This window comes from Dasypus novemcinctus, chromosome 9, assembly GCF_030445035.2.
Source record: "Dasypus novemcinctus isolate mDasNov1 chromosome 9, mDasNov1.1.hap2, whole genome shotgun sequence".
Taxonomy (NCBI): Eukaryota; Metazoa; Chordata; class Mammalia; order Cingulata; family Dasypodidae; genus Dasypus; species Dasypus novemcinctus.
The window spans coordinates 108,604,302-108,665,249 of record NC_080681.1 but is presented as its reverse complement, the minus strand read 5'-3'; the positions used below and the strand labels follow the sequence as shown (position 1 = coordinate 108,665,249).

Sequence of the window (60,948 nt, the reverse complement as noted above, 5' to 3'; positions counted from 1 at the left end):
TTCATTCTGCCAGTCTGTGTCTTTTGTTTGGGGGGTTTAATACATTAACATTCAATATTATCATTGTAAAGGCGTTCTTATTTCACCCATTTTGACCTTTGGGTTTTATCTGTCATATTTTATTTTCACCACTCTTTTGAGACTTTTAGTTACTTTTACTGATATAATCTTCATTTCTAGACCCTCTTCCAAGCCTCTTTCTCTTGTCTTTTCTTTTCAGACTGTAGCACACCCTTTAGTATGTCCTGCCAGGCCAGTCTCTTTGTTATAAACTCTCTCATTTTCTGTTTATTTATGAATATTCTAAACTTGCCCTCATTTTTGAAAGACAATCTTGCTGGATATAAGATTCTTGGCTGGAAGTTTTCCTCTTGCAGTATCTTAAATATATCATACCAAAATCTTCTTGCCTCTGTGGTTTCTAATGAGAAATTGGCACTAAATCTTATTGGTATCCCTTATATGTTATGCATTGCTTTTCTCTTGCTGCTCTCAGAATTCTCTTTGTCTTTGGCATTTGACATTCTGATTAGTATGCATCTTGGAGTTGGTCTATTCAGATTCATTTGGATGGAAATATATGTGCTCTTGGACACAGATATTTATGACCTTCAGTAGGGTTGGGAAATTTTCTACCATTATTTCTTCAAATATTCCTTCTGTCCTTTTTCCCTTCTCTTCTCCTTCTGGGACAACCATGACACATTTGTTTGCACGTGTCCTGCTGTTGTTTAGCTCCCTGAGACCTTGTCTAATTTTTACCATTCTTTTCTTCATCTGTTCTTTTGTATGTTTGTTTTCAGAGGGCATGTCTTCAAGCCTACCAATCCTTTTTTCTGCCTCCTCAAATCTGTTGTTATATGCCTCCAGTATATTTGTAATTTTATTGCACCTTCATTTCCGTAAGATCTGCTATTTTTCTATGTATGCTTTCAAATTCTTCTTTGTGCTCATCTAATGTCTTCTTTTTTTAAAGATTTATTTTATTTATTTATTCTACCCCCCCCTCACTGTTTTGTGCTCACTGTCTGCTCTCTGTGTCCATTTGCTGTGTGCTCTCTGGGTCTGCTTGTCTTCTCTTTAGGAAGCATGGGGAACCAAACCTCTATCCCATGTGGGATAGAGGCACTCAATCACTTGAGCCACATCAGGTCCCTGCTTTATTGTGTCTCTTATTGTCTTACCTCTGCATGTCCTTGTTGTGTCATCTTGTTGAATCAGCTCGCTGCACCTGTCATGCCAGCTTGCTGTCTTGCCCCTCCTCTCCAGGAGGCATTGAGAACTGAACTTGGGACCTCCCATGTGGTAAAAGGGAGCTCAGTCGTTTGAGTCATATCCACTTCCCCCAATGTCTTCTTAATATCCTTAATCTCTTTAGCCCTCTCATTGAATTTATTAAGGAGATTTGTTTGAACATCTGTGATTAGTTGTCTCAACTCCTTTATGTCATCTGCAGGTTTATCTTTTCCCTTTAACTGGGCCATATCTTCCTGTTTCTTGGTATGGATTGTAGTTTTTTGTTGGTGTCTTGGTATCTGGCTTACTGGATGTATTTATTCTGGGTGCAGATTCTATCTTTAGTTTAGGGCTTTCTTACCCTTTTCCCTTGCTGGTTGTGTAGTAGAAGCCAAGGATGTAGTTGGTACCAAAACCTGTGGAGGCTCAAGCTGCACATGTTGCCACAGGGACTGATGAAGCTTCTTCCATCTTTCTCCTTTGCTAGGGCTAGGGACAGAGCCACACCGTGTATAATAATCCAAATCATGCAGGCCTAGACTATAGTTGCCCAGAGAGACTGATGAAGTTTCACACCCTTTTCTCCCCTGCTGGGGTAGGGATGGATCTATAGGTGTGGGCAGCAATCTATGTCATGTGGATCCAAAATGACTGCAGTTGCCCTGGTAGACTTCCAACTATTAAGTCTGTGCCTGCCAAATGTACCTGCAGTTACCTGAAGAGGCTAGTGCAGGTTCTGCCAGCTTCCTCCCTGCCAGAGGTGGGACTGAAGCCTACGCTAGGGCTGCAATCCAATCAGTGTGGAAAGAAACCATCCTTACCTTCACCATGATTTTCAATCAGCCTAGCTTTCCCTCATGCTGGAAGCAGAGTCAAAATGTGCTACTGGAGAAGCGGTTGTGGCTCAACTGATAGAGCGCCCCCCTACCATATGGAGGTTCCAGGGTTCGATCCCCAGGACCTCTTGACCCATGTGATGAGCTGACCCACATGCAGTGCTGCCATGTGCAAGGAGTGCTATGCCATGCAGGGGTGTCCCCCGCGAGGGGTGCCCCATGCACAAGGAGTGCACCCCACAAGGAGAGCTGCCCCATGAGAAAAAAGCACAGCCTGCCCACGAGTGGTACCGCATACAGGGAGAGCTGATGCAGCAAGGTGATGCAACAAGTGCCGTGGCGTCGGGCTGCATCAGCTCAGGGTTGATGCATTCCAAACAAACTTCTGATCATGCATGGATTTCACCCAGTCCCAACCATTGCATCCAAAAATCTGCCTCCCCACCCAGATAGTGTAGAGAATTTTCCCCGTCTGGCAGGACTACAATCCCTAATCAGCAGGAAGCATATACAGAAGAATGACCCTCACCCTTCAGCTCCCCGCTTAAGATAAAGGGTGTACAGCTCTCTCAGGAGGGTTGAGGCAGGACAGAATAGGGACCTGAGGAGGAGGGGCAGAAAACCCCGAGCAAACTCAAGCACCACATAATAGGAAATACCCGGGCAATGGTTGCTGGACTCATGCAAACAAGTTATTGGAATGCAGCTTGCAACATCTACCCAGCAGAAAGAAGGAAAAACAAGAAGCGCCACCCACCACCCACCTGCTTTCATGAACACTTTGCACAGTAAACACTAGCAGGGCTCGTGGACAGCAGCCAGAAGCCAATCACTGCCAGACAGTGTACCCCGCAGAGCTCTCAACCAGTGGCCAGAAGCCATCCACCACCTGATGACAACCCTAGAAACCAAACCACCCAATGAGTTGTCCCTGCTTTGTCTTAAATACACCGATCAGCACAGATCCTAACTCCCTATGATAGCCAGCAGAAACAGAAACCCCTTGAGAGAGCAGGCACACCTCTCCTTCGAGCGCGCCCGTGCTCATTTCTTGAGTGTGCACTTTCTCCTTATTAAACTCTTTGCTAACTTTCTTAAAAAAAAAAAAAAAAGATGCAACAAAATAAGTGACAGTTTCCCGGTACCGCATGACAAGAATGCAAGTGGACACAGAAGAACACACAGTGAATGGACACAGAGAGCAGACAACAGGGGGAAGGGGAGAGAAATAAATAAAATAAATCTTAAAAAAAAAAAATGTGCTACTGGCCTCTTTCTGACTTCAACAGGTTAAAACTTTAGTTGTTCTTAGGATTATACTTTAGCCTGGGGAACTTATTAATCATAGCTGAGGAAACGGACTTTGGCCCAGTGGTTAGGGCGTCCGTCTACCATATGGGAGGTCCGCGGTTCAAACCCCAGGCCTCCTTGACCCGTGTGGAGCTGGCCATGCGCAGTGCTGATGCGCACAAGGAGTGCCGTGCCACGCAAGGGTGTCCCCCGCGTGGGGGAGCCCCATGCGCAAGGAGTGCGCCTGTGAGGAAAGCCGCCCAGCGTGAAAAGAAAGAGCAGCCTGCCCAGGAATGGCGCCGCCCACACTTCCCGTGCCGCTGACGACAAAGGACAAAGGACAAAGAAACAAGACGCAGCAAATAGACACCAAGAACAGACAACCAGGGGAGGGGGGGGAATTAAATAAATAAATAAAATCTTTCAAAAAAAAAAAAAATCATAGCTGAAGTTGGTGCCCAAGTGTCTTATTCAGCCAAAGGGGTACTGATGAAAAATACCAGAAATTGATTGGTTTTTTTAAAGGGTATTTATTTGGGGTAGGAGCTTACAGATACCAGGCCAAACGGCATAAGTTACTTCTCTCACCAAAGTCTATTTTCATGTGTTGGAGCAAGATGACTGCCGACGGCTGCGAGGGTTCAGGCTTCCTGGGTTCCTCCCTTCCAGGGTCTTGCTTCTTTCTGGGTTCAAGCTTCCTTCCCAGGGCTTGCTTCCTCCTGGGCTCAGGGTTCCTCTCTTCCTGGGGCTGGCTTCTCTTTCCTCTGTGAGCTTAATTCCTGGGACTCCAGCTTAAGGCTTCAGCATCAAATTCCAACATCAAAAACCCTCGCATCAAAAGCCCTAATTCTGTCCTTTGCCATGCCTTTTATTTGTGAGTCCCCATCCACCAAGGGCTGGGAACTCAAAGCCCAATCAAAGCCCTAATCATAACTCAATCATACCCAGTAACAGATCACATAACAAACATAATTCAATGTCTATTTTTGGAATTCATAACAATATCAAACTGCTACACCAACCATCTCTTCCTCCCGTTTTTGGGAAATGGAGCTTCCAATTCCAGCCACAGAATAGCTACCGAGGTGGCTTGTGTGACCAGTGGAGGATGGGCACCGGCCTCCATGGGGTGGAGTGCTCTACTTATGAATCTTCTCTGCAGATGGGCAGTCTCCTCCTTCCATTCTTTCAAGGATGTTGCTGGATGCTCTTCCAGTTTCCTGGAGCCCCCAAACAGGTGATTTAGATAGCTCTGGGTGATTACTAACTGCCCTGTAGCACGAGCTGACTCTAGGAGCTCCTTACTCTGCTGCTATCTGGCTGGTTGTCCTGACTCTACAGTTTTCACAGCAATATAACTACCATCCAGCATGCACCAAATTTTGCAAGCCTTCAAGTTCAACAATTCAAATTGTCAATTCATATGTTCACATGCAGCATCCTGGAGGAGCAGAGCAGGTCAGTTAATCATCTAGAGACCTACAAACTTCTCTTGATCCATCCCATCAAGATGGATCATTCTGATCCTCTCTGTCATCAACCAGCTCTTCATCAGCTTCTCTGTCTTCATTCTCCTTATATTCTTCTTCCCGAGAGAAATCAGTATCCTGTCCCTGATCTACACCTTCTTCCCCTCCTGGCTGGAAGGTATCTGCACATTCTACACAAACACCATAGCATCGAGATCCAGGTCTTATTCCAACATTGGCTGCTAACATGAAGGTCTTCTTACATACCACGCATTTGTATTTGTTATTGTTTTTATGCACCAGAGAATGTCTTTTTACATGTTGTCTGCTAGTAAACAGCCTTCCAAAAATATCACAGCTAAATGATCTCACTCCCTTATGAATGAGCAAGTGTCTTTTTAGTGTTCATCTGTACTTGGCTACATAGTTACAATGAGGACATTTTAACTTGTTCATGATTAGCGATGATTCCCCTTTTTTCCTAAGTTTATTGTTTTGGCCAAGATTCAGGCAATAATCCATATTTGAAATTATTTGAAGCACCTGGTATCAATCCATACTTGAAATCAATGAAGGACTGCATCAAACTATACTTGAAATTATGTGAAGTACCATTATCACCTCCATCTCAACAGGAACCAGCTTCAGCCAATAAATCTGCATTCACATTCCTGTCACAATCTGGCCCTGAGAGTAGAGCACCATCCAAATCTGGTTCTTCCTTGATAAATGGCAAATTGTCTTCTGGATAGGCAACAGGTGGCAACAGGTGGCATCACTGAGCAATCTTCTAAATTTGCTTCATTATTAGGTGGTTTATTATAAATAAATTTCTTTGTAGTTTGTTTTTTCCCATCTTGTTTTGCCAGTCTCTTAAATTCCCTGGGAGCCCACATAATTTCAAATAAACACTTTTGTTTGACCTTGAGATTCATTTTTAGCCAATTCAGGAGAACCATCTTGGACCCAACTACTGTCATTCATTTGGCAGTTTTCTATTTGGCCTTTGTCAACATTGCGACCATCATTTTCAATTTTAATATTACTTGCCAAAGTAGTAAGATTCCATGATGCACCCAAACTGGCGATTTTTTGATCCCGTGATGAAGACAGACCAATCTCTATTAACTGGTTTTCCATTATTATAGTCCACAAATACAGACTCTGGAGTTTCTGATTTAATGCTTATATTTAAGGCATCTTTAATAAAATGTTGGCAAGTTCGAACTCATTTGAAAGTAGCTGGCCACTGACATCACTTCAATGGCATTTTGACTTGTGAGCACCAGGTTGCCAGAATGTAAGAAGTCCAAGATGACTGAACGACCTTGAACTGCAGCAATATCTAAATGTGTGGTATTTTGGTTAGGGCTTTCTCTGTTTGAAAAGCAACATAAAATCTTAAGGAAATGGCTGCCTGCAACCAGGATATTCTTATGAGCTTTAAAGGCTTTTCCTCTCACTACAAGGCTGACATCACGAAGAATACCTTTCTCTCTCTGTTCATTTAGTTGTGGAAGAAGTTGATAGCAATGAGAGTTCTCATTTGGCCCACTATTAAAGCCACAGTATCCCTCCTCTGATCGTATTTCTGGCTCCTAGGCATTGGCTTCACTGAGTTCGTGCTCAGTGGAAACATGGTACCTCAGGAGTTTTCTTGTAGTTTTGGGTTCCTCGGGAAAGCTCATAATGCTCCGTTTGGGGAAGGTCTCCCCTTTCCCTGTCCTTTTGGCACCAGCTGCAAGACAGAAGACCAATATTCTTGGAATACCCCAACCAAGGAAAGTCTTTGAGCCAGGAGTTCTGGAAGGAGCAATGGAGCCTCTGATTTAGGGACTTAGGCCAAGCAACGGTGAAGTGCTGGGCAGTGTCCCCTTGCCAACTCCCACACGACTGCCCTCCACTTCGTCCAGCCATCGCTGCCCGCCCAGCCTCGCCCCATCTTCGCCCCTGGTGCTGTTGCTCAGGGGCACGCAGTCCTGCATCAACTCCTTCCCCTCCAGCGCTGTCCACAGCTCCACAGCCCTCACCCACTGAAAAGCCTCAAGGGCCAAGCTGCCATTGTTGCCGAGACCCCCACCACCTTCCCCTCAGAAGGGGAAGGCTAGAGGCTGAGGTTTCCTTCCTGCTAGCAGAGGGCCTCATGCCCCCCCCCCCCCACCCAATGTGGTGGAGGCCCCTCTGCGTCTTGGGAAAGCAGCAAATCCTTGGTTTCCTCAGTGGAGGCAGTGGCCCCAGTGGAAGTTTGGCCTCCTTTTTTAAAAAAAAAAAAAAATTTATTTATTTTATTTCCCTTCCCTCCCTCCACCCCAGTTGTCTGTTCTCTGTGTCTATTTGCTGTGTGTTCTTCTTTGTCCACTTCTGTTGTTGTCAGTGGCACGGGAATCTGTGTTTCCTTTTGTTGCGTCATCTTATTGGGTCAGCTCTCCGTGTGTGTGGCACCATTCCTGGGCAGGCTGCACTTTCTTTCACGCTGGGCGGCTCTCCTTACAGGGCGCACTCCTTGCGCATGGGGCTCCCCTACGCGGGGGACACCCCTATGTGGCACAGCACTCCTTGTGCGCATCAGCACTGCGCATGGGCCAGCTCCACACGGGTCAAGGAGGCCTGGGGTTTGAACCACGGACCTCCATGTGTAGACGGACGTCCTAACCACTGGGCCAAGTCCGCTTCCTTGGCCTCCTTTTTTACCACCAGCCCCATGAGCAAGCCATGGGCGGTCCTCTAAGCTGGGGCCTCTTCTCACGGCTTCATCTCACACCAATGGAGAACCAACTCAGCGAACCTCAAGCCCCCATCTCCTAGTCTCATGTCTCTCCTCTGCCGGGGTGGGGTGGGGGAATAGTTCAAGGGAAGGGAGAGTGTCTATATTGTTACCTATCATGTATATGGAACACCTGGTACATGCCAGGCTCTGCACAGGTATTCTATATCCTGATCTAACTTTATACTCACAACCACTGCTATTCTACAGATGAGGAAACTGAGGTGCAGAGGCCTGACATGTTCAGAGTTACACAGTTAGCGCCCAGGCTGGTGTGGCTCCTTCCACCCTATATTTTGGGGCCTACCACACATCAGATGTATCCAGGGATACAGCAGTAAACAAAACAGACAAGCCCGGTCTCATGGAGCTTCATTCTAGTGGGGTAAGCAAAGACTACCAGGACATACAGCTCGATTGCTGTGGAGACACATGCCATGACAGGAAGAGAACAGAGGTGATACTGAGGGTGGGGGAGCTATTTTAGATAGGGTCAGGAAAGGCCTCTCTGAGCAGAGGCCTGAAGGAAGTGAGGGAGGGAACTCCGAGAGCTGGGGAAGGAAGGTTCCAGATGGAGGGCATAGTCGGAGCAAAAGCCTGAGGTGGGAACACACAGCGAGGATGCTGGTGGCAGGAGGGCAGTGCAGGGAGTGAGGCAGGAGGTCCCAGTGACGGCTGGGAGGGCGGGAGGAGCCGCAAGAGGGAGCAGCAGGCCAGGTCGTGGGCACTTTGCCGTTTGCCTGAGTGTGACCGGGGAGCCACCGCAGGGCTTCAAGCAGGGGAGGGACGCCACCCCTGTCCCTTGGATCTGGGTGAGGCCGACAAGGTCCTCTCCCGCTCACATCACTACCACCCCACCATCTGCACATGGAGTAGCCCTGTACCTCCTTCTAGACTTTTGGGCCTGAGAGACCTGCAATACTTACATAGTGTGACTGTGGACAATCCTGTCCCTTTCTGCGCCTCTGTTTTCTCATCTGGAAAATGGGGACAATCATTTTTGTCTCATAGTGTTGTTGGCGTGATTTGATGAGTTCTTTCCCATAAGACGCTCCATTCCAGGCACAGTCATTTCTCAAAAAGCCCTCCTCCTTGGTGACTGTTATTGAAATGTTCAGCAACGTTCTGGTACTTTGTAACCACTTGTTAAAGGGAACCACCTTTATGATTATACCCCCACCCTGTTTCACGTATAACGAGACCTGCACGCCAAGACCCTCCTCTACTGAGAGGCCGAGAAGAACTATTGATGGTAGTGCCCCCTCCCCGCCCCAGGACAGTGTCCCCCTAGAGACTGGGCTCTTGAACCTTTTAGCAAGCCCATGTCCCAAGCTGCAGCAGAGGCACCTGGAGCCCGGCCCTCAGCCCCCATCAGTTCAGACCCCTGTTCCCTGGCAGAGGAATCGCTTCCACAGGGTAGAGAATAACCTCCCTGTGTCCCGCAAAGCCCTTTCACTCTCATGAGTCATTCGTCTAACAAACACCTCGAGTGACCGCCCAGAACAGCCAGTTCTAACTGCATTATTATTATTAATAATAATAGCTGGCCTTTATCCACCACTCAGAGTGCAGCATTTCAGAGCGCGGGCTCTGGGATCAGATTGGCTGGGTCTGAGTCCTTTGTTGGCTGCGCTGTAGCTGGGTGGTCTTGGCCATGGCATCTAGCCTTGTTGAGCTGCGGGGCCGTGCCAGGCTATGTGTCAAGTGCCAGGGAGGCACTGAAGAGCCAGGACAGACCCAACTGCTGCCCTCTCAGAGCTTACAGTCTATCGAAGAGCCAGATGCTAATCAAATAATCACATAAACACACAAGCACAACGTTGGGAAGCACTATGGAGGAAAAGTCTCCCATCTATGGGTGTGTATAACAGGGAGGGGAGACGACGTCCTGGGGGAGTTGATAGTGTTCCTGAGCCAGCTTTGGGAGGAGGGAAGACTGTTTCAAGCACAAGGAGTGGCATGTAAAAGGTCCTGTGGCAGAAACGCTGAAGGCAAGCCGGTGGGAGGAGCCTAGAGGGTGTAGCAGCTTCCTCCGGGCTTTGCAGGCTTCACTTTGGTCTCTACAGCTCTCTGCTGGGTGGCTGCTATCCCGATGCCACAGACGGGCAAGCTGACCTGCCCAACCTCCCCCTGTAGGGCCCGGTGTCCTCTGGTCACGCTGCTTTCCAGTATGACCCACCACCTCTCCCACAGCCTTGGGAGGGGGGGACACCGAAAGCGAAACCTATTCATACCAGAGCACAATCAGCTACTCTGTTCTTAAAAGGCGGAGCTGATAAGCTTGATAGCGAGGCCTTTCTCGTGAGAGGCGGGAAGGAAGAGGGTCAGAGGTTCCAGGGAGGAGGCACATGAAAGGCAAGGTCATGTCTGCTTTCTCTGTGCCTCCCTCTCCTGCCCATCCGCACACCTCCCTCAGCCGGCCTTTTGCCCTCATTCTTGGGCTTGGTGTCCCTTCCTAAATTCAACCGAAATGTGGCTGGCGGCAAGCTGGGTATTTGGTACCTGTGTGCCGTCTGTTCTGAGCCCTGAGCAGGCTTACTAGATTTAGCAAATAAAAATAGAGGACACCCTGTTTACATCTGAATTTCTGATAAATAATCGTTTTAGTCTAAGTATGACCCAAGTATTGCAACTCTATCCTGAGCAGCAGGGATTGGGGCCAAGCAAACTGTTTCCTGGAAATTGAACTGGATGATACCAATACTGATGTTAACAACAGCTGCCAACTCTGGCCCAGGGCTGCCCTCAGTTTACCCATCACCTTCTCTCATCAAGGAGGTGGAAAGTGAGTGAACAAGAGAATGAACTCTGGGGCCATTTGCCAGCTCTGTGACTTTGGAGGGACACACAGGACCCAGAGAATGAGAAGCTTTAACCTCTGTCTTCAGTCTCCTCATGTGTACACTGGAGAAGATAATAGCACCTACCCCACAGGGTTGTTGAAGATTAAATGAGGTTACACATGTAAAGTGCTTAGAAGAGTGCCTTGCACATAGTAAGTGCTATGTTAGTGTTAGGTGTAATTATTTATTTAATCACACCAGAATGGATGGAAACTCCCATGAGAGCAGGGTATTTTTTGTTCATTGCTATATCCAGCATCTAGAAGGCAGCCTGGCTTACAATACATGCTCAGGAAGAGGGCCTGCCGTGTACTAGAGTTTATAAATATTCATTGAGTTAAAATGAATTTAGTTCTTACTATATTCCTGAAAGACTGGGATTATAATTCTCATTTTACAGATGAGGAAACTGAGGTTTAGAGACGTAAAATGAATTTCCCAGTGTTAAGGAAGTAGAAAAGCTGGGAATGAAATCTAGATTTGTTAGTTCCGAAGTCCTTTCCAGGTCCCACCCTTGGAAAAGCATGGAAGAGGGGGAGCAGCTGGATTCAGGAGAAATCCTCATCCACTTGGATTTTTTTTTTTTAAGTCCTAGTCTGTTCTTGACCAGCTCTGTGCCCTTGGGTAAGTCACTTTATCTGAGTTTCCGTTTCCTGATTGGTAAACTAGGTGGTAGTCAAGATTCAAGGAGACCACATGCTGGCAGCCTCGCTTGCGGGAGGCCTTCCTAAACCTTCCTTCCCGCCCCCTGCTTTAGAACAGCTTTGCAAATAACAGGCCAGCCTTCCTCACCCGAGCAGCCAGCAAGCCCATCTCTCCATTTGCTCAGGTGTGAACAAACAGCACCGCTGGGCCGCTAAGACCTTTTTGAGGTGGAGGCTGGATCTCTCCAAGGGGACGCCCCCTCCTCGCCCCGCCCACGCGTGCCGGTCAGTTTTGGCAACCTGGTTTCCTGCTCACCTCAGAGGGGGCACAAGCCCCAATCAGCCCTGAGTTGGGCCTGCAGCTGGAGAGATTCCAGGGCGATCTGGCTTGAAAGGAGCTCCCTCAATAGAGGGGAGGACACCGCCGAGCACAGACTGCAATCACTGGGGGCGCTGTGGGTCCCGGTGGTGCAGGCACTGGAGTCGAAGCCTGCCTGGGGCTGGGGCGCTGAGATCCCTAAAAGATTCCAGCCCTGGCTTCCGCGCTGGGCAGAAACTTGTAAGGGAGGCGGTCCCCAGGGCTTCTGCGGCAAGTGCCTAGGGAAAGCCGGGCCCCGGCTCCCTTCAAGCCTCCGCCGGGGTCAGGTCCAGGACACCCGGGGGGAGGGAGGGGGGGATTCCCTCCCGCCGGCGGCGAAGGAACATCTGGGGAGTGACTCCCAGATGAGCCGAGTGGGGCAGTGGTCTCCGCAGGGAGATACGGCTTGGGACCGCGGAGCCAGGAGCACCTCTTCTGCGCGGAGGAGCGCGCGGGCCGGGGGCTCGCGGCGCGGGCGGGGCCCGAGCGGTCCGCGCCGCGGGGACGGGGGTCCGCGCGGGGAATGCCGCTCCGCGGGGGCCGGGGCGGGGCTTCGGCGGCCCCGCCCCCCGCGCAGGTAGCCAATGGGCGCGGCGGCGCCGGGTGACGGAGGGAGCCGAAGTGCTGGTGCCGGGGCAGCGGCGGCGGACGGCCCAGCCGAGCGCGGGGGGCGCGGGGGGCGCGGGGACAGCGGGGGCGCGGGGGCGCGGAGCCGGGGACCCCGGGGACCCGAGAGGCGGCGCGGCCGGGGCCGCCAGAGGAGCGCGGGCGGCCCGGCGGCGGCGCGATGCCGCTCGCCCAGCTCAAGGAGCCCTGGCCGCTCATGGAGCTGGTGCCGCTGGATCCCGAGGTGAGTGAGCGCGGCCGGGGGCCGGCGAGCCCGGGTCCCCATTGGGGCAAGACGGCCCCGCGGTTCCGCTGCAACCCCGCGGGCGCCCGCGAAGGCGCCCTCCGATCTCCGGCTCCGCCCCCCACCCCACCCCCCGTGTCCCGGGTGTGTGTGTGTGTGCGCGCGCGAGGGACAGTTCCGCCAAGTGCCGAGGAACACCCCCCACCCCCCCAAAGCCAAGGGAGGGATCCCGTGAGGCAATAGACCAGTTCCCCCGAGCCGCACACCTACCCCGCCGGGATGCGTCCCGAACTCTCCTGTAGGGCAGGGCTGGGGTGCCAGACGTCTGGGCTTCTCCCAGAGATGAGGGTCGTGGGAGCCGCTCTCTTGCTGTCTCCCACTGACTCCCCAGGAACTCCCCGCTTCTCCGCTGCTGACCCTGGAAGGATTGCCCCTCGTGCCTCCTGGCAGTTGTGGAATGGGGTGACATGGCCTGCCCTTGACTGAGACTCCTGGCTCGCTTTGCCCCAGGCTAGGGCCAGAGGATACCTGTGTCCCTGCCGCAGGCTGTGGAGAAGAGAGTGGGGAAGAGCGCTTAGCCCATGTGGAAATTTTTCTGGGTATGCCCTTGTGTCTGCCTCCCCACCCCTAGCGCTCCTAGAAAGGTCTAGGCCTCGGGAGTTTAGCCTCTGCCAGTCCAGCCTTTTCCAGAAGCAGCTCCTGGCCTTCCTCTGAGAATTATGTGGTGCCAGGCCCTAAGGAGGTGGAGGGACAGCTCTTCCTGTGCCCTTTGACCCCCAGAGTCAAGGTCAAGTCCCTGTATCAGCAGGTCAAAAACTTTCCCCTCAGCCTCAGGCTGGGAAGAATACAGGTGATATTCCATCCTTTCCAGGGAGCCTGAGGAGGGTGTGCAGGTAGGGGGTGGAGACTTCAGTGGACTTGCCAGCCAAGGTGATTTTCTCCCGGCTTGGACCCCTGGCCTCCGCCTCGTTCCCCTCTTCTACCCTCTCCTTCTGGGGGCAGCTCCCATGTGCCCTGCCTCTCACGGTCACAGGTCAGAGTCAGGGTGAGGACCCTAGATTCCCAGCATCAAGGATGTGCTGCTCCTTTAAAGGGATGGTCAACACTGGCCATCGGAGGGTGGGCGAGGTAGGATTAGGTAACCAACCTGAAGGCGCAGTTTGGAGTAAATTGCTCTGGGATCCCTGCCACAGGTTTTTACAGGCCCTGCACGGCTGCGGCTGCTCAGAGGTTCTGTCGCTGACTCACCCTCTGAGGTGAGGAGCACTGCCCATTGCAGCCCCTATCCCCTCAGGCCTTGTTCTCCCTGCCAGGGCTGGGGCTGCAGGGACCTGGGGTGGGGTGCTCAGAAGTGCATTCCTTTGCCCCTGCAACCCAGGCCTCCCCCAAGGGAGGTAGAGCTAGGAGAGCCTGGCGAGGGACTTAACCCAAGGACTTCCCTGCGGTAATTTTGATAGGGAGGGAAGATACCTAGGAGCTCCATTCCCTGCCCAGGGCACCACTTCCTGCTTCCCTTTGCGAAATCTCTGAGCAAGAGCCAGCTTCACCAGGGGGCCAGGCTTAAAAGGGAAACTTGACTCAGTTTTGAGTACTACGGTACCTGAACTCTGTGAGAGGAGAAAGCCAGCTCATTCCCCAAGATTGAGGGTAAGGGTGGGGACACGATTTCTCTGGGTGCTTCACCCCAAAGTGCTGTGTGACCCTCAGTCGGTCCTCCACCTCTCTGGGCCTCTCTTTCTCCAGTGGCAAGGGCTGGGTTCCAGCCTCCACTTCCTGGGCTGAGAGGGTACATTGCTACCTGCGTCCCCCTCCCCCCTCTCTGTGGAGGTGCCAGGTGACTGGGTGTTATTGTTTGGGTAACAGGAGCCATGGAGCAGCCAGGGTGCGGGTGGGGCCATTCTCACTGGAGAACAGGGCCTCACTGTTCTTAGCCCAGGTGCCATGTAAGCGATACAGCAGCTGACCTGCAGGTACGGGCGCCGCTGGTGGCTCCTGGCCCGGGAGGAGGCCGGCAAGGGCTGGTGGGGGCCCTTGGCAGAGGCCTGGGATCTGGGCTGCCCTCCTTGGGCCGCTGTCGGAAATGGGCTGCTGGGAGGCAGGGCCTGGCTCAGGGTGTGGACCAGCTGGAGTAAACCCACTGGAAATGTGGTGGAGGATTCCGCCCAGGCCTTCCCTGGCCCTGCTGAAGGCAGTAACCTTGTCCCCAGGCCTACTTTAACTCTGTGCCGTGTATCCTGCTTCACCTGTGTCACTTTATTTTAATTCTTATAACAATTTTGCAAGGTCGGGTTTCTTACTCCCGTTGTCAGATGGGACAACTGAACTCGGAGAAGAGAACTGGACTGTGAAATAATATCAAAGCTCATGCTGGCACCGAGATCTCTCTCTGTCTTCTCCCAAGCAGGAGGAGAGTCAAGGATAGGGAAGGTATGGGTTCAAACCAGCCCAGGTAGAAGGCACTCCAGAAGAGGCTCCGGATGTTGGCAGATCTCCTCATCCCGCAGGGCCCATGTCCAGCCTTGGCCGAGGGGCTAACAGTAACAGCCGGCCCTGGCACCTGGCCCCTGGCCTCCAGCAGTGAGCAGGGCTGCTAATGCTGGGCCTGAACCTGGCTTCTGGGGCTACTTCCTGCCTGCGGGACATGTGCTGTCTTTCTCCATCTGCTGCCCAGCTTTGCCAGATGCTGCCCTGGCTCCCTCTTCCTAAGGCAGGGCTGCTTGGGTGGGAAGGAAGGGTGCCTCTTGGAGCTCATCTCAACCTCTGGGAAGGGGGCACAGTGGTCTGGGGGCCCTGGACAGCTGTCCCCATGAGCAGTGCTTTCTGAGAAGATGGGGTGGGTCTCTGTCCTGTAAGGGGCTACAGGGCCCTTTCCTGTACCAGGCTTTTTAGGCTAGGTCATTCATTTAGTATTCTGCAAGGTCAGCATCATTGTCCCTTTCATTCATTCATTCATTCATTCATTCATTCATTTATTCAGCAAATATTTAATATGCACTTATCCCGTGCCGAGTACTATTCCAAGCAGCAGGGATGCAGATATGAACAAAACAGACTAAAATCCCCACCCACAGTACAGATGAGGAAACTGAGCTTCAGAGAAGTGATATGACAGACCCATAGCCAGAGCAGGTGGCTGTCAGAGCTAGGATTAGAGGACACGTCTTCATGGCTACAAAGCTGTGTTCTTTCCACCAGCCCCTGCAGCAGCCAGGACTGGAGGCAGATGAATCCTACCTTCCAAGACCTGGGCTAGAGGGGGAAGTACACCTGGGATCTCTCTGCACCTCCAGTCTTTTTCCCAGGGCTGCCCATTCCCCTCTCAAGACTTTGTGTGCATCAGCTCTAACAAGTATCATTCCTGGGTGAGGTTCCAGGAGGACGGCACCCAGGCCAGAGACCCAGGGAATGGAGATGGACCATACTGTGTCTATAGGGCCCTGGAGTCAGCCAGGCCTGTGTGGAAGCTCTCACGGCTTAGTAAATCCACACTGCTGGGTATGCCTGCTTCCTCCTTCTCTCCCTCACTGGAACCTAGGCTTGCAGCCATGGGACTTGAGTTATGGGCTTTTGTCTGCCACCTGCTAGCTGAGGGCCTTGGGTGAGTCCCTTAACTTCCTGAGACTCATATGAAAAAATAAAAAGGGAGTAATAGAACCTGCTCAGTCTTCCTTGCTGGGTTGTGCTTTCATTTGACGAACTGCATGCTGGGCCCTGGAGCTGGATGCCAGAGCGATGGTGATGGTCCAGCCGTGGCTCCTTCTCAAGTTAACCCACTATGTGCTTGGTGCCGTGAGGGCACAGAGGAGGGAGAGAGCACCTGAGGCTGTGTGGTAAGGGGAAGTGACCTCTAAATTGTGTCTTAAAAGAAGACTAGGGATTTGCCAAAGTGACAAGGCAGGGAAAAGTTTTCTTGGTGGAGGAAGCCCCATGCACATACTCTGGAATATGATACAAGCTGGTTTGTTCAGGGTCTTGGGTTGTTCAGCTTAGCTCAATAATAACAATGGCCATTGTTGGTAGAGCAATTACATGCCGGATGTATAGTCTCATAAGCATTATTTCATTTGCTTCTTGCAACCACCCGATGAAGTAGGTTACTTTTATTCTCATTACACAGAGGAGGAAACTGAAGTCCTAAGAAGTAACCTTCCTAGGGTCGTGCAGGGGGTATGCAGAACTTGAGGTCAGGGTCAGGTTCCAGAACCAGGTTCTTAATCCCTGTGCTGGGCAGGTGGCGCTCAGGGCTTTGAATGCTGCCCTCGGTTGCTGTATGTATGCTGCCGGCAATGGGGAGCCATGGAGCGGTGTGTAGCCTGGTTTATAGAAGGTGCTCAGTAAGGGCTGAGTGAGTGAGTGATCAAGTGAGTTGTGTGCAATGATGACAGTAGAGTTTTAGAAAGGACGAGGGTTTGGGGGTGGACGGCTAGTGTGCAGGCTGTTGTGAGCCTCTGTGGGGGTTATAAGCAAGGATCTAGAGTAACACCAGAATGCAGGTGACATGCAGCTCGCTCTGCACATGCATCATCCTGGGGCTTTGATCAACCCAGCCCATCTCTCAGGCTGCTGAGAGATAACAGTGTGCTTGTGTGTGTGTATGTTTGTGTGTGTGTGTGTGTGTAGGGGCTTGAAGAACACTTGGCCCTTAGGGAGGATTAGGGGACTCTGGGGGGCAGGATGTCCTGGGAATGACAGGGAAATTTGTCAGGAGCCCAGAGTTTATGTAATGGGCAGAGCGGAGCTGGGCCTGCTGTAACCAAGCAAGGCCCCAGCTGCCCTGTGGCCCAGCTTCTGCCTCCAAAGTCCTGACCAGCCCAGGCTGGGATTTCCCAGCCTTTGGAAACTTCGTCTGTCTCACAGTACTCTCACCCTGCCAGGAGGGGGCTAGCGACAGCCTTTTAGCTTCCCAAGGCCCCGAGAGGGTAGATAACTCACCTTACATCACACAGGAAATGGATGGTCTGGGTTGGGTACACCCCAGGATGTATAATGCCCACTTGAGGCCAAAGTATGGGGACAGGAAGAAGCAGAACTGCCTAAGAGTGGGCTCCATTGCCTGCGTCTTCCTGCAGAGAGTTCCCCTGCCTGGAGTGTGGGTACTTTTCAGCAGATTTTTTTTTTGGGGGGGGAACAGTTTTGGGTGTCAGAGGGACCAGATTTTGAATCCCCATCGCCACTTACCAGTTGTGTGACTTTAGGTCCTTCACTAGACCCCTCTGAGCCTCCTCTGCCAAATGGGGCCAGGTCCTACCTTGCAGGGCTGCCATGAGGATGACATGGTGCCACAGGTGTGAGGTGCTGAGCCGGGGCCTGGCATGTGGCAGGGGCTCAGGATAGAGCAGCTGTTAGCACCAAGCCCTCCTCTCTGCGCCCCGGGGACTCCCTGTTTATTGGGAAGGATGGGCTTGTGTGTAAATAGTCCCTGTGATGTAGCAAATGGTCCAGGGAAGGAATGCATGGGCAGAGTGGAGGAAACAGCAGGGGAGGGTGTCAGAGTGGGACGAGGCAAGGACAGCCACCATGTCTGGGCTGGATACTTTCCCCACACTTTGTCTCCTTTCACCCTTGTGCAGCTCTGAGAGGTGGGAACAATTATCCCCACGTTTCAGATCAGAAATGGAGGCCCCTCACTGATGAATAGTTTGTGCAAGGTTACATCCAGTTTGCCTCTGAAAGAGCTTGGAGCCACACACGATCCTTCCTTCTCACTGGGAGAAGGTGATACTTGAGCTGAGTCTTCAAAGACGAGGCATTTGCGAGGCAAAAGAGCACGAGGGGGGAGCGTGGTGCTCGGGGGAATGCTGGGCCTGAGCTGTGAGGGGCCATTGCAGCAGGATTCAATACCTGCTCCCCGACCATGAAAGTGGAGGCGGAGGGAACACTCACCCGGAGCTCCTGCCCCTGCCGTCATGACCTCCTGCCCCTACCTTCGTGACCTCCTTGGCCTTTGGGAACCGTCAAGGGCAGGGGTGTATCCTGTGGGATCTCTCTTTGCTTTGTCCCAAGCTGATAAGTGCTTCCTCAATTCCCTTCTCTTTTCCAGAATGGACAGGCCTCGGTGGAAGAAGCTGGACTTCAGCCAGTCAAGGTGAGGACCAGGGCCAGCACCCTGGGCCAGGGCCTGGGTGGGGGGACAGTGGTTGCAGGGCCTCGGAGGAGGAGAGGGGCCTGTCCTCACCCCACCTGGTGGGGGCGTCCTGGTTTCTCGTCCCTTTACCCAGTTCACCTTTCCTTCTCTGGGCCCACCTAATCCACAGGGCACCCCTGTGCACAGGGATAACTTGCTCCACCCTGCCTGCCATCCAGGTGAAGAGTCCGTAGCCCACAAAGGCTCAGGACCAGGACACGTCCTCGGTTTATGTTTTCATTCTGCTCCTACTCGGTATGAGCTTGCGGGGCGAACCAGCTGTAAGGAGAGGGTCCCCGCCATGGAAAGGCCCAGGCCAGCTGAGCCACGCTCCTCGGTAGAACTGGGCTGACGAGGGCTCATGCGAGTTGGAGTGGTGGTGCTGGAAGGAATCTGAGGGCTTCTCGAGTCTAACCAGGGCCCAGAGGGGGCCCAAGAGCACACAGCCATTTCTCAGGGCGCCCACCTCCCAGCCTTTCAGCCCACAGGATCCCCACGGAGGGGCTTTGAAAGCTTCCCAGGCAGAGGCGGAGCTTGGGCTCTGGCGTTAGAGCAGATCTGGGTTCAAGTTCTGGTTCTACCCTCACCGTTTGACCAACAATTTGTCTCCCTTCTGGGCCCCAGTTTCCTCTTCTGTAAATTGGGGATAGTAGTGCCCACCTCACAGGAGTGCTGTGAGGAACAGGCCAGGACGTACCTGCCGGCCACGCGACAGCTCTGGCCCAGCACTGGCGGTGCCTGGGAATGCTGCTCAGCCTGGCCTCTGCAGTGGCCTCACCCTCCAGTGCTGGGTCTGCCATAAATGGGAACTTTGAGATGGACCCGGAGCTGGTGTTTGCTTTGACTCAGCCACCTAAGATAAGAAACCAAGCTGGGTGGGTCGGACTGGGTGAGAGAAATTGGCTCCCCCCACTCCTCATTTGGTTGCTATGGCAACCTTGAGCCAGCAGAGGCCAGGCTAAGTGGTGGGGACTGGACTCCTCAGTTTTGTCTCTTTTCAGCCTCTGGGCTGGAGGATTTCTGCCCATGGTTGCTTAGCAACAGAAGGCCAGGGCCATAGTCCTCCACGAAGAACCAGGATGGTACTCTCATGAGGCTGAGGTCCTGGGGGTTGCAGAGGATCTTACAGTGTGGGGGAGCTGGTGGGGAGCACAGCGTCTGACCTAGGAGCGAGAGGGGCTGGTTGAGAGAGGGGTGGGAGCTTGCCCAAGCACATAACCTGCCCTGGACCTCAAGCCCGTGACAATCCAGGAGTGGGAAGGGAGAGGTGGCTGGAAGGGGGCACAGGGCAGGGAGAATCTTGAATGACATTTAAGGAAGGGAAAGAGCTTAACCCATACCTAGCAGGCACCACATCAGCTGCTCTGTATTGTTTTCTTTCTGTTTTTTTGAGGTACGGGGGCTGGGGATTGAACCCAGGACCTTGTGTGTGGGAAGCCGGCGCTCAACCATTGGGCCACATCGGCTCCCCTGAGTTGCTTTTTCCATTTGTTTGCATGTTGCTCACACTTTTGTTCTTAGGAGGCACCGGGGACCAAACCCGGGACTTCCCGTGTGTGAAGCAGGCGCTCAACCTCTTGAGCCATGTCTGCTCCCTGCGCTCTGTGTTTAATTTTCACAACACTCTTGGCAGAAGAGTTCACTATTATCTCGGTTTTATAGATGAGAAAATTGAGGTCAAGGTCACATGGTTCTCTAGTGGGTGATGGAGTCAGGACTTGACCACAGGTCTTTCTTGACCACCGAGCCTAGGGAACCCTGCTGCAAAAGAAGAGCGTTGGGTCCCTGCCACCCCAGCTGCCACCAGTCCTGGGCACCTGCTCATCCATTTTCTTTGCTGTCCAGTATTACCATTGCCCAGTTCTGGGCTCAGCACACCAGGGGGCGCTCACCCTACCAGGGGGCGCTCACCCTGTGGTGAGGACCTAATTGGTTTGTGCGGGGGAATGAGCTGCCAGCAGGTTTCCTGTGCTTCATCATATATTCACTGCACCCTCCTGTGGACCTGGGGGACCCCAAAATGCAGTTAACCCATCCCCCACTCTCAGGGAGCTCCCAGTCTTGGGCAGAGAGGAGAGTGGAGATAGGAAATTTGTGGGGTGGGGAGAGTGATGGGGAAGGACATGGGCACAGAGAACCCCCATTCTGGGATGTCAGTGGGATGATGAGATGAGCCCATCCAGGGGAACCAGCCAGTGGCCTCTGAGCACAGGATCCAGCATGAGCCGAATACACGGTCGCTGCTGTGCACAGCAGAGGAGGGGGAGTTAGGGGGCTGAGGGGCCTCAGGCCTCCTTCCCTGCTGAACTGGCATTTGGCAGGCTCTCAGAGGCAGGGGTGATTTGGGCAGTCAGAGAAGGGGATGGGGATTTCCAGTGGAGAAGCGTCAGGGACAGGGGCTTGGGAGCCAGGCATCCTGAGTTCAAAATCCTGTCCTGGTTTTGTTTGCCTTAAAACCTGGGATGAACCTGCCTCTCCGAGGCTCAGTTTCTTTTCCTGTCAAAGGAGAACAGAGCCCACCTCTCAGGGCCAAGCAGAAGAAAGACTATGATGCTGTGAAATAAAGCACCCAACAAAGTTTGTGGTGCAATGTGGGTGCTTAAATGCTTGTGTATTTTTTATTCATTTCAGGCAGAAAGGGGGTCTTGGGTTTAGGAGTGGGTCCGGGGAGAGCTCCCCAGATCCCTTCAGCACCCTGGGTGCATGTGGGTGCTGAAGGGACCTCAGGCACACTGGGACTCCATTCACCCGCCCTGCCTTCCTAGGGGTGGACCGGGCATCCCAGACCCCCTCCCTGGTTGCCTCCGGAGCTGGACCCCTTTGAAGTGCCTGCAGGTCTATTTTGAGAGCTAAGCGTCTCCCCCCACCCCTCCTCTCTTCCTGTTTATGAAACCCTGATCCCTCCCGGATCCCTCATGCTCCCTGGCTGGAGCTCAGGCAGGATGTGACCGTGGACTTCAGGGAGACTTGGGCAGCCTCAGGTGTTGGGGGAGGACTTCCCCTGGCCCGCCCTCCCAACACCTGGGGCCTTGGGCCAGGCTCTGACCCTGCAGCCTGCCCAGGGGAGACCCTGCCACGGTAAGACTGCCCAGCCCAGGCATGGAGAAGCTCCATTTACAATGTCCCTTTGTTTCCATGGCCCAGTGTGCGTCTAGAAACAACCTTTGGAACATGTTTGTTTTTATCTCCATTTTATAGAAAAAGAAACTGAGGCTCAGATAGGGAAAGAGATAGGCCTGGGAGCACTCACTCAGCTAGTGAGTTGCCAGTTTCTGACTCCCTGCCTCCTACTCCTGGCCTCCAAGCTCTTGCCCACACCTGTCTCAGCCTGGATGTCTGTGGTCCTTTTGGCCAGTCTAGCACCTGCTCACCCCCAGGACACACTGCACCTGCTTGCAGCTCTGTCACAGGACAGTTGTGTTTTACTATTATGTCTGCCTTAACTTCTGCACCTCCCGGCCTGGGACAGTAGGGGGTCAGTAGCTGTGAGTGACTTCCCAAGGAGAAACAGCCTGGCTGCCCTTGTAGGGAGGGCAATAATGGAATGCTTAAGAGCGGGGAATTTAGAAGCAGACTTTGATTTGCTTTTGGCTCTTCTCCTTTCTAGCCATGTGGCCTTGGGCAAGTCACTTTCTCTCTGAGTCTAGTTTCCTCATCTTTGAAGTGGGATGACAGTACCTCCCTTGGAGCTAAGATACAGGATCTGAGCTCTTAGCTCCAGTGCCCATGCCAAGCATGGGACCTGGCAGAAGCCCCATCGGCAAAGGTTAGGAAAGAAGGGCTGTGTGCAAAACCTGCTCAATGAATAGGAGGTGCAATTCTCTTTGTCACTCTGTGCCAGTCCTGGCCTAGCTGAGACCCGCTCTCCTGTCAAGGATGCCTGGGAAATGCAGACCCCTCCTCACCTGCCCAGAGGCATGCTGGAAGCTGCATCTGGGGACATCTGTCCCACCATAGGGGGTAGTGTCTGGGAGGACCTGCAGATGCTTCAGCTGGGGAAGGGGCTCTTGGTGTCCATTATGGCCTGGCATTGGCAGGTGGGCTAGGGCCACAGCTGGAGGAGACCAGGGGTCAGGTTCAGGGGCTCCGGGCTTCTCTCCCAGCTGCCTTGTGGGAGGAAGTAAATAAAGAGGAAGTGTCTCTGGGGGGCTGGGGGGTGGGGCAGGGACCAAGGGGATGTGGGCTGATGCCTGTCCTCCTGCCACTAGGGGCCTCACAGCCCCACCACACAGCTTTCCCGGCAGGCAGTTCCGAGACCATTTCCTTCCTGTACCCTGCCGGCCACAGAGGTTCTTCCTCTGCTTCTGAGAGAATGGGGGGTGGGTGACGAGCTGGCACAGGCCCTCCCCTGCTGCTGGACCTGCGAGCTCCAGGAAGGGCGCCTCTGCCTGAGGAGGCTGGGGTGCAGTGGGAGGCCCGGCCTAAGGGAGGCATCTTTCACAACGCCCGGCCTCACCCACCAGAGGCTGTTATCGGGGGCCCTGAGGAGGCAGGGAAGCAGAAGTCCGTGTGTTGTGTAGGCGTGTCCTTCCACATAGGCAGTCTGTGGAAATGGCTTCCGGCCGTCGGCCTGAGTGTGCATCTGTGTGCAGGTCACTTCCTGTGGGTGTGCTGGTGTGAGTGATGAGGTGAGGCCACATAGAAAGGACGGCCTGGTCAAGCCCTGCCCCACGCCCCCCAGCTCTTCTACCCCATCCTCTGTGTCAGACTGGGCAGTGGGCAGCCCAGGCCTTGCTCGGGCCTTCTGCCCCTCTCCCATCTCAGGGCCCTGGACTGGCAAGCTTCTTCAGGGCAGGGCTGGGAACGCAGGGCCTGGGAATGTGGCGCCTGCTCTGTGGGCTGGCATCTTCGGTGGGCCCAGCCATGGGGAGGTCGCTGAGCCGTCTAAGTTCTCGTCGGGGCAGTCGAAGGCTGCGGCCTTGCTGACTTCTGTCTCCCCTTCCCTCCGGGCCCCTCCAGGTGGGTGTTTGTGGGCGCTGGGATACCCGTTGCATCACTGCCTCGTCACTGTGTGACTTCCGTGGGTGTCCTGTCTCCCCTCCGGGGGTCATGGGCTTGGGGTCTGCAGTGTCCCCTCCTCAACAGGGAGCCTGGCCCATCTTCTGTCCCTCCTCCCCGCAGAGGGGGAAGTGAGAAGGAGGGGGCCAGGGACCCTGCCTTCTGGGCTGGGAAGGCTGAAAAAGCAGAAGTAAGGGGAGTATCAGGGCCCTCTGGCCACAGGCTTGAGCCCCACCATGCAGACCACGGCAGATATCCCCAGGGTGCGGGGAGACTTGGTGCCCTGCCCCAGGAAGGTGAGCAGAGAGGAGGCCTGCCTCTGGTGGTGTCTGTCACCCTGACGAGGCGAGGAGTGGGGTGGGTGGGTGGAGGCTCTGTCCCCTGGGGTTTCGGGTAGCTGCCTCTGTCCCCAGGGAGCATTCTCAGGCGGAGGCAGCTGGCGGAGGAGGCGGAGGCTCAGCTCTCAGGACAGGGTGGGCACAGAGGGCTGTGTGGCCTTGGCCCTTCCCCTGCCTCGCTCTGGCCCAGGCCCTCTGCCTTTCCCGCCAGGGGTTTGCGCTCAGCCGGGCCGATCTTCTTGTGGCTCTTATGCCACACCCTGTTCTCTCAGGGTGGGTCCCCTGAAGATGGGACTGTGTCTCTAAGGGTCAAGACCTGGAGTGGGAAGTCCCAGACTGACCCTAATGCTGAGGGAGGGGGCGGACTTGGGTGGGCAGGAAGTAGCTCTGGCCGACTTACCTGCCCACCCTTTCCTGGCACTTGAGCCTAGCTGATCCCAGGCCAGGCAGTAACCAGGGGAGGGGCTTGGGTTTAACTGGTTCTGCCCCTGGCTCACTCTGAGCCTGGTGAGTCACTGTCCTTCTCTGGCCTCAGTTTCCTGTTCCCAAAACAGGCATGTTTGGGGTTAGAGTCAAAGCCATCAGACTGCACTCAGGTCCCCCTCAGCCCACCATCTTAGTCCTGGTTCCCCGTCGGGTCCGGGCGTGGAAAGAAAGTCCCAGGGAAATGGAAGCCCTGAGATGGGTCGGCCACAAATACTGGGTTACTTTCCCGAGTCCTGGGGATTTTACAGGTTATGTCCCCTTATCCCTTCCCCTGTCCCAGGCAGACCAGCAAGAGCCCAGAGCTCTGTCCTCGAGTTCTGATGTCCCCTTCCCTGCCTGCTGCCTCTGTCTGCACCTGATGGGTACATGACATCTCTTGGGTGACCCACACCTGTCTGTCTCTGCCGGTTGGGTGCATGTCCCCATCTGTCTCAGCCCGTTGGATGCATGCATGTCCCCATCTGTCTCTGCCCATTGGGTGCATGTCCCCATCTGTCTCAGCCCGTTGGATGCATGTCCCCATCTGTCTCTGCCAGTTGGGTGCATGTGCCCATCTGTTTCTGCCTGTTGGGTGCATGTCCCCTTCTCTCTCTGGCTGTTGAGTCCGCGTCTCCGTCCATCTCTGCCTTTCGGGTGTGCTTCCTCCTGCTTCTGCCGGTTGGATGCTTATTTTATCTGTCTCCACCTTTTGGGTGCCTGCCCCTGTCTATGGGAGGTCTCTCTCTGCCTCCCTGTGTTAGATGCTGGTCTCCGCCTGTTGGGCACCTACCTACTTCTCAGCAGCTGGGTTGCCCTGGGGCTTTCCCTTTGCAGGCCCCCAGGGAGGCTGGGTGGGGAGGGCCTGAGGGCAGCCCTCAGGCTTTGGGGCGAGGGGGAAAGAGAGGAAGGGAACGTGGTAAGTGTGTAAGCCTGGAGCTGGGAAACCACAAGCCCTGAGTGATTGGCGGTCCTGGGCCGGGCCCAGCCCCCGCCATCACCCTGCACATCCGCCTTGGGCCGGGCCACCTCCGCGGCGGCCCGGGACGCTGCCTGCTCGTGCCATGGTGCCGCGGCCCTGCCGGGCGGATGGAGCAGGATCCCAAGCTGCCCCGTCTGCGGCTCTGGGCCCTGCTCCCTTGGCGGCCCAGGAAGCAGCGGCCCAGGAGCAGCCAGACCTCTCTGCCCGCCCCGGGCCCTGGCTCTGGCCCCCAGCAGGACTCGGTGAGTGTGCCCGGATGTCTGGTTCTGGCCTGGTTGTGGCCCTTGGAGCTGGTGCCTGGGCAGCTGGTTTGGCCTAAGTTGGCTTTGGGCTCTTTTGGCCCCAGCCTGGCCCTGCTGGGTGACTGGACACTGCCCAGACTTGCTTCCTGGGGAAGTGAGGAGGCACTTCAGAGCTCCAGAACGATACCTGAGAATTAAAAGGAAGGCAGAAGGGGCCTAGAACAGCCAGGACTGGCACGGGGTGTCTAATAGGCCTGGACGGAAGTTTGGAAGGGTGGGCCTGGGGTCTCTGGCCTTAACTCCCACCTGCCCTAGGCTGGCACTTACTGGGTTGGTGGGGACGTTCCAGGTGACTCTTGGGTCTCTGTGTACCTCAGCCTTGTCCCCCCTGGCCAGGAGAATCACCCCATCCCAGCTCCACCTCCCCACTGTGAGAATATACCCTACTTCCTATTGTGGCAAAACAAAACCATTTACAGCAGGGGGAGGGGAGCCATTCAGGGAGGACCTGGAGCTCTCAGGCTTCAGCCAGAGCCTGGGGCTGGGGGGGTTCCCTCCCGGCTGGGCCTGGGCGTCCCTTTTCCCCTGTTGGGGCTGGAGCAGCAGGAACAATGGGAGCAGTGCCTTGCCTGACCTGGCACCTTGGTGGTTTGACCCTCTCCTGTCTTTGAGGCCTCTTGGGCTTGATAAACCCGGAGGCAGTCAGGGCAGCTGTCCTGCCAGGGTAGTGGCCCGGTCAGGCCTGCAGTGCCCTGTGTACTGAGGTCCAGTGGGAATGGTCCTGGGGTGGGGGGACAACCCCTGCTGGGCTCTCCATGCCCACCTGCGCATCCTTCTGTCAGGATGAGGGCATCCTCAAGGAGATCTCCATCACGCACCACGTCAAGGCTGGCTCCGAGAAGGCTGACCCGTCCCATTTTGAGCTCCTCAAGGTTCTGGGCCAGGGATCCTTCGGCAAAGTGAGTCCTGAGCCCACTGCTGGGAGGGCAGCCCTGGTCATTTCAGAGGTGGGGGGTGAGGAGTCATCTTGGGGTTCAGGGAATCTGGAGGTAAAGGTTGATGGGTCTGAGGGAAGGGTGAGAAGTCACTTTGATGCCTGAGGAGGGCAGAAGGTCAACTTGAGGCTCAGGGAAGTCAGAGGTGAGGAGGGTGGGAGCTGACTCTCTCAGGTGCCCCCCCACCCCCACCCCAACCCTGCTGCCCTCGCAGGTCTTCCTGGTGCGAAAGGTCACCCGGCCTGACAGTGGCCACCTCTATGCCATGAAGGTGCTGAAGAAGGCGACATTGAAAGGTGAGTGAGCCAGGGTCCTTGTGTGAGCCAGGTTGGGGCCAGGGTGGAGGGAGACAGCCTAGCCCTCGAGGCCTTGGAGCTGATGGGAAGGTAGTTTGATTCTTAGGAGCACCTGGTCTGAGAGAGGAGAAATAGGCTGGTTCTCCATCCCTCTTCCCCCAACCTCCCCACACCTGCTGGGGAAGGCCAGGGCCTGTTCAGAAGAAAAGTTGTCAGGGCATCACCACCTCCCTTCTGTAGTCAACTGCCAATGACCAGGACTAAAGGTGACTGTCTGGAAGGAGGCAGTGGGGCAAATGCAGTGTGTTTCTTGTGGGTGGAGGACCTCAAATACTCAGCATCAGGTTGGTCGGGCAGGGGCATTCTAACTGTCGGCAGGGGTGCTTCATGATGCAAGAGTCTGGAGGAGACCTCTCTGGCCACTTGGCTTAGGGGTGGAGCAGGGTGTGAGAGAAGAGGCAGGTAGCCCAAGGAACTATCTGGGCCAGGCAAGAGGGTGAGGTAGAAGCAGGGCCATGGAGATGTATGGCAGGGAGGTTCAGAAGGGAGCCCCAAGCCAAGGTCTGGAATTCTGGGGACCTCCAAAGGGTATGAGGATGGTTGGTAACAGGCTTCGGGCTGGACATTGACTGGGTTTAGCCTGGGAACCAGCATGGCCACGCACCAGATGGAATCAGAGCATGGTCCTGGCTGGGTGGGGTAGGTGGGGACAATAGACGGTTTTGGCCTCCAGGATGTTCTGGGTTATGGGCCCTTGAAGGGCTGTCTGTGGGGCGATGGTAGCTTTGGTATCTCAGGGCCAGTTGGGGTGGAGTCATTCCCCAGGAGAGCCAGAGGGAGGAGAAAGCTTGGTCTCTACCCATGAAGGGCTCCCAGGCTGAGACAGGCAAAGGTCGTCAGACACTGGCAGTGGGGAATGATCAGTGGTGTTGACACCAGGATGGATGCCCAAGGTCTGGGGTTTGCCCAGAGGAGGGTGGGCTGTGGCTCAGGGTGGGAAGGCTCAGATTTCTGAGTATACTATGGAGTAGCCATTTGAGCTGTTTGAGGGACAGGTTAGCAGTGTTTCAGACAGAGAATGGTAGAGGAAGGGCACCTAGGAAGGAGGGACACACTGAGCAAAAGTGTAGACACCGGAAGATACAAGTACTATATTTGGGAACTTAGGATAATTGACTCCAGACCGGTCCCTGCCATGTCTAGCAAGGGAAATAAAAAATTAGAAATGGAGGGGAAGTCTGCCACAAGTACTCTAGGAGCCCAGAAGGCCCCACTACAGCTTGGGTCTTTGTGTACCTCAGCTTTGTCCTCCTGGCCAGAGGAATCACCCCATCCCAGTTGATTAAGGAATGCTTCCTGGAGGAGGTGAGGCCTGACTTGAGTCAAAGAAGGAGACTGCGTCAATGGTTCCCAAACCTGCTGGTGATCAGAATTGCTTGGGCACTTTTATTCTTAAATTCCTGTTTGAGTGGCCTCATTGTTAAAGCAAATACCATGTAAAGGGTTGGCTTAAACAATGGGAGCTTGTTGGCTCGCAGGTTTTGAGGCTAGGAGACATCCAAATCAAGATGTCATCAAGGCGATGCTTCCTTCCTGAAGACTGACGTACTGGCGCTGGCTGCTGCTGATCCTTTGCTCCTGGGCTCCTCTGTCATATGGACAATGCACATGGCAGCCTCTCCTGGCCTCTCCCTTCTTTTCTGTATTCCATTGACTTTTGGCTTCTGGCTGCTCCCTCTATGGCTTTTTTCTTTGTCTATGAAGCCTTTAGTAACAGGATTCAGACCCATCCTGGGCCACACTTTAACTGAAGTAACCTCATCAAAAGGTCCTATTTTCAAGGGTTCACACCTGCAGGAATGAATTAAGTTTAAGAACATGCTTTTCTGGGGCACATAGATCCAAACCACCACAATGCCCAAACCCATGAATTCAAATTTTAGGACCAGGGCATCTGCATTTCTAACCAGCTCCCTAGGTGACTGTTTGCCCCAGCCTCCAGGCTGGAATTTTTATGCCAGATAAAGAGGAGGCTAGTAAAGGCATCCTGGGGGAGCCCTAGAGGCAAAGGCCTGGGTGGGGGGTGGTCTGAGAAAGCAGAGCACACAGGAAAAGCAAGTTGCTCAGGCCTGTGGGATTGAACGGCCTTTGATGGGGCATGGAGGGAGACAGGGAAGTAAGGTGGGCAGGGGCCAAGGGGACAAGGAGCAGACCCAGGAGCCGGGAAAAAGCTGAGAAGGAAGAAGTCTGAAAATTGAAAGTCCCGAAACCCTCGGTGACAATATCCAGGAACAAATGGCAAAGAAGATCCCTTTCTTAGCCAGGTTTTGGGAAGTGGCTGGCCTTTGGGAGGAGCTCAGAGTATCTTCCTTTTCCCTTGGCCAGTGCGTGACCGCGTCCGGACCAAGATGGAGAGAGACATCCTGGCAGACGTAAACCACCCATTTGTGGTGAAGCTGCACTATGGTGAGAGCATAGACCCCACCTGAGCTCCCACCCTGCCCGCCAGCCTTCACCTTGTCTATGGGCTGCTGCCTCCCCTGTACCTGGTCCCACCTCCCCCAGACAGTCCAAGGGAGCCAGGACTGTGTGGGGGTGGAGATCCCAGGACCTAGCTGCCTTTACTACTGCCCTTTCCCCTCTCCCCAGCCTTCCAGACCGAGGGCAAGCTCTATCTTATTCTGGACTTCCTCCGTGGTGGGGACCTCTTCACACGGCTCTCTAAGGAGGTGAGCTGATGACCCACTGACAGAGGGCCCCAAGATGGAGCTGGGGGGACAACGAGGTCTCCCCTCCCCAGAACATGTCCTGGGGCCTGCTGAGACCTACTAGCAGCCCCTGACTCAGGAAACATCACCCAGCCAGGGCCAGAGGCCACACGCTGACAAAGCCCCTGAGAGTTCCCTCAAGATGGGCTGAGGAGGGTCAGGCCCTGGGCTCTGGTGCCACCCTGATTCTGGGAAGGTAAGAGTGACTCATCTTTCCACCTGGGCAGGGCCGAGAAGACAGAGGAGAAGCCGAGATCCATCCAGAAAGCTAGAAACTTTAACATTGTCATCCCATTAGGGAACCAAAAGGATTTTGAAATGATATAAAAGGATTTGAGTCATATATAAAAATGAGACCATAAATACAACTCAAACTTTAAAGAGAACCAATAAATATTTATTTTAATGTTTGACTAGGTAATACTATTACATTATTCAAAAGAAAAATATTCATTAAGAAGTCTTGCTCCTCCCCCTACCCCTCTACCTCTCATAGATAAACTTTTTTTTTTTTTTTTTGCTTCTTAACCTTACCATGTTTCTTTTGCAAAGGCAAACAAATCTGATATGGGTTCTGAATTCCCTGACTCCACTTTCTTATCTAAAAAGTATCATTCTGTTGACACTGTTCTGTAGTTTGCGTTTCTCCTTTGACAGTGTATCTTGGAGATGCAGCCATATGAGCACATGATTTATGGCTGCATAGCACTCCATTATGTAGAGGAGAAATGGTTTCCTGCAGTCTTCTGCTGTTCCCAGCATTTTGTGATTCCAAACAACATCACAATGAGTGCTTGTATATTACTCATTTCATACTTCACACCTTTATAAAGAGAAGGGACTATGGCAGGTGGACCCTCAGGACCTCAGGCTGCTGACTGCACAGGGCCACACCTCCTGATTAAGAGGGGGTCCCAGCTGAAGCCCCCTACTGCCTGTTGCAGGTCATGTTCACGGAGGAGGACGTGAAGTTCTACCTGGCCGAGCTGGCTTTGGGCCTGGACCACCTACACAGCCTGGGCATCATTTACAGAGACCTCAAGCCCGAGAAGTGAGCGAAGCCCCCTGCCCCGCCCCAACCTCCCCGCCGGGTGGAGAGGCAGGTCTTGGGGCCTCTTCTCGGACTGGGCCACACTCACGAGATGGGCTGGGTCTTCCCAAGAAGGTCCCCTTCTCTTGGGCTGGTGTGGAGCGGGCTGGTGGCAGCAGCAGGCTCCTCTCTATCAGGGGCTGCGTGTTGCTAGTGCCGCTGTTACTGTGCTGGCCCCGTCTGGGCAGGTGTGTTGCCTGCCTTGTTTGCTAATCCTTTGGAGTTAGGTAGACCTGGATTCAAATCCTGCTAGTTCTGTGACTGTGGAGAGTTACCTAACCGCCCTGAATCTTAGTTGCCCCGTTTTCAAAATGGGGCCATAATTTTATTTTATTAAATTTTTTTTCTCTATTTTTTAAAAAAACGTTACCATGTTTTATTTTTTATGCTGAGTTGTGCCTTTCCTTCTGGAATTGTGAGTGAACACAATAATAATTCCTGTTTACACTGTGAAATGAATATTGTTACAGAGAACAGACCAGAGGCATTCTCGCTGTCAAGCTAATCAGGCCTTGTGGGTCTGTGGGCTACGGAGAAACCACTGTGGTTGTACCTACTGATGTTTTCTGTCTTTTGGAGAATAAATTTGGGTGGCTTTTTATTCCCAAGAAATAAAAGGGGGGCAGGTCGTAACAGTAGCCACCTCACCCAGTTGTTTCAAGGATTAGCAAACCAGGCAGGCAACAGATCCGCACGGCAGGGCCTGGCGTGTAACGGCAGCGTTCTGGAAGGTGCCGCTCCCCAGCAGAGGTGAGCCTGCTGCCACCCGCCCCGCCCTCCCCTTCATCAGACAGCTCTGGGGACAGCGTTCCTCTCCGGGTGGGGTCCAGCCTTCACCCCTCCCCGACATGGTGTCACCAGAAGCCACGGCAGGGCCACCGCTGGGGGCCCTGACGCCCGTCTCTCCATTACAGCATCCTTCTGGATGAAGAGGGCCACATCAAACTCACTGGTGAGCAGAGGCCACCTGTCCCCTGGGTTCCCAGGGGGAGGGCAGAGGGGACTCCTCATGGGTCTTGGTTGAGTTCAAGGGCCTCGCCCCTCCAGAGAGCCTGGGCCAGGCCCAGGGATAGAGGTCAGAAGCCCATGCCTCAGACGTGAAGCACCCTGGGTTTGAATCCCAGCTCCTGGCCTGGCTGGCTGTGGAACCTTGGGCCAGTGACCTGAGCTCTCTGGGCCTCAGCCCTATCCTGAGTGTCAGTCTCTGGGGTAGGGGAAGGGGGTGTGTAAGGGGTGGCCCGAGGCAGGCAGGGGCTCCTGAAGATGTGTTCTCTTGCTCTCCTGGCCACAGACTTCGGCCTGAGCAAGGAGGCCATCGACCACGAGAAGAAGGCCTACTCCTTCTGCGGGACGGTGGAGTACATGGCCCCTGAGGTCGTCAACCGCCAGGGCCACGCCCACAGCGCTGACTGGTGGTCCTACGGGGTGTTGATGGTGAGCGCCCAGGCAGGGGCGAAGATCCAGCTCAGGCCTGGGCCTCAGTTTCCCCATCTGTGCCGTGAGAGGGTTGATGGTCTTAAGCTTCTCCCAAACTCCTCAAACTGAACTGGACTCGTTCTCTGCCCAGATGCAGTCTCTTTCCTGGGCAGGATCCCAAGCTGGGCCCCACCTGGGGTGCCCCTAACCCAGGACTGGGCCTCTCCTCTGCCTGGGGACCCCTCCCCCGCCGTGGCTCCCGATGGTCTGAGGTGGGCTTGGACACCCAACAGGCCCTCAAGAATCTGGGGAAATGGCTGAGGGGCCTGGGCCGGAGGAGGCAGGGGGAGTGGGAGGTGGGCCCCAGGGCCTGAAAAGATGCTTTTCCTCTGCAGTTTGAGATGCTGACGGGCTCCCTGCCTTTCCAGGGGAAGGACCGGAAGGAGACCATGACTCTGATTCTGAAGTACGCGCCTGTCCCTCCCTCCCACCTTGGGCCTTAGTGAAACCCTGTTGATTCTGGCCTCGGGCTCCATTAGTGCGGCACTCCTGGGCTAAGCGTCTGCTTTCCAGGTCCCCCTTTTATCCACCAGGGCCCGTGGGAGGGGACCCCTGAAGCCTCTGGGAGGTGAGGGAATGGGTGGTTTGTCTGGACTAAACGGGAAACTAGATCTGGACAGACGGGAGGGAGACGGGGCCTCCGGGGCGGGGCCCTGACGAGACCTGGGGGCTGTTTCAGGGCGAAGCTAGGCATGCCCCAGTTTCTGAGCACGGAAGCTCAGAGCCTCCTGCGGGCCCTGTTCAAGCGGAATCCTGCCAACCGCCTGGGTAAGCGGCCCCCCGCGCAGGGAGGGCGCGTGGCGGAGGGGAGCGGGGTCCAGCTGCAGCCTAGGCCACCGGGCCACGTTTAGGGCTGAAAGGAGCCCTTGTCCTTTGTGTGGGCAGACAATGCCGCCGGCCACCCTGCTTTCTGGCTGCATGTGTGGTGGTGGTGGTGGGGGTGACTGCGTGTAGGGGGAAGGCAGGAACTGAGTCATCCCCACTCCCCCTGGGGACAGGGACAGTTTCCCACACAGCTCCTCCTCCAAGGCTGCTGGTGCAAGAGAAGGGGCATGAGCTCAGCCCCGGTTCTAATCCCAGCCCCGTGCGGGTCCCACTGCCTGGCACACAGTAGGCGCTCCATAAATATCTGTCGAGCGAATGAATGCCCTATTTGGGCGGGTGACCCGAGGCAGGTGCTTTCACCTCCCTGAGCCCCTGCCTCCAATTGAGGATGATCCCAAGCTCACAGGCTGTACTGATTGAAGTGTGTGAACGTGCCAGCTCCCTTGGCTCCTGGGTTCACCTGGGCCATGGCTGGTTTTATAAGGCCCAGGCCAGGTCTTTGAGTTCTGATGGTGTGAGAGCCTGTCGAATGGTTGAGAAGTGCAGTGGGATAAGAGCAGAAGAGATGAGGCCTGGACTGGGGAGGGGGATTGGGGGCCCTATGGAGATCTTGGAACAAGTCCAGGCCTGTGTGGCCTTGGACAAGTTGCCTAACTTCTCTGGGCCTTCCTGCCCACCAGCAACATTGGAGCTTGATCTTAAGGGGCTCCAGAAAGCAGATCATGCTGAGTGGGCACCAGCACGTGGTGCTGATACCCTGGTGGATTTGAAGGCAGGGGGAGCCCTTCCGTCCTCCCTGCTCCTTGTGGACTGCTCCGGCAGCCAGTCCCAGACACAGTGTGGCCACTTGGCAGGCAGGTCGGGTGTCTGGGCTGGGCTGTCCAGTAAGAGGCCCTTCATCTGGACTCTTCCAGGCTCTGGCCCTGACGGGGCAGAGGAAATCAAACGGCATGTCTTCTACTCGACCATTGACTGGAACGTGAGTGTGTCCATCGTTCCAGGGCCCCAGCCAAGGCTTTGACTGGGTGGACCTCAGAAAGGGTAGTGGGAGAGGACCTCTGCTGACCAGGGCCTCGGCTATGGGGCCAGAGGGTGACAGCCTGGCTTTGGAGGCCGATGCCCCTGTCTGCTGGCAGTGTGGCCTGTGCTCCAGACCTCCCTCCTGCACGGAGCACCTGGCGGGCTGTCGGGGGCTGGGAGGAGCCTGTGGTGACCAGAGCACCCGCCCTGCCTTACAGAAGCTGTATCGCCGTGAGATCAAGCCACCCTTCAAGCCAGCTGTGGCTCAGCCTGATGACACCTTCTACTTTGACACAGAGTTCACATCCCGCACGCCCAGGGGTGCGTCCCTTGAGGGTTTTGTTTTGGGCTGGTATGGGAGGGAAGCAGGGAGTCTGGGCACCCCGGGACGCAGGGCTGATCAGGGACTCTGGCAGGCCCAGGTGTGTGGGCCAGAGGCGGGTGAGTTTCTGGCTCCATGTGACTCTCTTTGTCCCTGGCTCACTCTGCCTGACTCTTCCACTCTAGGGCTCTGTGGACCTCTTTGTGTCTGGGTGAGGGAGTGGGAGTAGGTGGGTGGTTGAGGCTACAATGAAGAAGGCAGGACCCCTGCCCCGGGCGTCTTTCAGCCTCTGGGAAGACCAAACACATCAGGGTCACACTTCATCAGGGCTAAAGAATCTGACCCAGCAAAACTGCGTGGTGACAGCACCCACAGGTCAGGGGCCAGTGTGGGACTGGCTTTGTTTGGCGTGAGAGCTGGGCCTTAGTGAGGTTCATCTGGACACGGACGCAGCCACAGACCCATTGACTCCCTGGGGCTGCTGCGAGAAGCTGATGAGAGGCCTTCTGGGAAGGAGGTTGCTAAATCCTAGCTTTCGGCCAGATGTTAGGGAGAGTGCTAGCTCTGGGAGTAGCTAGCAGAAGGGGTTTCAGCAGAGGGGGTGCTTTTTTTGCTGCAGCTTGCTTATCTCTGATGGCAGGGAGCTCAGCACTCCTCCTAGCAGTTGTTCTGTCTTTTTTTTTTTTAAAGAGTTATTTATTTATTTCTCTCCCCTTCCCCCGCCACCCTGGTTGTTCTCTGTGTCTATTTGCTGCGTCGTCTCTGTCCACTTCTGTTGTTGTCAGCGGCATGGGAATCTGTGTTTCTTTTTGTTGTGTCATCTTGCTGTGTCAGCTCTCCGTGTGTGCAGTACCATTCCTGGGCAGCCTGCACTTTCTTGCGCACTGGGCGGCTCTCCTTACGGGGCGCACTCCTTGCGTGTGGGGCTCCCCTACGCGGGGACACCCCTGTGTGGCAGCGGCACTCCTTGCGCACATCAGCACTGTGCGTGGGCCAGCTCCACACGGGTCAAGGAGGTCTGGGGTTTGAACCGCGGACCTCCCATGTGGTAGATGGACACCCTAACCACTGGGCCAAGTCTGCCACCAGTTGTTCTGTCTTTATTCCATTCTCAGACAAATAAGTACCAGGCAGCTACTGTGTGCCAGGCATGGAGGGCATGACAGTGAACAAGACAGACCCAGGCCCTGGCTGTAGTGGAGGGAGACATGGAGACAGTTTCCAGCAGCATGACAAGTGCAGCTTAGTAGGGGCGAGGGAGTGAGAGGAGCGGTGTCAGGCTTCTCAGCGGCAAGAGCGTGGAAGCTGAGCCTTGAAGGGTGGACCAGGAGTGGATCACCCAGTTAGAGGGAATGGCATGTGCGGTGGCTCAGAGACCCCTTTAAGGGACAGAGGAGCCCAGTGTGGCTGAGCTGTGGAGTTGGGGGAGAGGAGGCAGGGCTGGATCACAGAGCTCACCTGGCAGGCCAAGGAGTCGGGCTTTCTCCTGAGCTCAGAGGGGAGCACTGAGGGGTGAGCAGAATGGCGATGTGATCAGATTTGTCATTGGAACCACCCCTCTGGTGGCTGCACAGCAGGCCTGAAGGGACAGACCTGAGCGGGGGCGCTGGGAGGAGGCGAGGTGAAGTGACTTGGCCTGGGCTGGAGGCCAGATGTGGAGTCTTTCCTGCCCCTGGCATGTCAGGCCGGGCTGGTCTAAACACACATTGTACAGCTGGGCTGACGAAGGTCTGGGGCGGATGGGCTCTGCCTAGGGGCCTGCGGTGGCCGCTTGCTGTGCAGGCCTTGAAGCCCGGGATTCCCCTTTGCTGGGCGCTTCCTGAGGCTCACTTCCTGCCCCCACAGACTCCCCGGGCATCCCCCCTAGCGCTGGCGCCCATCAGCTGTTCCGTGGCTTCAGCTTCGTGGCCACCGGTCTGATGGAGGAGGATGGCAAGCCTCGGGCCCCACAGGCACCGCTGCACTCGGTGGTACAGGTGAGGGAGCAGGGGCTGCTGCCCGGTTGTCCCCTTCCACCTAGCAGCCACAGGCAGGCTGGCTGAGGACAGAGGCTCTGGAGCTGGACAGAGCCTTGATGCCACCGTGGAACCCATAGGTCCTCCACCGTCCCTGAGCCTCAGTTTCCTCATTTGTAAAACGAAGGTGATAGTACCCACCTCACTTGGTGCTCCTGAGGATTGACGACAGCATGGATATAAAATTCCTGGAACAGGGCCAGGGACACTGTAGGACCAAGATAAATGGCAGAGGGTGCCCAGGGTGGTGGGGCAGTGGGTGGCTATCAGGGCCTTGACAGGGACGAGTGGCAGGAGGCTTGTGTCTCCTCACACTTGCCTCCTGTTTGTACACTCACAGTGCTTCTTGGGAAATTCAGGGATGAGAGGCAAGAATGTCAACTTTGGAGCCCATTGCCTGGGTTCAGAGTTTCTAAGGTCAGGGGCTTTGGGTCCCTCATCTTCTCAGTGCCTCAGTTTCCTCCTCTGTAAAATGGGGGTAACGATAGAGCCTTTTTCCATAGGATTGTTGTGAGGCTTACATAAGTTAATATGTGTAAAGTTAAGGTGACTCTAATTTATTTTGCCAACCGGGATGTCTTTGTCCTTGGCCAATGTTAAACCAGACTGGATGCTGGAACCACAGGCAAAAACCAGGGCTGTTCAAGGCAAACGGGGACGTGTGGTCACCTGTGAAAAGTGCTTAGCAGGGCCTGGCCACAGAGAGCACCATATGAGCATTTGCTGTGGTCACTGCCTCAGAACCTTGAGACATCCCAGGAGGGACTGTGACCCCCTGGAAAGGCCCGGCTCAGGGCTCCGTGTCCCTCCCAGGCCTGGCTGGCCTCCTCAGAACCTCTGGGGGTGTGTTGTAGCCCTGTTGCCCACTCTGTCCATCCTGTCACCACAGTCTGCAGCAGGCAGACTGGGAGCCAACCAGCCTCCCCATCATATAGAGTAGAAAACTGAGGCCCAGAGAGGGACAGAGTCACCCCACCAGCGCTCAACTCCAGACTTCCTGAGGCTATCTCACCGTGCCAAGGCCTTGGTGCTGGGGGACGACACCTGGCATCGTGGAGCAGGGGGTCAGCCCAACTCTTGGGTCTCCTGCAGCAACTTCACGGGAAGAACCTCATTTTTAGCGACGGCTACATGGTAAAGGAGACCATCGGCGTGGGGTCCTACTCCGTGTGCAAGCGCTGTATCCACAAGGCCACCAACATGGAGTACGCAGTCAAGGTGGGCCTCCCGACCGTGTTTTGGCTGAGGCCAGTAGACCATGGCCCTTTGCGGGAGGAGGTGCCTGAGGCACTGTGGCTGGGTGAAAGGTGTGCAGCTGAGACTACCAGGCTCTGCCATGTGGGCCCTGTGTCAGGAAGGGACCCATGTCTCTCCTCCTGGCACTGCCACATGCACCCCTCTTTCCTCAGGTCATTGACAAGAGCAAGCGGGACCCCTCGGAAGAGATTGAGATTCTTCTGCGATATGGGCAGCACCCCAATATCATCACCCTGAAGGATGTGAGTGGGGGTCCTTGAGGCTGGGATGGGATTGGGGACTTGGCCCTCCAGGGTTTATTGGGGGGCCGCCATGGGGAAGGGGATCGGGGGCTCCTTGGTCCCTCCAGTCTGGCTGCCCCCCAAGAGCTGCCCAGTCCAGACTTGGGTGTTCTCTGAGATCTTTCCTGCTCCACAAAGGGCAGAGCCAGTGCCAGCCTCGCCCTGTCCAGAGAGGACAGGGGCCCAGAAAGGTGAAGCCCTTCCTGGGGCCACCAAAGCACAGAGCAGGACGTGCACCCAAGGCTCCAGCCTCCTAGGCCAGGTCATTCTTCCCTGACTGGATGGTCAAGGGCCCAGGCCTGGCCCTGGGAAGAAGGGCCTGACGGCGGAGGCCCCCACAGGTGTACGATGATGGCAAACACGTGTACCTGGTGACGGAGCTGATGCGGGGCGGGGAGCTGCTGGACAAGATCCTGAGGCAGAAATTCTTCTCTGAACGGGAGGCCAGCTCCGTCCTGCACACCATCAGCAAGACCGTGGAGTATCTGCACTCACAGGGCGTAAGTCGGGGTAACAAGGTGGGGGGTGGGCTGCCAAGGGTCATGCCATCAGCAGAGTATGAGGAGCATGGGCTGGCCCAGGCAGTGGCAGCCCCTACCACCCAAGGGGGTTCTGGAGGTGGGCAGCGGGCTGGGCAGACGGATGGATGAATGTAAAGAGGAAAAGGAGGGAGGGGCAGAGAGATGAGGCCCGACTATGAAAAGGAAGGATTATTAAGTACCTACTACGTGCCAGGCACCCTGCTAGGTTCTTTCCCTACGTTATCTCTCTGCGTGCTCACAGCAGCCCTATGAGGGAGGTACCATTATTGGCCCCACTTTACAGGTAAGAAGACTGAGGCTCAGAGATGTGAGATCACTTGCCCAAGGTCGTGCAGCCAGGGAGGGATGGAGCCAGAATGTCGGACCTGGGGTGGTTTTTAAGCCATAGAGCATCAGGGCCACTGGGACATCAGGGAGATAAATTTGACTGTGAGTTCGGCTGCTTGGACAGAGGAAGTAGATGCAGAGGAAATGTTGCTGGAGACACAGCAGTTGCTGCCGAAGAGGGGTGGGTGCAGGCCACCGAGCCTGGCCTTTATTGTCACACAAGGAAGGCTCTGGACACCTCGGGCGAGGCCTGGCAGAGCTGAAAGGCAGTGGAGCTGCTCCTTCCAGTGCATTAAACCGTAGCGATAGGGCGAGTTTCTGTCTCTACGATGTGATACTCTAATCAGGGTGGCGGTTAAGAATGCAGGTCTGGAATTGGACTGCCTGGGTCTGAGTCCTGCCTTCTTCAGGGACCGTCCGTGGGGTTGAGAAAGCCACTTCACCTCTCAGAGTCATTTCCCCATCCACAAACTTATGGTAAGCGCTGCCTCACAGGGTGGCCGTGAGGATGGCGGGAGGTGCCACGCCGGAAGGCACCCGGGCCAGGGCAGGCTCCTGGTAGACGCCACAGAAACGGTAGGGAGAGAGAGGGCTGGATCATTGCCATAAAAATAGTATAGTGAACCCCAAATTCAAAAATTGTCAAGATTTTTACCATGCCTGCTTCATCTCTCCCTTTCTTTTTCTTTTTTCTTTTTTTAAACTTTCTTGCTCTCTCCCTTCTTCCTTCCCTCCCTCTTTTTGTTGTGTTTTGTCAATGAAATATTATTCCCAATTTTTTTCCATGAAAACAAATTGTCTAACTCATTTTTATCTGGAAAAAAACAAAAGTTTAAAATGGAATGGCAAGCACTTTGACATGTCAGTAGTTGTCATTTTTTAAAATGGTATTGCACTTTATTGCTAACTTTTTATTGAGGAAAAAAGTTCAATCCTACAGAAAAGTTAAAAGAATAGTACAGTGGAAACCATTTACCTTCTGGATCCACCAAATAGTAACAGTCTGCCAAATTTGTTTTCTCTCCTTTCTTCTCTGTCTCTCTTTATGTATAAAATATCTCAGTTTTTGCTGATGCATTTGAAAGGAAGTTGCAGACAACATGATACTACCTGTAACTGAAGTATTTTAAACATTTCCCACTAGACTCTAGAAAGGGGAACATTTTCTTTCATGACAATTAACAATATTAACAATGATTTTTTTTTTTTCCACATAAATACCCAGTCCACAGAAACACTTCCCCTGTTGTCCTTTCAAAAATGTCTTTTTACAGCAGGTTCATTGGAATAAGGATCCCGTTAAGGCTCACACATTTCATTCAGTTGTAATATTCTTAAATTTCTCTCTTTGTAACTGCGGTGAAATTTGCGTACAGTGAAATAACAGATCTTCAGTGCACAATACAATGAGTTTTGCTAAATGTGTATATCCGTGTAACTAATCTCTCTAAGACCCTCCCTTGTTTTATGTCACCAACTTGGAGAAATGAGTTACTCTGTGAAATGTTCCACATTCTGAATTTGCCTGTTTTCTTCCTCGTGGCATCATTTAATTGTTTTCCATCACCCGTGGTAGCAAACTGGAAGCTGTGTATTTGTGTAGCACACTGCATGTTGCTGTGGAGTCTGGAGTAGATTCAGCTTTGGCTTTTTCTGATGGGTTGGTTTCTTTCTTTTTTTTTTTTAAAGGGGATAGTGGGGTTTGAACCTGGGACCTCAACCACTGAGCTACACCCCTCTCCAGATGGATTGGGTTTCAGAAGCACTTTGTGGGAGGTGTAGGGTGCACACAGTGCCCACATTGCCGCCCACTAGAGATGTCAGGTGGGGATAGTCTGATCACCCCCCTGTATAGATCCTCATCGACCTATCATCTAAAGGATTCATCCTTTGAGGATCTTTGCCTGAATCAATTATTTCATTCGGGTTTGTAAAATGGCAGTGCCTGATGGTCTAATTTATTAGTTCTGTTCAAAAAAAGAGAAAAAAGAATTTTACCTTATAACCAGAACTTCAGTTTGGTTACCACATGTGCTTTTAATGGTAACGTTTGAAGTGGCTTTGGTTTTTGAGATGGCCAGTGCAAACCGACTTTATATTTAAATGTCCAGGTGAGAAAGTAAATGTTTCCTTTTCCTGTTTGTTCTCAAGTGGGTGCTAGTTAAAGTTATTCTGAAAAAGGTTTAGAGGATAGAGTTGGAACCAGTGAGTTATCTAAGGCTCAAAGCTGGGAAGAACTTTCTAGAATGGGGGCTGCACCCAAAGGTAACACGTCCCCTCTAGCGGGTGTGTGCAAGCTCCAGGTATGGACAGCCACTGGGTGGGATTTGTTGGAGGACACTTTTTCCTTCCCAAAGCCAGCCATCCACAGAGCTCCAAGGTTTCTGGCCCTTTTCAGGGCACATGGTGTGGAAATAGGGAGGCTCTTCTTGTTGAGGTAGCCGAAGGGAGAGTCTCTGGGCTGATTTAGCATTGGCTGTAACTGGTCATCTAGAAGCTGGGACTCCCATAGGAGATTAGGGATGAGGGATGGGAAGGGTGACCAGGGAGCAGGGTCCCCTGGGACCTTTTTGTTTTCATGTTATCTTTTTGTTGAAATATCACATAAACCCAGAAAAGTGCACAAATCATAATGTACATGTCATACAATACATTTTCAAAAAGTGAATATATCTATGTAGCCAGCACCCATATCAAGAAATCAAGCATTTCCAGTGCCCCCGAAGCCTCCTCGTGCTCCTTCCAGTCCCTGCCCACCCACCCACAAGCTGACTTGGAATAGCTCAGATTAGTTTAGCCCATTTTTGAATTTTACATAAACATACTCTTTTTTTGTCTGGCTTCTGTCCCTCACCTTTGTCTCTGAGATTCATCCATGCTGTTGTGCGTGGCGGCAGTTCATTCATTCCCATTGCTGTGTCGTGTTCTACCATTGGAACATACGCAATTTAATTGCCCATCTTACTGTCCGGTTTGTGACTCTTATGACTACTGTTGCTGTGACATTCTAGTACTTTTTTGGTGAACCTATGGATGATTTTATGTTGGAAGTAAATCTTGGAGTGGAATTACTGGTCAGAGTATAAGGATACATTTATTTTTAGTAGATATTGCTGGTTTTCCAAAGTGGTTTTTAACCATTTACACTCCCATCGGAAGTGTTTGAGACTTCTGGTACTCACTAACAGTTGAGTTCTTCCAGCTCTTTAATCGTAGCCATTCTGGTGGGTGTGGAGTAGTATCTCATTGTGGTTTTAAATTGCATTTCCATCTTGATTGATGAAGTTGAGTGTCTTTTCATGTGTTCAATGGCCATTTGGATAGGCTCCTCTATGATATGCCTATTCAAGTCTTTTGTCTATATCTTAACTGGATTGTTTATATTTTTCTTATTTTGCAGGAATTCTTTATTCACTACATAGAGTCCTTTTAAGTTCCCAGCCCTTCCAGATTGGTTCTGTTAAGGTCCCTATCATTCTGGAGAGAGCCTGAGAACAGCCTTTGAGTCTGTGGAATTAGTAGAGAGTTGACTCCATGCTTTAACTTCTCTCTTTAACCAGATGATTCACACTGAACACTTTCACCTTTTTTTGGCTGGTCATATGCACCTGCTGCTGGCAGCTAACACTGCATAGCACTTTTCACAGCCAGGCAGGGTTCTAAGCACTGTACATATTAATCACACCAACAAATCCATGAGGAAGATACAATCGTTATTCCTGTTCTATAAGTGAGGGAACTGAGGCTCCGGGAACTCGAATAAATTGTCCAAAGTCTCACAGCTAGTCTGAGTCCCTAGTCTTTGCTCTTCTGCCTGTGATCAGATGCTGTTATGGACAAGAACTAATTTCTTGTCCTCTAATTTTTAAGCGCTTCTTTTTTATTTATTTATTATCCCCCCCCCCTTGTTGTTTGCACTCGCTGTCTGCTCTCTGTGTCTGTTCATTGTGTGTCCTCTGTGTCTGCTTATTTTCTTTTTAGGAGGCACCAGGAACCAAACCCAGGAGGCACCCAATCGTTTGAGCCATCTCCACTCCCTGCTTGTTGTGTCTCTCATTGTGTTTCCTCTTCGTGTCTCCTCATTGCATCATTTCATTGTGTCATCTTGTTGCATCAGCTCTCCACACCAGCCTGTCACGTCAGCTCACTGTCTTGCTTGTCTTCTTTAAGAAACACCAAGAGCTGAACCTGGAACCTCCCATGTGGTAGGTGGGCACCCAACTGCTTGAGCCACATCCTCTTCCCTTTAAGTGCTTCTTAACAAGCAGTCACTATGTCTAAACAGCCAGGCTCTTCTGGGGTTACTATAACAACAGCCACCGTTTCCCAGGCCCTGAACTGAACTTTCCTGGTGTCTTAACTCCTTGTTCTTCCTACATCCTGGAGCTGAGGTCTATCATTAGCCCCATTTTACAGATGAGGAAACTAAGGGCTAGAGAGATTAGATGATGTGCCTGAGATCACACAGCTACTGATGGTTCACCTGACTCCACATCTGACATCCCAACTCTGCCAGAAGTCACAGATTGTTGACTCACTTGCTACATTTGACTTGCAAATACATGTTGTTTAGCCTGCGAGATATGCAGTTGTTTTATTTTAATTTATTTTATTTTGTAATTTGTCTGCTTTTGAAAAGCTGGGCTTGAGCTCCTACACGGTGACTCTCAGCTGGAGCTAAATTGTGCCTTCCCCTTTACTCTGGGCATGTGCTGTCTGGTGTCTGTGGTTCCTCTCTGCCTCGCTTCACGGTTTGTCCAGCCTATTGCATGTCTTACTGCAGTGAGATGTGCGAATATACTTCCGCTTCCTCTCCCACCCCAAGCACACCTGGTGGGCAGATAACAGAATCACCTGTGGGGCTTTGTCAAGCTGTGCTCTGCTTCACCCCCCCAACCCTAATATTCTTTTTTTTTTTTTTTTAAAGATTTATTTATTTATTTAATTCACCCCCTCCCCCAGTTGTCTGTTCTCTGTGTCCATTTGCTGTGTCTTGTTTCTTTGTCCACTTCTGGTGTCGTCAGCAGCACGGGAAGTGTGGGCGGCGCCATTCCTGGGCAGGCTGCACTTTCTTTCACGCTGGGCGGCTCTCCTTACGGGTGCCCTCCTTGAACGTGGGGCTCCCCCACGCGGGGGACACCCCTGCGTGGCGCGGCACTCCCTGTGCGCATCAGCACTGCGCATGGGCCAGCTCCACACGGGTCAAGGAGGCCCGGGGTTTGAACCGCGGACCTCCCATGTGGTAGACGGATGCCCTAACCACTGGGCCTAACCCCCTAATATTCTGACACCTGCCGTGTTTAGCCACAGTTACTTGTGGGAGTTTATTTCCCAAAGTGTTATCTGTGCCACCTAAACTGGAAAGACCATGGAAGTACTGTTAGAACTGGATTCAAGTCTTGCCTCTGCCTCTTACTAGCCACAAGCAAGCCGTTTTTCCTCTCAGAGCCTCAGTTTCCTTTTTCTCTCAATAATCCCTGTCCCACCCACTTACCAAGGTATAATGGGCAGTCCCAGTGACAGCATGGCTGAGAAAGCACTTGAAAACCAGGGAGCTCACTTGTGCAGGGTGGTCAGTGTCCCAGCTGAGCTGGCATCCCTGCCCTCTAGGAATCGTGGCTGGCTCCTCTGCTTGGAAAAGAGAAGCATCTGCATTTCTGGGGGTCTGGGCCATACAATTATATTAGGAAGGAGAGAGCCCAAGGGGCTGCCCAGATGCTGCCCAGGAAGGGACTTCTACCAGGCTTGGAAACAATTCCCAGGGTGTTGCTTGGTCCACCCTGTCAGTGTAGCCCTTTCCTCCTCCTCTGCCTGAAGATGGACTAGGCCATGTCTAGCCTCCAACTTGCCCGCCCCATGGGCAATTGCTGGAGCTCTACTGGGGCTTTGAAAGGACCATCCCTATAAAGCCAACCAGCTTTGTAATCTATGAGGCTCAGCTAATCTAGCCCGGAAGGTCTCTACGTATTCCAGAGGTATAATGCATTTGTTCATTGCACGTATGTTCGCTTAGTACTCGTTCTGTGCTAGGCCCTATGCTGGGTGCTGGAAATGAACAGATGTTCCAGGGACAGATACGATATGGCCAAAGGAGACCCCAGTGGCCTGAGCTCAGGGGGATACAGCGGATAGTGAGGCTGGAATGAATGGCCATTCCACACCAGGCTGGGCCTTTGGGCTTCATCTTGAGGCAGCAGGGAACCACTGGCGATTTTTGAACAGGAAATGACGTGACTTAATCTTTCTGTCAGCCACTTAGGCAAGAGATGATGCTCCCTGAGCTAAGGTGGCGATGGTTTGATGCTGGCAAGGTAGGAGCAGAAGAGAGGGACCTGGTGCTGATAGATCGAGGTGGGCGAGGAGGAGGAGAGCAGACGAAACCTGGGGAGGTCCCTTTAGCTCAGGAGAGGAGCGGGAGGGGAGGACACGATGGGTGTGAGGCCCAGTGATCGCTGTCTGGCTGCCAGCTGGATATGAGCCTGGACTCAAGAAAGGTTGGGGAGATCCAGAATTGTCAATAATTGGGTGATAGGTGGTAGAACTGCACAGTGGGAGAGAGGGAGAGTTAAACGTGGAGTGGTCCAGCCTCTTCAGATTACAGATGGACAAACAGGCCCAGAGGAAAGACATCTACTCAAGGCCTCAGCAGTAAGTGGTGAGTGCCATTCATTCAACAAACGCCGAGTGCCTGCACGTGCGCTGCTGTTCCGAGTGTTGGGAAACAGCGGTAAGCAGTGCCTTCGTGGTCTGCACATGCAGTGGCTGGAGTCAGTAAGCATTCACTATAATGATGGTAATCCAGATAAAATAAAACACGGTAAAGAGACTAAGGAGTGCTGGGGCGTGGTTGCCATTTTATATGAGATGATCAGGGAAGGTCTCTGATAAAATGACGCTTGAGCTGTGACCTGAAAGAAGCAAGAGAATGAGCCGGGCAGATGTCTCAGGGAAGAGTTTTACAGGAAGCTGGAACAGCAACTGCAAAGACCCTGAGGCAGGAGCATGCTTGGCATGTCGAAGGAAGGATAAAGAGACTGGTGTGGCTGCAGCAGCCGGGCAAGAGTTGTAGAAGACCTGAGGGTGCAAGAGGTGTGGCGAGAGAGGGGCAGGGGAGAGAGCAGGTGGCCGCGTGGGCAATTGTGAGAGCTTTTCCACTCGAGAGGGGAAGTCTTGGATGGTTTCAGGCTGGCGAGTGGCACGATCAGACTTAAGTCCAACAGGATCACCCTGGCGTAGCGAGCAGACTGTCGGAAGCAAGGGCAAGGAGACCAGGCTGGAGGAAGTTGCAATAATCCAGGAGGGGGACGATAGAGGCCTGAACCAGGGTGCTGCCAGTAGAGGGGCTGAGACGTGGTTGGCTCTGGATGTATTATAATGGGAGAGACAACTTGCTGGTGGACTATTTGAGGAATAAGAGAAGGAAGAGGCATCGTGAAGAATTCTGGCCCGCGCCACAGGAAGGAAGGAGTTGCCGTTAGATATGACTTTGCGATGAGCAGGTCGGAGGTAAGAAACGAGGAGACCCCTTTGGACAGGTGAAGCTTGAGACGCCTCGTGGGCCCATGCGTAGATTTCAAGTAGGCAGCGCTGGCAGCACCAAGGGCCCACATTTCAGCCCCTTCCCTTCCTTTTGGATTCTGGATCCTTCTATCCCTGGCTTCCACCTTCCTCGCTTGCTCATCCTCGGCAGCCTCCCCACTTTGAGAGCTGACCCCAGCCCTCTTTCCCCAGGTTGTGCACAGGGACCTCAAGCCCAGCAACATCCTGTACGTGGACGAGTCTGGGAACCCCGAGTGTCTGCGCATCTGTGACTTCGGCTTTGCCAAGCAGCTGCGGGCTGAGAACGGGCTCCTTATGACACCTTGCTACACCGCCAACTTTGTGGCTCCTGAGGTGAGTGGCCTGGCTTCTCAGCTGTGAGGAGAGGGAGCCCTTGAGCCCCCTTCCAGAGGCCCCATGCTGAATCCAGACACGCACCGCTGCGGCCTTGGCCAGGCACCAAGGGAGGATCCAGCCGATGCCTGGGACCCTTGTCCTTCCCCTTTGGGGAGGAGTGGGCTTCCGCTGCCGCTCAGACTGACCACGCTCCCCTACTCCTTGTCAGGTGCTGAAGCGGCAGGGGTACGACGAAGGCTGTGACATCTGGAGCCTGGGCGTTCTGCTCTACACCATGCTGGCGGGGTGAGTGCCCGGCTGGCCTGGACCCCCTTCCCCACTCCCACCCCTTCCTCCAGCCCTAATGTTCAGACCGGGATGGTGCTTGTCTGATGGGAGAGGCTCAGCTCTGCCTTCAGCAGGGTCTGGGCCTAGAAACATGACCCTGCCTTTGGGAGCGCCCATTCTCCCTTCCCCCAGCCTCAGGATAGAGGCCAGAGGCTCTGCCCAGACTGTGTGGGCTTTTCCCCAGATACACTCCGTTCGCCAACGGGCCCAGTGACACACCAGAGGAAATCCTGACCCGGATTGGCAGTGGGAAGTTCAACTTCAGTGGGGGGAATTGGAACACAGTTTCAGAGACAGCCAAGGTGAGTCTGTCAGGCCTGCCCCAGCCTCATTTGGGAGGGGGGAGGCAGTATCTTATCCCAGGACTTTTCAGCAGTTGGTAAACAGGTGACCTCCAGCCTCATTTCTCCTAATGGAATGTTCTACAAATCCCTATTGCCATATTTCTCCAATGGAAGCTTCCCAGACTGCCCCCCTATTCCCAATTTTGTTCGGATAACCCGGTGATCATTTACTGGCCCTTGCCATGGGCCGAGCCCTGCAGGGCTAGAGAGCTGCATCAGTCATGCCCCCTGTCTTGTGGAAACCTGATGTGGTGGGAGACCCAGGCTTGCATGCAAGGAAGAAAGATGCCAGGCAGCAAAAAGAGGCAGGTGTGTGGGCAGTGGAGGCACAGAACAGCAACTGACCACACCAAGCAAAGAGGCCTTCTTGGAGGAGGTAGCATTTGAGCTTTCAGTATTAGCGGTAGTTTCCAGTTATTGGGAACTTCTGTGCCAGGCACTGCCTAGTAAGGTAGATGTTATTCTCTCTCTTTCCGAGAGGGGCAACTGAGGCTTAGAGAGTTGAGGTGACTTTCACGGAACACTCAGTTGATCAGTGAGTCAAGTTTGAACCTGAGTCCATCTTACCTCAAATCTTTGGCTCTTCTCACCTTCCTCAATGGCTTCTAGAAGGTGAAGGAGAAAGGGAAGGGTATTTTGGAAGGCCTTGGAGCAGCAAAGGTCAAAGGAGGGAAGGCCTTGGCAAGACTAGAACAGCATGGAGAGTGGACTGAAGGGGCCAAGGGTTTGGGCGTGAGGTGGTGAGACCTGATTGCTCTGTCCATTCCCCATCAGGGGGGGACAGCTGTCTGTTCCCACGATGGCCCTTCCCATCAACCCCCTTGCCCACTGTGCCCTCAGGACCTGGTGTCCAAGATGCTGCATGTGGACCCCCACCAACGCCTCACAGCCAAGCAGGTCCTCCAACATCCATGGATCACCCAGAAAGACAAGCTCCCCCAGAGCCAGCTGTCCCACCAGGACCTGCAGCTTGTGAAGGTACAGCTACCCCTGGCTCCTGCACATCCAGGGCTCAGGCCAAGGTGCCCAGGGGCGGGGACTTGGGGTGGCAGAACCAGGATATGCCATGTCTGTGCCAGGCTATGAGGTGGGGCAGAGGAAAAGCAGACACACCCTGTCCTCAGGGAGCCCCAGTCCAACACTGTACTCAGGATCCCTCAGTCCTCAGGGGACACAGCCCCTGGCCCCTGAAGCCCCCAGTCTGATGGGGGAGGCAGGCCAATCATCATGAAGAACCACAAGGCTGGTTTAGCGGAGGTTTGGGTGAGGTATGGCACATTGAGAGGGGCTGGCTGGACCCTGGAGCAACAGCCCCCACCCCCACCCTGTGAACTGACCTCCCCCCTTCTTTCCCAGGGAGCCATGGCGGCCACATACTCTGCACTCAACAGCTCCAAGCCCACCCCCCAGCTGAAGCCCATCGAGTCGTCCATCCTGGCCCAGCGGCGGGTGAGGAAGCTGCCGTCCACCACCCTGTGAGGGCCGGGGCGGCCAGGCCGCAGGGCGGTGAGCCCCGTGGAAGCAGCCTGATTCCCAGAGGGAGCAGGCCTGAGAAGCAGGGCGAGAGCAAGCTGGAGCCCCGAGGGGCCCAGGAAGCAGCCAGCTCGGATCACCCCCGTGAGGGTGTGAGAAGTGCCTTCTCCTTCCCCAGGACAGACTCTTCTGGGCTCAGGCTCTGCTGGTTGAAATCGATTCACTGTACAAACTTTTACTTTTTTAAAGGAAAAAAATGGCATTGACCACTGTGGATTTTTACAAGATCCATTCGCCTTTGCAGGAACAGAAATTGCCAGTGCAGCCCCTGAAGGGCACTGGGTCATGCTAGGGCTTCGTGCAGCTGCAACTCCTCAGAGCAGCTCTGGGGTCCTACCCTGGGGACCCGCACACTTGGCCATCTGTGGCCATCTGCCTACCCCTCCAAGGCAGTCCAGCGTCATCTTCCAGAGCCTTTGGCCATTTAGCAGAACTCACTCTATCCCGTCAGCTTTTCGGTTCTGTTCTGCTAGGGGTTCCGGAACCCCTAACTGCTAGAGGAGAGGACCAAGGCCCCACCGACTCCCAGCCCCAGGCACCAGCATCTGCATTGGCCGCAAGTGGGTCCCCTGCAGGCAGTTTGGGCAGCCACTGCGGGAGGAGAGGAAAGCACTTTTTGGCCTTCTGCTGGGGCCTGTGAGACAGCAGAGTTCACGGAGGGCCAGCGGCGTGGGCAGGCCAAAGGGTCTTTTTGTTTCGGTTTGTTTCATTTCTTCCTCAGCCGGTAACTCAGGGTTCATCTGTCCATGGCCTTTCTAATAAACTTACAGTTGAGTTGACGTGTCGCTCCTTCACCTTTCATCCCTGAATTTGCCCTCTCTCTGCTGTTGGCAGCAACAAGAAATTAGCCCAGCTGCTCGGAACTCAGGTCATTTGGAGAGCGTGCTGCCTAGCACATTCCTACCAGGGAATTCCATTATGGTATTGATAACAGTATCGGTATTATTAGCCCCTAGTTACCCCGTGCCGGGCACCATGCCTGGCCTTTACATGTATATCTCCTTTAATCTCAACAACCCCATGAGGTGGGAGCTAGTCTATTTAGCCTCGTTTTATAGGTGAGGAGCCAGGCTAACACCTATTCTGGCCCTGCTCCTGTCGCAGGCATTAGCATAGTAAACCAGGTGGACAAGGTCATTGCTCATGAGTCTTACCTCCCAGTGGGGGAAACAACAATCAACAGACCAAGGTCAGCTACTGATAAGACATGTGGAGAGTTCACTTGGGGTGAGGGATGGGGGCCACTGCAGTGGGGACGGACAGGCCTTTCTGGAAAGGGGAACCAGAAGCTGAGACCTAAAGGGTGAGAAGGAACCAGCCAAGCGCAGACCAGGAGGCAGGGGGCAGAGTCAGTGCAAGGGCCCCAAGCGGAAACCTGGCTGGATGTGCTCAGGGAGAGAGGAGGCTGATGTGGCCGTGACCTCAAGGTGAGGGCATTTGCAGAGGATGAAGCTGGGATGGCAGGCAGGGCCAGTCATGCTGGGCTTTGTGTAGGCCAGGGGAGGGAGTTAAGAGTTTAATTCTAAGTGGGATGCAAGTCCCTGAAAGAGTTTATTTAAGCAGGGAATGACCTGATTTGATTTGCATTTTTTTAAAGACTGCTATGCAGGGAATTATTGGGGTGGGGCGGGGGGCAAGGGGAGCAGGGTGACCAGGTTGGCAGCTACTGCAGTCCAGGCAAGAGGTATGGCAGGCTAGGGGGAGTGGACGGATTGAGGATATGCTTTGGAGGTAAAGTAGACAGCACTTGATGGTAGTTTGGATTCGGAGGTTATTTTTCTAAGAAGAGAGTTTTATTTATTTATTTTTATTATTGTCTTTTTTTAAAAAAGATAAATAGATCATGCAAACATTACATTAAAAAACATAAGAGGGAGAAGAGGATTTGGCTCAACAGATAGAGTGTCCTCCTACCACATAGGAGGTCCAGGGTTCAAACCCAGGGACTCCTGACCTGTGTGATGAGCTGGCCCATGCACAGTGCTAATGTGCCAAGGAGTGCCCTGCCACGCAGGGGTGTCCCCCACGTAGGGGAGCCCCACGTGCAAGGAGTGCGCCCCGTAAGGAGAGCCACCCAGCATGAAAGAAAGTGCAGCCTGCCCAAGAACGGTGCCGCACACACGGAGAGCTGACACAGCAAGATGACGCAACAAAAAGAAACACAGATTCCCGGTACTGCTGACAAGAATACAAGCAGACACAGAAGAACACACAACAAATGGACACAGAGAGCAGACAATGGGGGGGGGGAGAGAAATAAATAAAAAATAAATCTTTAAAAACAAACAAACAAACATAAGAGGTCCCCGTATTCTAAGAAGAGATTTAAGGAGATCTTCTAGATCTTTGACTTGAACAGTTGGGTCTTGAGATTAGGGAAGAGCTGGGGAGGAGCAGGGATGGGGGAAATTTTTACAACTCTTAGATATTTAAATAGACACATCGAATAAGGATTGTAATTAGAAGTTAGAATTCTGGGGAGAGGGCTAGACTGGAAATATAAATTCGGTAGTCATCTGCTAGGAGAAAGTATGTGAAGCCAGGAGACTGATCTCAAAGTGTGGTCCAGGGACCAGCAGCTTTGGCATATGGGAGCTTGTTAGAAATGCAGACGCTCAGGCCCATCCTAGACCCACTAATCAGAAGCTATTTCAAGATCCATGTGTGATTTGTGTGCACATTCAAGTCCTTTTTAAATTTCTATTAGAGAACTTGAGGGTTTCGAGAACAGACATACATAACATGCAGGGTTCCTGTTGCCATTGAAGTTTGAGAAGTCCTGTTCTAGAAACTGAGCCCTGGGCACGCCATTGGTTAGACACGAGCTGGAGGAGAGAGCTGGCAAGGAGACCCAGTGGCATCAAGGGAGGACTTCCAGCAGCCTTTGCTCAAGTTACTTCTCAGCCTTCCCACTTTTTAGATAAGAAAGCCAGGGCCTGCAGGGGTGAAAAAGGGCAGTTAGGAGATTCGGATGGCAGCTCAGCTTCAGATCTGGGCTAGTCATGAGGTTCTAATGCGAGCAGCCTCCCCACGAGAGCAGGGAGGGGTATGTGGGGAGCCCCCAGGACCGAGAAGCCCTCCTGAACACCCGCTGACATCCACGGCGTATACGGCCCTGAGCCCCTGACCTGCGTGTGTTCTACTCTGAGACTCAGTTTCCCTACCTGTGCAGTGAAACCAGCATTTCCTGTCCCCTCCCCCGCCCATCACTCAGGGTTGTCTACCTTGCACCCAGAGCCCCAGATGGAATCTTGAGTGTCATCCTTGAATCCCCTCACTCCCACATCCAGTTTGCACCCTGGCCCCACCGATTCTGTCTCCTAAATATTTTGGGGATTCATCTCCTCTCTATCTTCCCTGCCCTCCTCATATTTTTGCTCTCTCTAGCAATTGCCTTTCTGGTTCCTTCCAGTCTTTTGTGTCCCCAGCGTCCTCCATTTAGAATCAAACATCTGTCCCAGCACCTCCCCTGGAGTATCTCCTCGCTGCCCACAAGATAACGCCCAGGAATTCTAGCCCAACACTCAGGGTCCTACATGATCCTGCCCTTGCCATCAGCACTCATCGCCTGTCCCCAAATTGCTCACTATCCCTGAACTTGCTATGCTAGGACCTCCACTGGATCCCACTGCTGTGTGGCTGTCTCCTACTCATCCTTTAGGACAACTCTAGTAACACCTCCAGAAATCTTACTGGGACACCCCGTCTGGGTTGGGGGGCCCTTCTTTGGGATCCTCAAATACCCTATACCCCATCTCTTTGTACACTGCACTGTTTTAGATAGAGCTGATGATGTGTTCTCTTCCTAGCAACTGTGGACTCGAGGATGTGGGCTGGATCTTGTTCATCTCTGAACCCCACACACCCAGACCCAGACCTGACCCACAGCTGGCCTCAGCTAGTGAATGTTGAATGGGTGAATGCAAGGGAACACAGGAACAGTGGGCTGGATGGTGCTGGGGGGAAGCACAACAAACTACATCTGAATTCTGGAACCTGAAACGGCGTCTGGAGAGGAGATAGCTAGTGCTGAGGCACAGAGCAGAGTCTGGCCACAGGCACTGGAAAGAAGATTCAAGAACCAGGAAATGGGGCTGGGTAGGTGAGGTGGGAGCCCACAGGTGCTTTCCCAGCAGCTAAACCCTAAATCCAAATACTCTGATTCTCTGATCCTTAGTTTCCCCCCTTGCCAATGAGAATACTAATTCCTGCCCATCTCACACTCGTGTTTACAAAGGTAAAAAGTGCTGCCTGTACAGTTCAGCTGGTTTTCACGGGTTAGGATGGCTCCCCAAGAACTCACTGGACTCCAGAAACAATTCCAGCAACCAGCATCTCCAATAAGAACTTCCCTCTGAGAGTCAATTCCTTGAGCAAAACTAACAGAAATAATTCACCTTGGGGAAATAAACTGTCAATCTAGATGTCCCAAGTTCCAGGGTCACCCCTCCCTTTAATGTCCAGTAACAATCCCTGAGCCCCCGTCCTCTTTGATGTCCCCTCCATGAGATATTGGACCCGATCTATTAGGCAAACGCTCACTCTGCCGGTTCTGGGCTCCAAATGCTTTCCAGGCTTTATTTCACTTAATCTTCATGAGAGGGAGATATGATTAATCCCATTTCACACCTGAGAAAACCAAGGCTCAGGGAGGTGAAGTGCCTTGCCCAAGGACACATAGCTAAGTGGCAGAGCAGAACTGAAGTCAAGGTCTGTGTGATTCTGAAACTCCCTCATAACCGAGTGCTGTCCTACCTCAGTGCTTCTGAGAACACCCAAGACCTACTAACATGTTCCACTGGCCTGCCTGGTTACCACCTTTCCCCGCAGCCAGCCATGTGTCATAAAGGTTCCTATAGTATTGGGGTCTGGTCTCAAGTAGAGGAAGCGGTTGTTAGAAATTCTGTTTCCCAGCTGGCAAACAGTGGAAACAAGCTGGGAAATTTGGGGGGCTTCCTAGGGAGAGTCTCAAAAGATCCTGAGTTCTCCATCACCTGGAGTGCACACGCAGATATCTAATGATCACTCAGCAAGGTCTTAGGGGGGGATTTCTGTTCCCAGTAGGGGACTATTTAGATGATCTCACATGTCCCCCTTGGGTTGGAGACTTAGATTCCTCATTGTTGGCACAGTCATCAAAATCCATGATCCTCACCCTTTACAACCATTATGTATGAAATTACATTGTTTTCTGCAATTATTTCAGAGACACCCACCCTCAGAAAAAAGGCTGACCTCCTGCACACGTTAAGTATCCAAACATTTAGTCCACCTTGGTTAACACATGGATTTCATCCCCTCACCCAACTCTGTAATAAAAGTCCACCGAAGAACCTGCCAACCCATGATTTGGCTTTTCATTTAATGGCAAGAATAATAGACACAATTTGTTGAGTTCCTCTGCACACCAGACACCGTATATGCGTCATCCCTAATACTCAAAAGCAATCTCATGAGGCAGGTATTATCATTTCCATTTTGTGGCAAGGGAACTGAGGCCAACGGAGGTAACTTGCCCACAGTCCCCCCCCCCCAGCAAGAGGTGACTGAGCCAGGTTTTTTTGTCTTTTGTTTTTGTTGTTTTGAGGTACCAAGGATTGAACTGGGGACACCATCTGTGGGAAGCTGGTGCTCAACCACTGAGCATCGGCTCCCCTGAGTTGTTTCTTTTGTTTGTTTTGCTTGTTGTTTGTTTTTGTTTTTTCAGGAGGCACTGGGGACTGAACCCAGGACCCCCCCCATGTGGGAGGTGGGTGCTCAACCACTCGAGCCTCATCTGCTCCCTGAGTCAGGTTTTGAACCCAGATCTACTTATCTCTAAAGCACATACACATCCTACTGCTCTACCCTGATGCATGGGCTGAATTCCTGTGACTCCTGGAACCTCAGGGTCAGAAAGGCCCTAAAGCTTTATGCCCGACCTCCACCCACTACAAGAATCCCCCACAGATGGTTATCCAGTTTCTGCTCGAATACTGCCAATGGTGGAGACTTCGCCACATCACAGGGCAGTCCCCTGCACTGTTGGAAAGTTCCTCCAGCTTTAAGCTGAGGGCTTCTGAGTAGCTTCCATTTCTTGGGGGGTTCCCACTAAGTCCACGGGTCTCGGGGGAGAAATGACTCAAGAATAGCAGCAAGGGAAACCTAAATGAACACCCTCCCCCGCTCCCACCACCAGTGAATAGCTGCAGGTGGCAGGGAAAGGGGTGGAACCAAGGCCCTGCCAAGAAGAGAGAAAGCCCGAGCAAGGGCAGCAGGAGGGCCTTGTGGGCCAGCACCCCACAGGCCATGCAGTGAACCCTACCTGCTCCCTCCTGCCCAGCTCATCCATTAAGGCAGCAGCAGGTAGCGGGAACAGCCTGGTTCTGTAGTCGGGAAGACCTGCCATCACACCACAGCCTCTCTGCTGAGCTGCTGTGTGACCTGGGGCAGGTCGCTTTGCTGTTCTGATGTTCCCTCAACTGTCTACCAGGGCCGTTGTGAGAATTAAACGAGACCGTGTGTGAAATGTGAGGCATTATCACCAAGCAGCAACCAGGACAGAGGAAGCAGCCCAGAGCGGTGGTCAGGTGCAGACTCGGGGTAGGCTAGCCTGGTTTTGCTGTTTTAATGGAAGGATAAGCAATCACTTAACCTCTCTGCCTCCATTTCCCCACCTTTAGAATGGAGGTTAATAGTAGCTGAAGATGAAAGAAGGCAACGCACGACAAGCTCATAGCGCAGAGTCTACTGGGCACATTAAGTGCTTAACATGCGTTGGCACCCCAGAGCAGACTTCAATCTCTCGCTCGCTCTCTCCTCTCTTCTCTTTATATATATGTGTGTGTATTTTTTTTCTCTTTCCCTACTTTTCTCTCTCTTTTTCTTTCCTCTCTCTCTCTGTCTCCCTGGCCCCCCAACCCTCCCTGCTTTAAGCAGTAGTGGGAACCACATCCAGAGCCTGGAGAGGACTCTGCTCCCTTGAGCATCCTTCACCCCATGGGGACAAAGGGGCAGCCTCTCACAGGGACCTTCTTTTCTCTTTTTCCCTCCTACCCCAGAATCTCTTCTGAGTTATAACTCATGTTTGTGACTCAATCTGAAACTTCTTTTTATAAGTAATTTCCTCTGTTTCTCTTCCCTTCTTCCGCTCCACCCCTACCCTCCAGGCTGAGTTGAGAAATATAGTAGGGGTGGGGGATGACACATGTCCAAGCTGGGCGCGAGGTCAGGGTCACTCACTTATTGCAGAATCTTGTCACTACAGAGCTCTTTGTGTGGGCTTCAGAAAACATCTCTGAAGGGAACTAGAGTCTCATCTCAAGGAATGAGCAGGGGCTTGGAATCAGAAGGCTCAAATGAGGCGAAAGCACGACACGGGCCATCACTAGCAGTGCAGTCTTGGACAAGTAACTTGGCCTCTCTGAGCCTCATTTTCCTCACCTATAAAGCTGTCTTCGGAGGACAATGGAGAGCATTAAAGGAAATCATGAGAGTAAAAGCTCTGGTAGAGCTAAGGTGCAGAACAAACAGTGGCTGATTTGTAAGAGCACTTGACAGCACGTTCGGAGCTGCGCGAGATCCTCCCAAATCAGGGGACCTTCACCTGGGGTCCACAGGCTTCCCGGGCATGAGGAAATTACATGCAAAATGGTGTACATTTATGCATGTATCAGGGAGGAGATGGTACAAGTTTTCCTCAAATTCTCAAAGGGGTTCATGATCCCCCAAATGTTAAGTAGCATTGTGCCAAGTACTTCACAGGCACGGAGGACAGCCCTCTGGCCCAATGCTGTGCAGCAGTTCATTCAGTAGACATATATGGCGGCCACCTATCTTCCAGGCTCTGAAGACACAAAGGCTAGTGCGACTGGCTCCATGCCTTTCTGGAACACGGCGCTTCAGAGACGTTAAGAGACTGATACAACTCCAATAGAGCTGACAGACCATGTGGGAATCCCATATGTGTATTTGTGTCGACTATATTGAGGATGCGTACAATCAAATGCATAGATTTTAAGTGTATAATTGAATGTTTCAACACATGTGTATACCTGGGAAACCCTACCACTATCAAGGTATTGAACATATCCATTTCCAGAAAATTCCTTCGTACCCTTTCTCAATCTCCCCCAATGCCAGTGGCAGCCTCTGATTGGATGTTTCTCACCATATGTTTTGCCTGTCCTAGACTTCGTATAAATAGAAGCATACACTGCACACTCTTTTGTGTCTGACTTCTTCTGCTCAATGTAATATCTGTGAAGATTTATCCATGTTGTTTCATGTATTCAGTAGTTCCTTTCTTTTGTTGCTGAGTAATATTCCATTAATGAATTTGCCACAGTATGTTTCCTCCATTCACCTGTCGATGGGACATTTGGGCTGTTTCCAGTTTTGGCTAACATGAATATATTTTTTATGAATATTCACATATGAATCTTTGTGTAGACATATATTTTTACTCTTCTTGTGTAATATCTAGAAGAGGCATAGCTGGGTCACATGTTAGGAGTATGTTTAACTATATAAAAAGTTACCAAACTGTTTTCCAAAGAGATTATACCATTTTATACTTCCACCAACAAAGTATGAAATTTCCATCTGTTTCACATCTTTGCCAACATTTGGTATTGTTAGTCTTTTTAGCTTTAGTAGTCTAGGGAAGCGGACGTGGCTCAAGTGATAAGGCCTCCATCCACCATATGGGAGGATCCTGGTTCGATCCCTGGGACCTCCTGGTGAAAAAGAAGAGAAAGTGTGCCTGTGTGGTAAGCCAGTGCCCACACAAGTGAGTCATGCAGCAAGATGATGACACAACAAAAAAAGAGATGTAAAAGGAGAGTCAAGGTGAAGCACAGCAGAAACCAGGAACTCAGGTGGCACAACTGACAGAGAAACTCTCTCCACATCAGAGGGCCCCAGGATCAAATCCCAGTGAATCCAAGAGAAGAAAGACAAAAAGAGAAGAGAAATAGATACAGAAGAACACACTGAGAATGGACACAACAAAAACAGCAGGGCAGGGGTGGGTGAGGGGAAGAAAAAATAATAAAAAAATGAAAATAAAATAATTTTAAAAATATTAGTATTCTAGTCAATGTGAAGTGGTTTCTCTTTGTGGTTTTAATTTGCATTTCTTTAATGACTGATGATATTGAGCATCTTTTCATATGCTTATTAGCTATTTCTATATATTCTTTTGTCAAGGGTCTGTTTGAACATTTTGCCCTGTTTTTTAAAAAGATTTATTTATTTTTATTTATTTCTCCCCACCTCCTTTGTTGTTTGTGCTCACTGTCTGCTCTCTGTCCATTTGTTGTGTGCTCATCTTCTTTTTTTTAGGAGGCACAGGAAACTAAATGTGGTACCTCCCATGTGGTAGGTGGGTACTCAACTGCTTGAGCCATATCTGCTTCCCTGTTCTATTTTTCGAAATTGGGTTGCTTGCTTTGTTTTGATTATAATGAGTTCCTTATATATTCTGGACAAAAGCCCTTTGTATTGTGAAAAATTTCTTGCCATTTCATTTAAAGAGGACTTTTACGTGTTGATGAAGCACTGTTTATCAAATTTTAATTTTGTATTTCATAGGTTTTTCTTTTTCTTTTTTTTCTTTTGTTCTTTCTAAAAAAATCTTTGCCATCTTATGATCACAAAGATTTTCCTCTAAGGAAAATCCATTTTAATAAAAATTATCCTAACAAATTCTGAGTCTTTAGCACTGAGCACACTGTGCTACACTGACTTAATCATCAGAGCAATGCTGTGAGGCAGATTGTTGTCATCCCAACCTAAAAGCTGTGGCGAAAGGTTAAATAACTTGCTCAAGAGCACACAGCTAGGACCAGACAGAGCTGGAATTAGATCCCGGTCTGTCTAACCTGGAACTCTGCGCTCCTAAACTTAACAGCTTTATTGCCTCTACAATTTTAAACAAGGTGGTGGCTACTCTGGGAATTTTAAAGATCTGCAAGGTTTTTATTGGGATTACCTTGAATCTCTAGATTAATTTCAGGAGAATGAACATCTTAATATTGAGTCTTTCAGTTCACGAACACAGTATTTTCCCATCTACTAGGTTTTCTTTGATTTCTCCTAGCAATATTTTGCCGACTTCAGGATTCAGGTCTTGCACATTTTGCCGGATTTATCCCTCTAAATATTTAATAGTTTTTATACCATTGTCAATGGCATTACTGTTTTTTTAATTTCCAATTTCCAATTGTGTGCTGCTAGAGTATGGGAATATCATTTATTTTTGTATATTGACATATTTACCTTGTATTTGATACTTTGCTAAGGTCACTTACTAGTTCTAGTAGATGTTTTTGCAGATTCCTTCGAATTTTCTTCATAGATGATCTTGACTTCTGTGAATAAAGATAGCTGTATTCATTTCTTTCCAACTGTATATCTTTTATTTCTTTTTCTTGCCTTGTTGCACTGGTTAGAACTTCTGATGTAATATTAAATGTGATGAGAACTGACAGCCTTGTTAGAGTTTTTATCATGAATAGAATTTGTTTTTTGTCAGATAGCTTTTTTTTTTTAAGATTTACTTATGTATTTTTCCCCTGCCCCTCGTCTGCTCTCTGTGTCCTTTCGCTGTGTGTTCTTCTGTGTCTGCTTCTCTTCTCTTCAGGAAGCACCAGGAATCGATCCTGGCACCTTCCAGAGTGGGAAAGAGGTGCTCAGTCTCTTGTGCCACCTCGGTTCCCTGGTCTGCTGGTTTCTTATTGTCTCTCCTCTGTCTCTCACTCTCTCTTTTTTAAAAAAAGATTTATTTATTTTACTTCATTTATTTATCTCCCCTCCTTGTTTGCACTCACTGTCTCCTCTCAGCTCTCCACAGCAGCATGGGCCATCAGTTCTCTGCGGCAGCATGGGCCAGCTTGCCTTCACCAGGAGGTCCCAGGAATCAAACCCAGGGCCTCCCATATGGTAGATGGGAGCCCAGTCACCTGAGCTACATCCACCTACCTCTGTGTCTCTTTTTGTTGCATCATCTTGCTGTGCCACCTCTCCTCTGGGACCAGCTTGCTGTGCAGGCCATCTTCCACGTGGGCCAGCTCTCTGCATGGGCCAGCACTCCACCTGCGCCAGCTCTCCACTTGGGCCAACTCACCATGTGATCCAGCTTGCCTTCACCAGGAGGCCCTGGGAATCAAACCTTGGACCTCCCATATGGTAGGCAGGAACCCAATCACTTGAGCCACATCCGCTTCCCCAGATACTTTTTCTAAACCTATTTAAATGATAATTTCATTGTTGTTTTCCAGTCTGTTAATATGGCAAATTACATTGATTCAGATATTAAACCAATCTTGCATTCCTGAGATATGCTTATCCTTCTCATATGTTGTTGGATTTGACTTGTAAAAATTTTGTTAAGAATTTTTGCATCTAGTTTCTTGATAGGCATAGGTCTGTAGTTTTTTTATAATGTCTTTTTCCGGTTTTAGTATCAAGATAATGCTGGCCTCAAAAAATGAGCTGGGAAGTGTTCTCTTCAGTTTTCTGGAAGAATTTGAGTAGAGTTAGTATTCTTTATTCCTCGATTTCACCAGTGAAGCCATAAGTTCTGGAGTTTTCTTTGTGAGAAAATTTTAACTACAAATTTAATTTCTTTAGTAGTTATAGGATGTTTTAGTCTTCAGGACTGCCAAAAGCAATATACCAGAAATGGGTTGGCTTTTACAATGGGGATTTATTGGCTTGCAAGTTTACAGGCCTGAGACCTAGAAAAATGTCCAAATCAAGGCATCATCAGGCAATGCTTTCATCATCAGGCAGACCAGTTGCTGGCAATCCTGGACTCCTCTGTCACATGACTTCCCTTTCTCCTGGCTGTCTCTCTCCCTAGTCTTCCCATTCATGAAGGACTCCGGTAAGAGGATTAAGACACACCCTGGGCCATGCCTTAATTGAAGTAACCTAATCAAAAGGTCCCACCCACAACAGGTTCACACCCACAGGAATGGACCAGCTTTAAGAACATGATTTTCTTGGGTATATACTGTCTCAAACTACCACATAAGGCTATTCAGATGATCTATTTCTTCTTGAGTGAACTTTGGTAGTTGGTGTCATTAGAAGAATTTGTCCATTTCATCTAAGTTATTGGCATCTTATTTAGTGGCATAAAGTTGTCCATATACTCCCTTATTGCACTTTAAATTTTTGTAGGATCTATAGTAATATTCCCTCCCTCATTCT

General features: G+C 52.3%; 1 protein-coding gene and 1 pseudogene across 4 annotated transcripts; one reads left to right on the top strand and one right to left on the bottom strand.

The window, feature by feature from the left end:
• Nucleotides 1–4,825: 4,825 nt before the first annotated feature.
• On the bottom strand, nucleotides 4,826–11,251 carry LOC101447440 (zinc finger and BTB domain-containing protein 10 pseudogene; annotated as a pseudogene).
• Nucleotides 11,252–12,145: 894 nt separating this feature from the next.
• Nucleotides 12,146–49,529, top strand: RPS6KA1 (ribosomal protein S6 kinase A1). 4 transcript variants are annotated; one of them, XM_004478774.4, is made up of 22 exons: nucleotides 12,146–12,290; nucleotides 18,331–18,375; nucleotides 26,279–26,395; nucleotides 26,646–26,727; nucleotides 29,113–29,193; nucleotides 29,377–29,456; nucleotides 30,440–30,546; nucleotides 31,500–31,537; nucleotides 31,877–32,019; nucleotides 32,397–32,467; nucleotides 32,741–32,829; nucleotides 33,801–33,865; nucleotides 34,125–34,227; nucleotides 36,074–36,204; nucleotides 37,336–37,461; nucleotides 37,653–37,742; nucleotides 38,123–38,281; nucleotides 46,382–46,543; nucleotides 46,755–46,831; nucleotides 47,058–47,175; nucleotides 48,058–48,195; nucleotides 48,574–49,529. In XM_004478774.4, the coding sequence occupies exons 1-22, from the start codon at nucleotides 12,228–12,230 to the stop codon at nucleotides 48,694–48,696; spliced, it is 2,208 nt and encodes a 735-aa protein (XP_004478831.1). In that variant the 5' UTR covers nucleotides 12,146–12,227; the 3' UTR covers nucleotides 48,697–49,529. The 4 variants fall into 4 exon arrangements, with proteins under 4 accessions (XP_004478831.1, XP_071073728.1, XP_058160042.1 ...); XM_071217627.1 differs by lacking the exon at nucleotides 12,146–12,290 and adding an exon at nucleotides 14,181–14,260; XM_058304058.2 differs by lacking the exons at nucleotides 12,146–12,290; nucleotides 18,331–18,375 and adding exons at nucleotides 23,596–23,708; nucleotides 24,517–25,436.
• Nucleotides 49,530–60,948: the final 11,419 nt, after the last annotated feature.

Bases quoted from the DNA above. Each gene is read 5' to 3' on its own strand.
- RPS6KA1 (XM_058304058.2), top strand. From the start codon at position 25,302: ATGGAGCAGGATCCCAAGCTGCCCCGTCTGCGGCTCTGGGCCCTGCTC. The intron at 32,830-33,800 runs GTAAGCGGCCCC...GGACTCTTCCAG, and splicing joins GAATCCTGCCAACCGCCTGG to GCTCTGGCCCTGACGGGGCA. The intron at 37,462-37,652 runs GTGGGCCTCCCG...CTCTTTCCTCAG, and splicing joins ACATGGAGTACGCAGTCAAG to GTCATTGACAAGAGCAAGCG.